This window comes from Vipera berus, assembly GCF_964194415.1.
Source record: "Vipera berus genome assembly, chromosome: 4".
In the NCBI taxonomy this organism is placed as follows: domain Eukaryota; kingdom Metazoa; phylum Chordata; class Lepidosauria; order Squamata; family Viperidae; genus Vipera; species Vipera berus.
In genome coordinates, this window is record NC_138206.1 from 16655638 (window position 1) to 16715663 (window position 60026).

At 39.4% G+C, this 60026-nt stretch overlaps 3 protein-coding genes across 4 annotated transcripts in view; 1 reads left to right on the forward strand and 2 right to left on the reverse strand.

The window, feature by feature from the left end:
* The window catches only part of LOC308667105 (putative inhibitor of apoptosis), a 15122-nt gene extending 11422 nt beyond the window's left edge, over window positions 1–3700 (forward strand). For both annotated transcript variants that reach the window (XM_081326211.1, XM_081326212.1), the window contains 3 exons: window positions 1991–2242; window positions 2506–2547; window positions 3099–3700. In XM_081326211.1, the coding sequence (XP_081182337.1) occupies window positions 1991–2242; window positions 2506–2547; window positions 3099–3292 (488 nt within the window). In that variant the 3' untranslated portion in view covers window positions 3293–3700. The remainder of the gene's footprint in view (window positions 1–1990; window positions 2243–2505; window positions 2548–3098) is intronic.
* A 4584-nt stretch (window positions 3701–8284) lies between these two features.
* Window positions 8285–29421, reverse strand: TMEM123 (transmembrane protein 123). Its single transcript, XM_081326221.1, has 5 exons — window positions 29131–29421; window positions 20223–20288; window positions 13866–14105; window positions 12579–12732; window positions 8285–9678 (listed from the first exon to the last, which is right to left on the reverse strand). The coding sequence occupies exons 1-5, from the start codon at window positions 29189–29191 to the stop codon at window positions 9654–9656; spliced, it is 546 nt and encodes a 181-aa protein (XP_081182347.1). The 5' UTR covers window positions 29192–29421; the 3' UTR covers window positions 8285–9653.
* Window positions 29422–41175: 11754 nt separating this feature from the next.
* LOC308668048 (collagenase 3-like) lies at window positions 41176–49507 on the reverse strand (the record flags this gene model as incomplete). Its single annotated transcript, XM_081327708.1, has 5 exons — window positions 48441–49507; window positions 46587–46810; window positions 46344–46489; window positions 43252–43377; window positions 41176–41399 (listed from the first exon to the last, which is right to left on the reverse strand). The coding sequence occupies exons 1-5, from the start codon at window positions 48552–48554 to the stop codon at window positions 41176–41178; spliced, it is 834 nt and encodes a 277-aa protein (XP_081183834.1). The 5' UTR covers window positions 48555–49507.
* Between the last annotated feature and the right edge of the window lie 10519 nt (window positions 49508–60026).

A 60026-nucleotide genomic window follows, 5' to 3' on the forward strand; every position in this document is an offset into this window, starting at 1 on the left:
GTGCATATAGTCAAGGCTATGGTCTTCCCAGTTGCAATGTATGGCTGTGAAAGTTGGACCATAAGAAAGGCTGAGCGCCAAAGAATTGAAGCCTTTGAACTATGGTGCTGGAGAAGACTGCGAGTCCCTTGGATTGCAAGGCGATCAAACCGGTCAGTCCTAGAGGAGATCAACCCTGACTGCTCTTTAGAAGGCCAGATCCTGAAGTTGAAACTCAAATACTTTGGCCACCTAATGAGAAGGAAGGACTCCCTGGAGAAGAGCCTAATTCTGGGAAAGATTGAGGGCAATAGAAGAAGGGGACGACAGAGAATGAGGTGGCTGGATGGAGTCACTGAAGCAGTAGGCGTGAGCTTAAATGGACTCCAGAAGATGGTAGACGACAGGAAGGCCTGGAGGAACGTTGTCCATGGGGTCGTGATAGGTCGGACACGACTTCGCAACTAACAACAAATAAACCTAAATACAATTTGAGACCAGAACAGATATCTTTCTACTACTTGAGTCAAAAGACCCTCTCTTTCATCTTGGATGGGGCATTTTCAGAGTCTAATGAACTCAGATAACTAGAGAGACCATCTCTATCTTTATCTTATCTTTATTAGACTTATATACCGCCCTTCTCCCGTAGGACTCAGGGCGGTTCACAAGGTTTTTAAAATAACAATACAACAATTACAAAAATTAAGAACAGTTAAAATAATTACATTTAAACCTTGAATAAATATAAAACCCCAATTAAAATCCAATTAAAACCCCAATTAATACTCTCAGTCCAGGCCAGAAAGCTCAAAGAGCCAAGTCTTCAGGTCCCGGCGGAATGAGCGAAGGTCAGGGGCAGTCCTGAGCTCTACGGGCAGCTAGTTCCAAAGGGCAGGCGTGCCCACAGAGAAGGCCCTCCCCCTGGGTGTTATTCATATTAGCCATGAATATTGAAGAGCCAGGGTAGATAGAAAACCCTCAAAATAGATTAAGGCAATTTTCTGGATGAACCTCAATGGAATCAGATCAGATTCCAAGCTTAGCAGTGTGAATGCACACTGGAGCATACATAACAAGTCCTCTTAAGAATTTTGTTTGCATTATTTTCAAAGGGATCCTGTTACTGTATTTACAGACCTGCATGTCATAAATAAGGTAGCTCAAGACTTGTCCAGTTAATCTTAATAGCTGCCTGGACGTGTTTGTTACCATTTTGACTCACGAAACAAACTATCATTTGTGAAACTCTCCCTATATTCTGTCTGTTCTTTCCAAGATGCTAGGGCAGAGGAAAACTAGAGCTTTTAAAGAGATTAGCCTGATTAATATAGATGCTGTCAGTTTTCTAACACATATGCATATAATTAAAACCTCTTGCCAACACAGTTGCTATAGTTTTGTGATGATTGAATACAAGGCAGTTTCTCATATAACAAAGGGCAAAACAACTTCTCAAGCCAACTTAGGATGTTACAAGAATGGCTGTATTATCTACGTGCACTGGAGCCAAAATAGAGTTATTAGCTAATGGGGGAGGGTGGTGAAACTCTGCAGCTGACAAAACCTGCAGTAATTAATTTGTGTAAAAATTGAAAATAATTAGTGCCATCCAGTGTTGGATGTATTTACATAATATATTGATATTATAATATATTGATCACGTCATTCCTACCTGTCAGTTTCATCAGCATACTAAATGCTATGCTATTATGCTAATTTATGTGCCATTGTATGATTCATCTTTTTAAAGTAAATTGGAGTTTGAATTTAAAAATGGTGTTAAAAAATTCCTTTCAACAAAGTGGGTAGATCTGTTGGATTTTGTGACTCTGAAAAACTGTATGTTTGCAATACAGTAATACTGCTTTATATTCACAATACCCCCATTGTGCCCTTCTCCTGGATGAGTTCAGTACCTGGAAAATTTCCATTTTTACTCAACATTTTCTGCTAAAACTGCTAAGAAATAGGTTTGTACCGTGTCATCTTTTCATTTATTATATTTCAGATCTGGCCTTAATCAGAAAGAATCGAATGGCATTGTTTCAGCGCTTGACATGTACGCTCCCTATCCTGGAAAGTTTATTAAGTTCCAAAGTAATAAGTGACCAGGAACACCAAGTTATTAAACAAAAAACCCAGACATCTTTGCAAGCTAGAGAACTGATTGATACCATCTTGGTGAAAGGAAATTCTGCAGCACACATATTCAGAAATTGTTTACAGGAATGTGATCCTGCATTATACAAGGATTTGTTTGGTGAGTTTCTTAGAGAAATGCTTTGAATTGTCCTTTTCTTGAAGAATGGTAACTAGTTTACTGCAATTCACAATTATAATGGATTTATGAGTTTTTATAGCTAAGAAATAGATAATGCAGAGGAAATTCTGTTGATTAGACTTCTCAAAAGCAATTCAATGTTAATGTTAATAATTGTAAAGCACGGGGTTAGAGTTTCTCTGCATTCTGATGAATCTGAGGTAATTTGTTACTTGATCTAACAATGTTTAACTTACTTTCAGTGGAGAAGAATATGACATACATTCCAATGGAAGATGTTTCAGGTAAGCATTTAATTTACTAAATAAACATGAATGGTGTTTGGAATATAAGAACTGCAGTGTTTTTAAGAAAACAGGTTATGGTGAAATAGTTCATAATGGGAGTTGCGAGTGAATGCTTATAAAACTGAGCTGGATTAATATTTTTGAGTCTTTTGAAATCCCGTTCAATAAGATGGATGTACTTGGACAGGAAGATCTTTGGGCCTGAAATAGAATATTCTTCCTTTCTTCAATAGTGTCTCAACATAAGTTGGTGATAAGATCTAATCTGGGTCAGTGACACATTCTGGTGAGAGAGACATTCCCCGAGAACGGGCTCCAGCATAAGTCCGGAAGCTTGGAAAACTAAACCTCGGATCCTGGTGATTGACCCAGATTGGATCCTGCAACATTATCCTGGGACACGTATATTTGCTTTCATTCATAGGTTGATGGATTTAAGAAGAGAGAGGGTTGTGAATGGCGGGGAAGTGAGGAATGCCTTTCTTGTTTATTAAAGCATAGTTCAAAATGTTATTTTTTGTGTAGATAATAAGATTCTTTAATTGCAGGCTTACCTATGGAAGAACAACTGAGACGATTGCAAGAGGAGAGAACATGCAAAGTCTGCATGGACAAGGAAGTGTCCATTGTCTTCATCCCCTGTGGCCATTTGGTTGTTTGCAAGGAATGTGCCCCTTCCCTTAGAAAATGCCCAATATGCAGAGGAACCATCAAGGGTACAGTGCGGACATTTCTTTCATGAAGAAGATAAACCATGCTATTTTTCCCCCAAGGAAACATTTTCATGCTTTCTGAATGACCCTACGAGCTAATTCATAATGACTTGATGCTTCAAGTATCTGCAAAATACAAGCTAAGCTGCAGCTCAATATACTGATGGTCACAAAGTTGATGCTTTTGAGGTCAATTATGTCTCAAGTGATTATACTTGAGAATTTTGATAGGCTGGCCCTTTTATAAAGGACATAATTTCATAGTAGTTTGAAGTGACATAAAGTGAATGGTGATTTATGTATTAATTATGCTACTGTTAGTAAAAGAAACTGTTGATTTATGATTTGAAAAGTCTAGAAAGACTGGTGTAACTTGTTCACTAGTTGAAAATATATTTTATTTACAATAAATAAAACTTTGATGTGGTTGAAACATGCATTCTGGGTCTGTTGTAGCTATATTCATTGTAGAATAATTGAGTAACTACAGAGGTATTATGTGCCATAATTGATAAGCATCTTGAAATAGAATGTTAAATATCTTTGAAATTAAGCAATGTTGCCAGGTATTATGCAGAATTTTTTTTAACTTGATTTGCAAACTTGTATTATGTTCAGTAGATTTCAGGTTGTACTCGACTTATGACCACAATTGAATCCAAAATTTCTGTTGCTAAGTGAGACATTTGTTAAGTGAATTTTGCCCTATTTTATGACCTTTCTAGCCACAGTTTTTAAGTGAACCACTGCAGTTAAGTTAGTAACACAGTTAAGTAAATCTGGCTTCCCTATTGACTCTGCCTGACAAAGGTTGCAAAAGATGATCACAGGACCTCGGGACACTGCGAACCATCATAAGTATGAGTTAGTTGCCAAGTGTCTAAATTTTGATCACATGACCATGGGGATGCTGCAATGGTCATAAGTGCGTAAAATGGTCATAAGTCACTTTTTCCAGTGCCGTTGTAACTTTGAACGGTTACTACATTAACGTTTGGAAGTCGAGGACTATCTCTATAAAATGGGACCATACCTGTATACAACTGTAATCAGCTTATTAGGAAATACTCTTAATAATTGTTCCTGGCCAGTCTTTTTAACTATCTATGCCTGAAGAAGAGTTTGTTCTTTAGAGTAGCCGAATTTCAAGAATTGTTGCCTCCCTACATACCTATTTCTTGGCCCATATATTTAACACTGCAGCCTCAGATATTTAGTTTGGGCAGTTTGTATTATGCCTGTTATTGCATATATTTCCACTTTATTGGCACTATAAAGAATATTGGAATCCTGGTCCTTCATATTAAAAATAATATACTATAGCATAATGTTGCATCTCCATTGCGGTGAACCTACTGTGCATATCCACATGGATGAGGATTTTCTTAAGTGTTTTAAGTAGGAGTCCATTGAAGGTGGACAACCAATAAATTTAAATAAAAATAAATTTATGCCAGTGTTCTGCATGGAATTCCATTCTGAATTCTTTGCACATCCTTATAGCCTAGTGGGCAGGTTATAAACATACTTGTTTATAACCAATTTTCCCGTAATTGAATTACCATGGGATTTTTATTCAGAAAGTCAAAGCTCAGGATGAGCTGAGATTGGTGAAGAAGCCAAGAATGTTCCAAAGGTTTCATATATGCCCTGAATAAAAGAATTGTTAAAAAATCCTCAGTGAATATGCCAAAAATGTAACAGGTACCAAAGTAAAGGGAGAATTTCTCAACTATTTCTTCTGTGTTCTTTGAACAAATAGGTATATTCCACTAGATCACAGGTCTGCAACGCGTGGCTCCGGAGCCGCATGCGGCTCTTTCAGCCGTTTCTTGCGGCTCCCGATCCTCTGCCACCACGTGCAGTCCAAAAAAAAAAAAAGTGGGACTAAAAAAGTTCAACCAATCAATTCAAATATGCAGGGTAGGTGCATATCCCGCCTTGGCTCCACTCTTCAGTCAAACCCTGTTCTGCGCATGCGTGCATGTACGCGCATGTGCACACAATTTTTGAGGCTCCCAGTTTTTCCTTTTCTGAGGGAACTGGTTCCTAGTGGCTCTTTCACTGTTTCAGGTTGCTGACCCCTACACTAGATAGTTATGAACTGGCTAAGAGAACAGGCTTGTATCTCAGCTGAAGAGAAGCAAGGAATATTTGCTGATCCTGAAGTCTCAAGACCCAGATGGTTGCCTTCCAAGGTTAACGGTCCTTGCTGATGATCTAGTTGAACCTATATTCATATTTTTAAAAAATATTGGCAAAAGATTAATGGAGTCACCCTCCCATTGAATCTTCCTGTTAGTAATAAATACAATGAACTGTGATTCCACGTGAATTCTTAAGAGGGAAGATAGGATATAAATCTAACAATCACATTTCAAGGACTTAAAAGGAAAGTTTCACAGATTAATGTATTTGGAACTAGCAGTACGGGTAGTGGCGCACAGTGGAATGTGTGTTGGGGAAAAAAAAGTATATTAGGCTGCAAATCCCCTGCTGGCTGCCATTGTGGTACTTCCTGTTTGACATGGAATCTGTGATTGTGCACTGTAGAGTATTTTCTCTAGACTATCAGACTAGAAAAGCCAATGTTTCAAGAAATTATTAATAATCTTGCTTATGTTTAACCTCCCTTTGAGAAATTCAGTCTTGTGGCCATAACAGAAATGGGTAGAATTCAGAGAAACTCAATTTAGATGAAATATAACTCATGGTGGGCCATGCACTTTGTGCCTGTTCTCTGAATGCCAAAAATTCCATGGGTTCATACATGGCCTTCCAGATGGGGTAAACATACATACATCCCAATAGGTAGCTTACAACTTCCAGGACCAATACAAGATGGGGCAGAATGACGTCATAGTTAGCCCAATGTTTTTTTTTCTGTCTTATAGTTTCAGTTGGACAGGAGACTGGACTTTCTTCTAGCGAAAGCAGTAACTCTTGGTGCAGTATTCAAATAAGACGTGACACAATGCATAGGTTTGATGCATTGCTTATTTTAATTAACTGCCTTTCCCCTCAAAACCCAGAAAATTCTGTCCCTGCATTATAGCTGCAGCCCATATGGATTTAGAACATGCACAGCAGAGAACGTTCTCCTACATCTCAGTATCACTTCTTGCATGACAAATATTCCCAACCTGGAAACAGTTCCCTCATTGTCTTGCACAAGAGCTGTCTGTTCCAGGTTGTTCAGGACAGAAATCTCTCACAAGTTGTAACCCATGGACATACCCACCCCTGAATAAACCATTGGTGTAGCAGATTCATATGAACCCAAGTAAAATACAGGACTTCAAGATGGGGTAAAAATAGGAGTTCATCTCCCAAATTGCCTAAGGAGACTGTATTACAATAGGTTTGTTTGCTTATTATGAAGAGAGGGTGACACAAGCATACTTCTTGTGGTCTTGCTTCTGTTTTTTTTTTAAAGTACAGTAAGTCCTGGACATGACCATTGGCTTAGCACCTGTTTGAAGTTACGATAGCACTGCAAACAGTGACTTATAATCAGTTCTCACACTTACAAACATTGGAAGTGTTCCTCTGGTCAAGTGATTGTTAATTGGGCACTCAGCAGCCAGCATCTATTTATGATAGTTGCCATGTCCCGGGATCACATTATTGCTATTTGTGACCTTCCTGGCTGACCTCTGACAAGTCAAATCAAGGAGGTGCAAGATTTGCTTAATGACCTTAGCAAAAGAAATAACAAAATTGGGCACTGGCATGTGGTGACATATGATTGCATTGCTTAGTAACAAAAGTTCCACTCCTTCTTGTAGTCGTATGTCAAGAACTACCTGCATTTTAAAACTGTATTACAGTATAAGTATAAGTAATACATGATTTGACCTTTCAAGACAATCAGTACCAAACACATAGGTTAAACAGTGCAAGTTGCAAGTTGTTGGAACGCATTTCACAAAAGCTCCATTCTGCTGCATTCTCAGTATATCGTTGAATTCCTAAGGGGGGAACATGCAATTAGTAGTCATCTTACAGCAAGCAAAGCAAGTACCATGGCCATTCATTAATCTGGTATATACACCCACAGACACAGAAAGAGAGGAAAAGGCACATTTATCTCATCAATCTTGTGCAGCTGGGAAATAAGCACCCCAATGCACTTGTAAAATTAAACAGCAGTGAAGGAAAATATACAAAATATACAAAAAGGTTTGTTGCGTGCCTCTCCTATTCAAATCAAGTGTGTTGGGGGCCAGAGAAATCTGATTATTATGGGGCTTTGAGAGGAAGTGTGGAGGAAAACATAATACTAAGAAGAGGTAGAATCAAGACCATAGTCCATCAAGACAGATATTCCCCACCCCAGTGAAAGTTAATTATACAATATAATGCAACACAGTGCTTGAATCTCTGCAAAGATCAAATCAAGAAGATTACGTCTACAGTACTTTTATCACACCCCATTTAAACAACCGTGGTAGAAGCTACCTTAAAACGTGACTGACGGTGAGGCGAGTTATCCTTTTAGTTTCCATTAGTAGCTCTACTACTTTACTTCCATTAGCAACTCTGTAATTAGCAAATATCTACAGTTATTAGTGAAAGATGTAAGGCAAAATATTGTACTGAGGGTCCACAACATTGGAAAGAATTAGGCTCTCCCCCTTTACAGAAATGCCTATTCAAATCTCTTCCATGCAACAACTTTTGATAATAATACTTTCCATTGGCAGCAACAGAGGCCATTTTATTCCTTCTGAAGAAACAATGTCTCATCTCCAAGACAGTTGGAGAGTGGCTTTAACAGTTGTCCTCTGAATGTTGGATTCCTTGAGAGAAGCCCTTGACAGCTTCTTTGAGAATCCAATCAACTAGATGGGGTATCGGACAGAGCACATTTATCCTTTAAGAGCCCCATGCCTAATCAATGTCAAATTTGTTTCATTTCAGAAATACACTCCGGATATTGGACAGCATGGAATAATTAAGTTATCATTGAGGAGTACTAGATCGCGCAATTGTCTTAAGTTATTCAATAACTACTGGTGTAAATGTTCTGGATTTTTATTTCTTACATCAGTTTCTCTGCGAAAGTATAAACACAGGCAATGAATAATTACACAATTATCTCCATTTAATAGATAAGTCACACAGCCTCTTGTCTAAGAGCTAACTCATACGACCTGGTGAATTTTTGACATGGCAACCTCCAACAGAACAGATCTCATTAGATGGAACCCAAATGAATGATTTCAGAATCCCTTCCAATTGGAAGAACATTGGCCTTCCTTTCCAGGAAAAACATATGAAGATGCCAATTTTATATGGATCTTCTTCAAGGCAGTCCTATTCATCTCTCATGTTTTAAATTGCATAAAATACAACGAAAGCCCTCCACCTCAAAAGTTTCAAATTCATCTTTGCACTCTTATCTCTTGTACTTGTTTTTTTGCAACCACAAAGTAAAAAACACCACCACAACGTAAAATAGATCCAACATAGCAAACAGAAGTAGACCTTGACTTACAACCGTAATTGAGCCCAAAATTTCTGTTGCTAAGTGAGACATCTGTTAACTGATTTTTTTTGCCCCATTTTTCAACCTTTTTTGTCACGGTTGTTAAGGGAATCATTGCAGTTGTTAAAATAGTTAAAACAGTTGTTAAGTGAATCTGGCTTCCCCATTGACTTTGCTTGTCAGAAGGTTACAAAAGGTGATCACATAATTTCAGGACATTGCAACCGTCATAAATATGAGTCAGTTGCCAAACGTCTGAATTTTGATCATATATGACCGTTGGGATGCTGCAAGAGTCATAAGTGTGAAAAATGATCTTAAGTCACTATTTTCAGTGCCGTTGTAACTTCGAATGGTTACTGAATGGACTGTTGTAAGTCGAAGGCTATCTGTACAATATTTGAGCTTCCCCAGATTGTTAATGAAACAATATTCCAATGATATTCCATAAATCTTACACAACTGATCGGGAAATACTATTTTTGTGACTTCTTGCTCTTATTTGTCCAGCCATGTCTGATTTGTTTTCCTGAATGAAAAGACTGGAGAGTAAAACAAAAAAGTTCAGGATCCAACACTTGAAACTGTATTCTGTTGTGGACTTGTCATCTCCAATCTTCTGTAGAAAAGAGCTAAGAAGCAACAATGCCTACTTTAATGATTTTCAAAAGAGAGTGATAAAAAGCAGGTGCTAATTTCAATTCCTTGAAATGCTTCATTGAAGATACTCTGAAGTATGCAAAGTCCTTATGGAGTTCTCCAAATTTGCAGATTAATGTATGTTAAAAGAGACATAACAGTCAATCTCAGATCAGATAATATTTTCCCAGAGAGAAAGTGTTCCTAAAAGCAGGAGTAACATGTGTGGATGTTTGTCTTTTGTCCTTTCATCACAGACTTTAAATAATGGCATCATGTTCATCACTAGAGAAAAAAAAGAAAGGGAACTATATTATACACATCAGCGGGAGCCGAAGTCACAGAATTATTAAATGAGATTAACAAATACGCAAAACTTTCTGGACCATCTTTTGTGCTGGGGAAAAAAAACCTTTAGATCTTCACAAATAAGCTGGGTTCTGTTGATCAAGACAGTGTTTTAAGGTTATTGCGATTGTATATAAATTAACAAGAGCACTTCATATGAATCATATAGACAGCATGATACAGTGCCTGGAGAAGAGACTGATCATATCATGTGAACACAGCCACTGTAATTCCTCATAATAAATCTGCTGCTGCTGATTTAAAATAATTTGGTGATCCCCAAAACATATCAACGGGACTGAATATTAAGCACTAGGCTGTGCAAGCAATTTTATTTGACAATGCTTCTTACTAAACTTGAGCACAAACATGAAATGCAATGAGTGATCTTGGTAATGTGAAAGAACACAAATAGTTCTCAGTTTGTAACTGCATTGCTTAACAACTTCACCTTTACTCAAGGCAGTGAATATATCCAACACACCTTCCTCCTCCTATTTTCCCCATAACAACCACCTGTGAGGGTGAGAGACTGACCCAAAATTGTCAGCTGGCTTTCATGGCTAAGACAGGACTTGAACTCACAATCTCCCACTTTCTAGCCTAGGGTCTTAATCACTGGAGCAAATTGATGATGAAAGATGATGAAAAAGTAACTTTGCAAACAGTCCTCACATTTATGAATTTTGCAGTCCTTTAAAACAAAGAAAAGCTGAAGGAAGTTCTTAAGCAGCCATGGTTTCACTTAATGATCGCCTCACTCAACAACCAAGATGCCAGTTCCAATTGTGCTCACTAAATGAGGACTACCTGTAATATATTCTCCCTGTTATGCGTGTACCCTTTGTCTATTCATTCCCATGGAATGCAGTTAAAATATACAAATAGAAGTAGAAATGGGGGACATTTATTCGATGGTTAGAAACAATGAAGGTGGAGAACAGGATATCTGGGCAAGGAACAAGCATCTTGTGATTTATTTACCAATACAGCTTGGTAAAATTCATACTGTAACTGAAAAGAGAACCTCCTGAAGTTAAAAAATAATTGAATTGTAAAGTTGTCCTGCATTTTGGCAGAACATTCCTCCCAGGAATAGAAATCTACAACTACGTCTGATGGTATGTGGTAACGGCTTTGGGAAACAGGAAGAAGAGCCACAGAGTGGACAACCGGTATGTAAAGGTTATCTCAGCCTATAGAAAGGCTGAGCGCCAAAGAACTGAGGCCTTTGAACTATGGTGCTGGAGAAGACTCCTGCGAGTCCCTTGGACTGCAAGGCGATCAAACCGGTCAGTCCTAGAGGAGATCAACCCTGATTGCTTTTTAGAAGGCCAGATCCTGAAGTTGAAACTCAAATACTTTGGCCACCTAATGAGAAGGAAGGACTCACTGGAGAAGAGCCTAATGCTGGGAAAGGTTGAGGGCAAGAGAAGAAGGGGACGACAGAGAATGAGGTGGCTGGATGGAGTCACTGAAGCAGTAGGCGTGAGCCTAAATGGACTCCAGAAGATGGTAGAGGACAGGAAGGCTTGGAGGAATGTTGTCCATGGGGTCATGATGGTTTGGACACAACTTTGCAGCTAACAACAAAAACAGCCTATAGAAGGGATGTCCGTGTGGATGGGAAGCATTTCAGAAGGGAGGATCCTGCCTAGCTTTCTGGAGAGCAAAAGGAAAGGAGGTGAGTTATTCTTGGTCTTGCAAGATTTTGTTAATCTTACAATAAAGCTTTTGGTTGTGCTTCTTGTGTAGACAACCACAACCACAGCCACAAAGCAAAAATAGTGTCCAATTTTACTGGAAGGAAAGAAATTGCTTCCTTTGTTATTCTATGCTTAAAAAATAAACCAACCAAGCTTGGTGAGCAAAATTCTGGAATTGGACAAGGGGAGCAAGGAAGCACAAAATGAGACTTCAGCTTCCTTCAAAGGATGAAGAAATGTTATTCTGCCTTAGGATCAGTTACGTGCTCAAGTATATGGCCCCATACTTTTGTGAACAGCAGCAGGAGGCAAAAGGTAGGGTCCAATCAAAGGCTGAAATAGTTCAAAAGACGGATGTTGCAGACCTCCTGGCCTCTACCCATGCTGAGCCAATGAAAGGAAGTAATCACAGAACAAACAAAAGAACTCTCATTGTTAGGAAAGGTTACAAAGGGTTTAGTACTATTACATTTCCTCCAGTGCAAGTGGGTGCTAGTCTTGCCCATCAGAGGGTTAAAAACATAAAGAGTTAAGAGGAAAGCAACCAGACAAATTACTAACATCCCGTCCTTAAATATTGCTATTTCATTAGGATGATGAGCCCAATCTTAGGGTTCATTGAGTCTTATTATTATTGGAGGGAAAAATCAAGATTCCACACCATTAGCAGCAGGGTGTAATACTGCGCCTGAGTTTACATTCAAATGCTGGAGAAGTATACCTGACAGAGAACGGCAGAATATGCAAAAGAATAATAATAAACTTCTTCTACCAGGTGAGATCACCGATCAATTTAGTTTTAAGATTTGCTTTGGGCTCAGTCTTTGGTATTATTTATCTGCTGACTTTAAGCAATTCAGTCAGTGGGTTTTATGGCTAAATGATGCTGACAGCCTGGGTTTGTGAAGGGCTTCGGCTTCTTCGTCTGATCTACCTTGTTGGGCTAACATGTCCGAAGTTACAGCTTCCATCCTCCTACCATTAGTTTCATTACTGAATTAGAAACATGGGGGTCAACCCTGCCAGCTTTGTATCGTCACATTCTCTGGCGCTCGAGCAGATTACATTCTTCCTCAAACCCTGCCCGGCATTACACTTAGTGAAAGATCAAAAATATTCATTCCAACGTACATGGTTCGATACTGCACACCTCTTTTTGTGTGGTAGATTCTGCATCCAATATAGCCAAAGGCGAGAAGTCCAAGAGTCAACACAATGCCACCGATGAAGCTGCTGGCACTGAAGCCCAATGAGTTGCCTTGAACTGCTGAAACATCTGTAATGGCTTTTTTTAAAAAAAAAAGAAAAAAGAAAAAAATTGTTCATATACTTTTGCTGAAGTATTAATTTTTCGTTTTTTTTCTAAGAGTGTATATTGTACAGCTCTTCCCTGCAAGTTTTTGTTCTTTTAATTCTTATTATGCATTACCATATTTCTTTTTAAGGACATGCAGCTAACGTTGGCTGATCTTGAGAAACTAAGTAGATTGGCTATGGTTAGTTACTTGATCAGGGGTTTACCAGGATACATTCTGTAGAAGAGAGTAGGAAGCTGAAAAAAAAACAACAACAACCAACTTCCTGGAAGAAACCACTGACAAATGCTTCTGAAATGTTATCGAGAAAACTGTATCTATGGAAGAAGCAGATGAACTCAAAAGACTCTTTATCTTACTTATCCTTATCCTTTAACACAGGGCTCTCCAAACTTGGTGACTTGTGGACTTGACTTGAATTCTGGGAGTTGAAGTCCACAAGTCTTATAGTTGCCAAGTTTGGTGTCCCCTGCTTTAACATGCAAATAAAATGAAATTGTTTGGTTGTAGGAACCTGTCTCAAGAGCCTATTCTTTACCACAGCTCAGACCAAGTTGGATTTTTCTTGGCTGACTTTTACAGCAGGAGTGGTCAATTGAGAACCTCTTTTCAATGTCTCCGGAGGACCTTCATACCACCGCTAAAGACTTGAGAGTCATTGTTTCTAATGATTCTGAAATGGGAATAACAACTGTATGAATGTTCTAGAATAGTATAGTTCAGTAAGAACTGGCCACCTACAAACTCGGGAAAACAGAAATGCTTGCTTGGTCTTGCCTATCTTGCTCTTTTGTTCACCCTGTCTTGCACATCACTCAGAAATATTAATGTTAACTTATGTTTTGGAGGATAATTCCTATAATATGTCAATCCCTTTCTTGTAATTGGAGCTGGCTGGCTTTAAATATTTGGAGAAGGATATCACACTACCTCTTAATCTTGTGCTCTCTATTCTACACATGTCCACCTTAAATGTTCCCTCAAAGAAATGCGATCTCTGGGTTTCACTCCATCTACAGACAATTATGATGAACTGAATAATGTGAGTTGCAAATACTATCTAGAATACTATCAACTAGGCAAGTGAAATGTCAGTACATACTTGTCACCAAAGCGGACGATGGCTTTGTTACAGGAACTGTAATGGTCTTGTGTGTCCCAGATTCAGTTGGTGAATGCTTTGTACTGGCAGGTACTATAGGTTTAATTGTTTGAGTGGTTATGGTAGGTTGTGCAGCAGGGGTAGTCTTGCTGGTGATTGTTGTGATCTTAGAAGTCTTGTCAGGATGAGCCGTGGTTTTCACTGATTTTTGGGTGGCATTAGTAACAGTCATGGTCTTTGCTGGTTTAGAAAAACATGTAAGGTTTGTAAATAATGCTTGTGTTACAGGATACATTTATTAATATATCAAAAGGTATAATAACAAAGATACGTGACTCTTATCATTTTTGGAATAGAAACATCACAGGAAGCTGCTAATTGAGCCATTTTGTGGGTGTTCCTAGATTTGGCCAGAAGTAAAAATGTTGGAACAGGGAATGGTATACAGTATTCAGAAGAAGTAATGGATCACCCCTTGAATGGCCAGATTTTTAAAGTCCCAAAGAAATATACAATATTCTCTTCTTAGAATGGCATGTTTTGAACTTCTGTAAATCAGAAAATGAAAGCTAATTTGGTATGTGTCTATGGCGATTCTCAGTCATCCAGGTATGGTTGTTCCAAAGGTGCTTTTCCAGGAGACAGGAAAGTACAGTTGCCTCCTGGAAAAGCACCTTTGGGACTAATTTGGTGTAGTGAGTTGAGACACCAGGCTAGAAACCAGGAGATTTGGAATTCTAGTCCCACCTTGGGCACAAAACCAGGTGGATGACCTTGAGCCAGTCACTTTCTCTCAGCCTAGGAAAGAGGCAATGGCAAACTACTTCTGAAAAACCTTGCCAAGAAAACCACATAGACTTGCCCAGGCAGTCTCTAATTGGACATGTCTGAACAGAAGAGGAAAAAAAACTGTAAAATACAACTTGAATTAAAAAGCAACAGCACTAATAGGGATAAAATAGCTTAAATACACCTTACCTTACACAGCAACAAATTACTTTGCTACCAAGATCAGATGCTACTCATTCCTTGATGTGGCTGGTTTATTCTATACTTGTACTTCCCTAGCAAGCAATAGCCACATTCTTCCTGATACAAATCATCAGGTCAGTTCCTAGCTTACCAATCATGAGAAAATACCCTTTCTTCCACAACTTGTGAAAAGTACATTCCATTCTTTGTTTTCATCTTGGCAAGCCAAGCATGCTGTGGAGATGTGAAATATTTAAGTTCCTTCCTATTCAATTTTTGCTGCAGTTACACTTTCACCATTTTGGGGACTGATAGCATTCATGTGGGTGTGATACACCAAAAACACACTATTCCTGAACCACACATTCTGGAGAACAGAAAATAAATATGACCTACCTCTACAATCGGGTCTTCAAACTTGGCCCTTTTATGACTCGTGGACTTCAACTCCCAGAATTCCTCAGCCAGCATGCCTGGCTGAGGAATTCTGGGAGTTGAAGTCCATGAGTCATAAAAGGGCCAAGTTTGAAGACCCCTGCTCTACATCCTGAATGGAAACCTGTGTTGTGTATTTCACGCCATTTATACACCAATGTATTGATTTATATTTTTTCTATCTATAATGATTTCTATGCTGATTTATTTATTGATTTATATATTGGGAAATTCCTGGAAATTTTAAATCTCCTTAGGCAATAGAGCTAATCCTCGACTTACATCCAGAATTGAGTCCTACATTTTCGTTGGTGAGATAGTTTAATGTGTTTTGCCACATTTTATGGATTTTCCTCCCACCCTTGTTGAGTGAATCTCTGCAGTTGTTAAGAACTTGTGAAGAACTCAAAGAGTTTTCCGGTTTTTAGCTTGATGCTTTTAACCACTACACCAAACTGGCTATCACACCTAGGTTCAAATTCCTATAAAATTACAAAGCTAATTACAAGATGTTGAGCCAGTTGCTTCCACTCAGACTAGAGTGGTACCCACTGAGATCTTGTGAGAATAAAATGTAGTAGGAGGGAATAAACCTTCTTAGACAGGAAAGGCAGCATGTATATGTCACAATTTAAAATAAATAGATCTTATCCCCTAATGAGACAGGCATAGAATAAGCTGTGAGAAATTTGTAACATCTTCTGCAGAAGAGTCTATGAGCCATCCAGAAAACCAGGGAAAAAGAGGAATGCAAATATTTATGTGCAGTCACCAGGACACTGCAGTTCATGTTTGGGTTTATGGAAGAGAAGGGATAAAACCATCTGCATCATTGTGGCTTGCAAATCTAGAGGAGTGTTTTCAAAAGGAAGCAGAATGCTCTCTGTAGAAACTCAACACATTAGAAAAAAATGTCCCAACTTAGGCTCAGCTTTTCATCTCCGCCACGTTTAATTATAATCACAGGGTAGGAGATAAGCAGAGTCTCCAAGAAGGGCAAATCCATCCCTCTTTTAAGTAATGACTTCAGTGTCAAACTTCCCTTACCCAAAGAAATTTAAATTTAAATTATCATTAAATAAAATCTCTTTCCCCCTTCCCCCAAACAATTCAAGAGTAGACACTCTTCAGAATTTGAAAGCATTTTGCATGTACATCTACAGCATGGCTGTCATGGGACAGTTGCCTATACACAAAACAGTCGATACATAACCTGAAATGATAGGAAATAAATGATAAATTTTCTTCATGCAAATAATCTATTCTGAATGTCTTTTCCTAAACACCTTTTATGCACGAAGTATCCAACTACCATTTTCTTTCATGAGTTATATTTTAATTTGAAATTTTAAAAAAACAACAGTGCTGAGGTCAGAATTGTTATTTGAATAAGGGAAAAGAGGGCATCAAAACATATTGGTCAGTTATAGAAATGCTCTGGGGATTTTTGCAGCAGCCTACATAAACGGAAGTTGTGGAGAATGGTTATCTTTAGCACCTTGTAAAGAAATCAGCTGTGGTTTCAAAGTTTAAACTGAAACTTCCTGAAACAAGCCTAACTCGTCTGTTTTTCTTGTCATTTGGAGAGCTATTGTCCCAGATATCATTTAAAGACAATATTAATTATGGGCAAAAGGATCAAGGCATTTGCTTGGTGAATACTTACCTCATGACATGATCCTTTTGTGAAGCATGTATGAAATATAGGAACAGATGCAATAATTGTGTAGATCACTTCTTGAAATGTTGATAAACAAGGCATGCCACCACTTTTTTTTCCTTTTGTAGCATGTGATTTTTAAAAATGAGATAATCATCTTGTTCTTTTTCCTACTGCATTATAGAACTACCTAAATTTAACATTTTCACCACTTTTAATATAAACACAAGGTGCTATTTTTGAGTAGGTGACTGAAATTGATTTGGAGAAGCTTTCACATTTATGTTTCCACTTGTTTTATTGTGAAATTGGAAATTGTCCTCTCCTCTCCCCCCCCCCCCGCACTCCTCCATAACACATAGATTCCATCGTGAAGCATGACAGAAACAGAGATTGAAGGGAAATTCTTAGGCAGGATGGAAACAGAAAGAAAATATTCTGATGGTTAATGACACCCACCACTTAACCAAAAACCAAATAAGCCTAAATATACTTCATGAACTGCAACCAATGCATGTATAGGAAAAGAGGCAGAAATATGTTCTGATTATGTTACTTAGTTAGATAATAAAACCTCTGCAAGAAATAAGCAAGTTCTGAGAGCACCAAGGACCCCAACAGCTCATCAAGTCTTATTTCCCGATTTGCATTCAGCATAAGCTACAAAAGAATCGAGATACCAAACGTTGGTGTATAAGGTCAATCTCTGACAAATGCAATCTCCATTCTTGAATTTTCCTTCAAGTCCATCCTGACTCCTGGTGACTCTATGGACAAGACCATGTGGTTTTCAGTTTGCCATTGGCCCTTTCTAGGACTGTGAGTGTGCCAAAATCACCCAGGTGACTTTCATGCCTAAGGTAAGACTAAAATCATAGTCTCTCTATTCTTAGTCTAGTTCCTTAACTATTAATCCAAACACACATAACATTATTTCGCTCTCATTCTGAATTTGCGTAGGCAAAAGGCAGGAAGCTATAATAAAGTCCTATTTCCTTCATCTTCACTGTGATGTACAAAAAATTGGAATTCAGAGTACAGAACATGTGGACCTCCAGAAATGTCTAAACGTACAATGCTCAGAACCCTCAGAAGCATAGAAATTATGTTCTTCTGTGATTCTCTGTAACATAATTCTTTTCATTCGGTTTGAAGCATCTTCCACTGCTTTACATCCACTAATTTTCTAATAGGGAGATTAATATAAGGCTTTCTTTTCCTGCAGTCATTCTAGTTTCACTTCAATTATTCTTTTTGTTTCATGCTATTTTTTCCAAGATATATTCTTGACACTACCCAATAACTGTGACCAACCTCTCATTACACTTGTACCCTAGTTGTCTCAATCTTCTTCATCATCAGTAATCACATCAGTCATGGTTTTAGACCACGGGTCTTCAAACTTGGTCCTTTTATGACTTGTGGACTTCAAGTCATAAAAGGACCAGGTTTGAAGACCCCTGCTTTAGACTTACACAGTATTTAGTACTTCACCACGCCTGAAGTCAGGATTCAATAAATAGCTTTGCAGATTTTGTTAGTAATAGGCTGGGAGAGAAAAGGGTGGCACAAAGATTGAGAGCCACTTTTCACAAGCCCTCAGAATTCTCAGCAGTATCTATGCCAGAAAGAGAACTGTGGAAGTTCATAATCTAGAACAGCGGTTCTCAATCTTTTCTTCACCGTGGACCTCCTTTAAATACCTTTTGTGGTCATGGACCAGGGCCACGGACCCCAAGACATAACTCAAGATTTCAATTATAGTATTTTTTCAAGGCTTTGCGGATCCTCTGGGATGGCATCATGGCTACTCAGAGGTCCACGGATCCCAGGTTGAGGACCACTGATCTAGAGGCTGGAACCAGCAAAGGAGACACCAATGGGAAGAGGAACAAAGTGAGAGAGCATAAAAGGGGAATTCTGGATGTGGAGAGAGAAAAGGTAGTACAGGTAGCCCTTGACTGATGACCAAAACTGAAGCCCAAATTTATTTGTTAAACCAGACAGTTGTTAAATGAGGTTTGCTCCATTTTACAACTTTTCTTGCAGAATTGTTAAGTGCATCATTGCAGTTGTTAAGTTGGTTGTTAAGTGAATCTGGCTTCTCCATTGACTTTGCTTGTCAGAAGTCCACAAAAGGTGATCGCATGACCCCTGGGACAGTGCGATCGTCATAAATTATGAACCAGTTGCCAAGCATCCGAATTTTGATCAGGTGATCATGCAGACGCTGCAATGGTCGTAAGTGTGAAAAAAGGTCATAAGTCACTTTTTTCACAGCCGTTGTAACTTTGAACGGTCATTAAACGAATGGTTGTAAGTCAAGGACTACCTATATAGGGAAGATGCGTATGCTTGTTATGCTGCCCTTAAGATAGTTTGGGTGCTATCACGGCTTCTATAAATAGTTGTTTGGAGGAATATGCTTGTTATTTGACAGATGAGTCCAATTAGGCCTACAGAAAACAACAACAACACCCTTTTTTTCTCTCAGATGCCGTCATTTTGCTCCAGGAAATAAAGCTAGAAAACCAGAAAGATCAGAAAGTGCCTCTATTAACTCATGGGTTCAAGCTTTTGTCTCTCTCTCTCTCTCTCTGATAGCTTGTAAGCAAACTTCCAGCCAGGCAGATAGCAACAGCAGCCTATATACCTCCACTTCTAGGCCTCACATGCAGATCCTACCAAGTATATAATACTCAAGCATGATTACAGGGTTACTGGTAGCATTAGGACTTAACTTCTTCCCTAAAGCTGTAGCATTACCTAGAACAGTTACTGAACCTCGATGTCTTTAAGATGTGTGGACTTCCAACGCTCAGCTTCCCCCACTAGCTGGGGCAATTCTGAGAGTTGAAGTCTACACATCTTAAAAGTCTCTGAGGTTGAGAAATGCTGTTCTAGAAAGTCATACTCAATTTCCATTACTTTTTTCCCCCAGGAATTATTCTCCATTCTGAAAGAACAGTAATCAGTGACAGACTTCCCTTTTTTAGCTCTTGAAAACCAGTGCAGTGGTTGAGAGGCCCTTTGCTCATACATCCAAGATAAAAGCCATAGACTTTGAATCTCAATCTTTCAATTGAAAAAAAAAAGACAGAGAGAACATAACATTCTGTCACATGACCTGTTCTGAAGAAGAAAAACGAAATCACCCTGAATGGTGGCACTCTTTTCCAGGTGTGATTATTCATAACATATTTGATTTGGGGGAAAAAGTGGGAAAAGAAGAATTTAAATTTGTTTTGAAGAGGGTTTGCAGAACAAAGCAGTGTAAGAAGGAGGTTTACCTGTTGTTGTTGTTGTAGAGTTTAAATGGGCAGCAGATGTATTGGTGACAGTTCCCGCTACGGACCCTGAAATAAAACAGATACATATCAAGTAATTTGTGCAATGTTTCCAGTCTCTTCTTAAATACTTCCAGTGTTGGAGCATTCACAACTTCTGGAGGCAGGTTGTTCCACTGATTAATTGTTTTAACTGTCAGGAAATTTCTCTTTAGTTCTAGGTTGCTTCTCTCCTTGATTAGTTTCCATCGGTTGCTTCTTGTCCTGCCTTCAAGTGCTTTGAAGAATAGTTTGATTCCCTCTTCTTTATGGCAACCCCTGAGATATTGGAACACTGCTATCATGTCACCCCTAGTCCTTCTCCTCGTTAAACTAGACATACCCAAGTCCAGCAACAGTTCTTTATATATTTTAGCCTCCAGTCCCCTAATCATCTTTGTTGCTCTTCTCTGGACTCTTTCTAGAGTCTCAACATCTTTTTTACATTGTGGTGACCAAAACTGGATGCAGTATTCCAAGTGTGGTCTTACCAAGGCATTGTAAAGTGGTATTAACACTTCCCAATATCTTGATTCTATCACTCTGTTAATGCAGCCTAGCACTGTGTTGGTTTTTTTTGGCAGCTGCAGCTCTCTGCTGGCTCATATTTGATTGTCCACTAGGACTCTGAGATCCCTCTTATAGTTACTACTACTGAGCAAGGTATCACTTATATTGTACCTGTTTGTTCACTAAGGTTTCCTATCAGCTCTGATGTTGCTTCTGAATGGCTGATACTGCCTTTGAGGGAGCAGGTCTGTAACTTTCAGGTCTTCTAGGACTCATTAATACCATTAGATGGGCAGGTGAAAACCATAGTCAGGAAGGACTTTGCTGGTGCACTAATGACAGACCTGCCTGAAGCAAGAGGATCTTGCAGAAGTAACTCTCAGCACTACTTGCCTAGACAACTAGAATGTGTTCTGCATGGCCTTTAAAGATCAATACAAGAGAATATTTTTAGCTCAGGGTTGAATTGTGGAGTCCTTGGTGCTCTCTGTGTTTGGTTGCTTTCTTGCAAATGTTTCATTACCGAACTAGGGATAACTTGCAGACATTTCACTATCCAATTAGGAGTACTTGAGAAACTGAGCATCTAGACCAGGCTAAATCCAACACTACTCTGAACACTAAAGAATTCCTGGAAGTGTGGAACTCACACATATCAGCCATCAACAGGCACATAGAGATAAGTGACATTTGCATACCACTCAAAAAACAATTACTAACTAAAATGGAAACAAAAAGACCAAAATATCTGTAATATCTGTTGTAATTAACATCTAGATAAACAGAGATTAACATCAGGATTAATACCAGACCAACAATCAAGCATTAAATAATACCCTAATCAAGGAACTACCAATGCAGACAATCAATCATTAAAGAGCCTAATCAAGGAACTACCAAGAAGAAAACTAGACTCCTACCAACACTGATAGGGCAAGCCACTTGTACATAAACAGAGAGTAAACTTTATTTCCCTCTAGCACTGCTGATGTTATCTATTTGGGTAATGAAATGTCGGCCAGAAAACAACCAAGCTCAGAGAACACCAAGGACTTCATTTTGAGCCTCAACAGGAAACTGAAGTTCATGCAAATTGCAATGGCCCACGTGCTAACTGACATGAAATGCCATCAACATATTTCACCTATGAGGCCCTGTATTGGTTACCAATAGGTTTTAGGGTACAAATTTAAATACTGTTTTTAATCTATAAAATAGATGCCTTCAACTAGAATTGACCCATATGATACAAATGTAATGATAACAATTATTTCTATGGGAAGTCAGCCCACCCCAGAGAAAGAAATATTTTGTGGAAATATTAAAAAGGCAGAATGTATTTCCCAAAGGAATAATGAAGAAAGAAAATCTTAAAAGGCAGAACTACCTTTCTCTCTCCCCCAGCCAGAAACTCAGAGGCCAGGTCTGTAGAAATGCAGATTTGATAACTGCATTGAGAAAGACTCAAGCCTCATTCATGAGCAAACACTACCTACAGAAATCCATTCAAGGCAGGATCTTTCGAAATCCCTTGGAGCAAGATTTGATAGCTAACCAGCAGAATGATAGGATTAGAACAAACAACCTTTCACCACCAAAAATGCAACACATAGCTATATCAGCCACAGCCCAGGGAAGAGGACATGACCTTTAGGACATAGTAGGATTAACCCACCACCATCAGAATACAAAAAGGGCACACTCAGGCTCAGGTTAAAGTTCATCCCACAGGAACAGCTCCAAACACAAAAGCCCAAGAAGGTATAAAAACCCACCACTCCCAGCACCATATGGTGAGCCACTCCAGAAACATGCTGCTGTCACTGAAATCAGAAGTCAGAAATGTTCTTCTGCCATGGCCCCCTGGAAATTAGTCTTGACCTAAACCTGGTGGAGCAATTGGTAACAAAATAGAGTGGGAATAATCTGTTTTTTAAACTAGTTAGATCAGGCATGTCAAACACAAGGCCCGTGGGCCAGATGCGCCCAACGCAGGCTATGCCCACCCCCTCTCCCCACAAGGTAAAAAACATCCTGATACATCACAATACAGCCTGCGACACGATTGGGCTTGACACCCCTGAGTGAGATAATATCATAGTAACATTGTACATTTCATATCCTTGGGTTGAATTTTTATTGATTTTATTATTATATTCACGATGTAATAATATTGCACCTATTGTGAATGTTTTACCATTTAATGCTGCACAGAGAAGTATGACTGCCGTGAAAAAATCTAATAAATACATAAATGTAAGAAGGATGTAAAGAATTCTCTCAAATGAAAAAAAGTGCAGGTTGTCCCCATTGTTCAACTGAGCTACAAATATTCTTTTTATCAACATAGGAACTGGGATGTATTAAGTCTTCTGTAACACTGAATGATGGAATTTGTCTGCTAGAATCTAGTGTCATAACAGTTGGAGCTTGTGGTAGCTTATAAACAATGGTAGAATTCATTTTTCACAACTCCTTTCCATTAAGATTTTTGTAGTCTGTGTCATGTTACTAGGATGGTGATATGATGAACTATTATCTACCTAACTTCCACCACCATCCATCAATTTCTCAGGATTATTCTGAAGTCAGAATTTGCACAACCAAAGAGAGAAAGGGTGGAGGGAGATTTTTTTTGAATGCCATATACATTATCAGAGATGCCTAAAGAAGGGTGGTTAGAAATTAAGTTTAATTTCTATGTAGCCTAAAGCAGTGAGACATTAATAGGCTGCTAATGTTCTGGGATAATGTTTCAGAATTAAGCTAAGATGTATGAGTGTATGAGACAAGATGGAAAAAAACTCCTTAGTTTGTGTAGAATGAGGAATTTGAGAACCCAATTTTTTAAAAAAACCCAACAAACACTGGAAACAATGGATAAAAAGTTATAGAAGAGTGGCCAAATCCAACTTAGCTAATGACAAAGTTTCTGTTGTTACTGCTTACAGATGGTCCTCAACATATGATCGTAATGGAACCTGCCCATTACAGTCGTATGTTGTGACCAATCCAATTTTATGACCTGTTTTGCAGTGATCATTAAATGAACGGTTGTTTAAGCAAACTCATTGTTCACTATAGCGTGGTTTTGCTAAAAACTGAAAGTAACTTGCAGTAAAATGGTTACTAAGCGACTCATCATAAGTTGAGGACTACTTGTACTAGCAAGTTATAAGTTATAAGATCTTGGATAAGGCTGGTGTATTTGTTACTTTAGAATGCAGCCCTTCCTTTTTGTATATTATCCGTTTTATGTTTGTTATATTCTTTAGTTCAGTATTTCTCAACCTTGGCAACTTTAAGGTGTCTGGACTTCAACTCCCAGAATTCCAGTTAGCAGCATGGTATAGGTTGCACAAATCTTCAGCTACAGAAAGCACAGTGGTTCAAATGTTGTGATTAATGTTTATTTCAATGCTAGCAGACAAGCCTCTCGTGTCACACTGAGTCTCTACATTTTTCCCATGGCTGATAAAGCACAGGCTTCTCTCACGCGTGCATATTCTAAAAGCTAAGGCAGAAAGCTTAGACTGTTTTTTAAAATCCTTTCCAACAAAGTCTGCATATCACAAACGAAATTTTAGAAATCTATCAAGAGATTTGTGGTTCAGATAGCAATAGCACTTAGACTTAAATACCACTTCACAGAGTCGGTATATTGCCCTCAAAAATCTGAGTCCTCATTCTACCGACCTTGGAAAGATGGAAGGCTGAGTCAACTTTGAGCCAGTGAGAATCGAACTGCTGAACTGCTGGCAGTCAGCAAAAGTAGCCTGCAGTACTGCATTCTAACCACTGCGCCACCACAGCTCTTAATCAACAATCAACCTGATGAACCTTAATTTACCAGACCAAATACAATCTTGCGTCCCATTTTTAAACCATGATTTCTGCTGCCTTTTGAACTAGAAATTATCCACAGACATTTCTTTCGGGTCTGTGAGGTACATCGGATCAAAAACCCCACTCCACATGAAGATTGTATCTCAGTTAAACTGAAATAGGCTATAGGAACAGAATCTCGAAAGTCTGCTTGTGTTTAAACTTCCTTGTTTCTTATATTCCAATTGAGTCAGGGTGGAGCCAGCTTGATGCCTGATACCATCGCTTTTCTCAGAACTTAAAAAATGCTTCTGCCTTGTTTCTCTAACAGTTTTTGAATATTCCAAGTGGCACTCTTGATGGGTCTCTAGTATTTCTTAGTTCAGATACTATTCAAAATGAGGTCTGCAAATTGTTATGACTTCGGACTATGGTAAATTTTAGCAAGCCCGATTATGCAATTGGAAATAATAATCATGCAGACACATTGCCCAACTGGAAATGGACACATTGCCCAACTGGAAATGGAAGTGAGACAGCAGAAAAGCAATAAAAACACAACTGCTTGATTCTTCTACACAGCAATCCTTCTAATATCTGCCATCAGCTATCAAATTTCAATATTTAAAATGACAGAAGAGAAAAATCTTAATTGCCTGATGTTTCCACCTAGTGTTTGACATGTGATCTTCAGCATGACACTCAAAGAAGAGATGCAGCCCTTGGACCACAAAAGATTGTGTGTTTGCATCCTACAATATTTTCCTAAAGCAGAAGGCAGTCTCGCCTGTTTTGCTGCCAGCTGTGAGATAGTTTCCATTAGTCTTAGCCAACCAGATAGTCTGTATGGAAAAACAACAACACAACATTCATACAGTTTCTGTCAATGGTAGCAATATAATTCAAATATCAAATTGCAAGAATAAGACATAAGCTTCCTTGCCGGATATCAAAAAGAGAGGTTGATGTTTGCCCCTTCTCTTGAAGATATACTGGCTTGATTTCATGTTTATTTTGTGCCATCCTACTCAAGATGCTAGTCCCAATGCATAAGCAACTGTCGTCTTCAAGAACTGTATGTTAAACTAATATACAGTTAAAACCAATGAAACTAATCAAGGAAAGAAACAATTTGGAATTAAGGAGAAACTTCCTAACTTTGAGAACAATTAACCAGTGGAACAGCTTGCCTCCAGAAGTTGCGGGTGCTTCATCATTGGAGGTTTTGAAGAAGAGCCACTTGTATCAAATTGTTTAGGGTCTCCTACTTGAGCAGGGGGTTGGACTAGAAAACCCCCAAGGTCACTTCCAGCTAGGCTGTCTGGGGAATTCTGGGAGTTGAAGTCCAAACATCTTAAAGTTGCTAAGGTTGAGAACACTGCACTAGTGATCAATGTGCATATGATGCATTGTGCAAAACCATCTCCTAAGCCAGCCTGAGCTCAGTAGGACTTACTTCTCAGAAACTATGCATTTTATTGCACTCAAGCCCAACCTTACTTTTTTAAAAATTATATTTTCTTTAATCTTCAAAACGAGAGCCCCCTTGGAAGCAATCTGCATACCTGACTTTCCCCATTGCCTTGCATGTTGTGAATGTTCTTTTTAGTTTATTTATTAAATGTATATGCCACCCACTTCATTGTTGAGCAACTCCAGAAATTTCTTAGAATGACCTGCTTTTTCACTTTTATTATTATTATTAATCCCATTTATATCCCGCCCTTCTCCGAAGACTCAGGGCGGCTTACAGTCTAAAGCACAAATCAATGTGCTTAGCAATAGCCTTCATTCTATGTATATGCCTGCTTATTAGGGCTTTCGGCCCCCCGCAAGCGGCATTATTACTAAGTCAGCTTATTGCCCCCAACAATCTTTGAGTCTTCAGCCAAATACCTTTGATCTGCAGGCCGTTTGTGGTCCTCTAAAGAGTGGGCTGGCACCTGTACACAAGAGCAGTAAAGACCCTAAGCCACTGTCCCATCTCTCTAATTCAGACCTTCCAAATAACATAGATTCCTTCCACACATTTGTGGCAAACCCATCAAGTTAGCCGAGGCTGCTTGCCCAATATTTCTGCCCAACACATAAAACAAGAATTGTGGCTTCCCGCTTGCTCCTCCCAAACTGTCAACCCATCATTACCATCAGCTTGACCAGAGGCCTCCAACCTTGACAACTTTAAGACTTGTGGACTTCAACTCCCAGAATTCTGCAGCGCACGTCTTAAAGTTGCCATGTTTGGGGCCTCTGAGCTTGATAGGCCAGATTCTGATCCTTTGCTGCCCGCTAGGTCTTTCTTTCTTTCTTTCTTTCTTTCTTTCTTTCTTTCTTTCTTTCTTTCTTTCTCTTCCTTCCTTTTTCTTCTTCCTTCCTTTCTTTCTTTTCCTCCTTCCTTCCTTCCTTTCTTTCCTTCCTTCCTTCCCTCAATCCTCTCATCTTTTATTGCCTAATGTCCATTTGGAGAAAATACACTGACAGAGAGAACAGGATATATATGAATATACAGTATTTGTATATATGCAGCACATTTACTTCTTACTGCCACATACAGCTTCCTGCATGTTTGCAGGATATGCTTTCCACAGCTCAAAAAAGGTTTATTCAAATTTGAGCATGGCTGATTGGATTACCAGTCAGGCGTAGATTTATAGCCTTACTTGGGAGAAGCAAGTTGTCTAGCAATGGATGAGGCTCGCTTCTTTGTCTGTGTTTTGACTCAATATGGCAAGTTCTGTTCACGGTTTGTTTTGATTTTAGGAAGATTACCCTCCACCACAGTCAGTGCAATCACAGAAAAGGCAAAACAGAATATTGCAGCGTTCCAACGCCTTTCAAATTATGCTGCAGTAATTACGATACATATAACTTTGTTAACAAATGAACAGTGCAAATACCCTAGCATTGGAAAAATAATAATAAAGAGTACAACGCTGCAGAACTATGAGCATTTACAAGAGACAATGAGAGTTCCAGAACAAAATTAGTTAACTGTACAAAAGACAGCTTCTAGAGAAAACAGAACAGTCTCTTTTGATAAATGGGCTTGAAAGAAAACTTTACAATGTGGTAGGTACATTTTTTTCCTGTTCCAATCAGCCGTAGCTCTCTTCCTCTAGTTCCACCCCCCATTCCCACCTGTCTTTCCAGTTTCCTTCCAAACAAGCCACCAGCATTCCTAGGTCAATGTTCATGTAATCCCTGGATTGCTCCATCAGTTGGCCTTTCCCCCTCCCTCTCCAATATAATTTTTGCAAACTTCAGGACATTTTGAACCAGTGTTTTTCAAATTTGGCTACTTGGAAGATGGGGGAGACTTCAACTGCCAGCAACTTGAGCTGGGGGATTGTGGGAGTTGAAGTCCTCACATCTTCAAGTCGCCAAGTTTGAAAAACACATAACGATCAAGTTGCATTTTGTTTCTCTCCCCTCCACCACCCCCGTGTTATTATTTTAAAATCAGTCAATAAACAGAAAGTTTGGAAAAAAGATGGGTTTAAAGGAGGGATAGACAATCTAATGCAGGGGTGTCAAACTCAATTTCATTGAGGGCCACATCAGCATTGTGGTTGCCCTGGGGGGGGGGAATGGCCAGGGTGGGCACGGCCTACTGGGTGGGCGCAGCTGGAGTGCGTATGGCCTACTGGGTGGGCGTGGCCAGCTCTACATCATTGGCATCAAGGGTGCCTATGGGTGTCTGGGCAGGAGTGGGAGAGATCTGGGGGTCTCTGGCAGAAGGAGGGTCTCTGGGCCAGGGCCAAGGCAGCGGGGACCGTTCCCTCACTGTTTCCAGGATGGCTTTGGGGGCCACATGAAACCACTTCGCGGGCCAGATCTGGCCCCGGGGCCTTGTGTTTGACATGTCTGATCTAATGGGTTCTGCCTTCCCTTAAGAAAAAAAAAGGAACCATCTGTCCATAACCTGCCCTACCTATCCATGGGTCTATAGTATTTATTTTATTTAGACCTCATTTTTAACCAGGAGTTCAAAGCAACATACAGGGGAAGGGGCTCTCTGTTAACCTGACAACGAAACCCTGAGAGAAGGTTGGGATGAGAGCGAGTAGATGGCCTCAAGTCGCCTACTGAGCTTCCACAGTTCACTTCGGATCACCCCAGACCGGATCCAACCCTTTCCACCCAACACACGCGTGCGCCCAGAAGAATTGCTGGCCCCTTTTCCAGCGCAGGCATGTTTGACTCCCGAGTTGAAACTGGGTTTTTGGCACGTCTGCGAAGGAGCGAAGGGACCGCGAGCCACATGGGTCTCCCTTGCTCCAGAAAGAGCAACTCCAAGAATCCTTTGGAATCCGACCATCGGCAACTGGGAGAGTCGCCTCGGATTCCGCCCCCCCTCTGTCTCCCCAAAATCTGGCGGAGTTGGGGGGTGGGGGAAACGATGGGAAGGCGCCGTCCTCGGAGAGCCACGAGTTGGGGAGACGCGGAAGGAGAGGAAGAGAGAAAGTGTTTGTGGAAGGGGGGGGGAAGAACCCCTTATCGCTTCCCGGGGGGGGGTGCATTTCCTGGGATCACCTACCCGAAACGGCAGAAAGGCAGAAAGGGCCAAGGAGCACCAGCAAGGGCAGCAACAGGTTCATGGTGGCCTCGGCGGGAAAGTTCCTCCCAACAGCTGGAATCCGGAGCCTCGATCACCCCCCACCCCAGCTGTGAGCGCCAAGCAAAGATTACTACCCAGTTTACTCCTCCGCGCGCCACTTCCCCTTCGGAAGGCTCAAGAAGGCGCGGCTGCTCCGGTTAGGAGCCCGGGGCGAGCTTCCCACGTGACGCAGGCAAAGGAGGCGGGACGGCAGGTCCCCATTTGGGCAAGGGGTCCCGGACAATCGCCCTCGGCTCTGTGGGTTAGAAGCCCCTGGATGGGCTGGCGGGGTTTGCTTTGCACCCTTCGTAGGGGAGACTTTCCCCCCCTTTCCCCCCCTACAGCCCTGGTTATCTTGGCAGCCTAAAGTGGGCGCGCCAGTGGTGCCCAAATCCAGGAGCGATTCCCGAAAGTCAAGGCACGCCTCCACGTGCAAGCAGCCCGCTTCCCCCGCCACCCTGGATCCTGCCTGGCGGGGTTATGGCGGCTCCCTGGGAAGTTTGAACTTGTCCAAAACAAGTCCCAAATTCCCTTTCGTTTCTGCGTGCGTTGTGGGACGAGAACGTCAGAAAACAGAAATAAGAAGAGCCGGTAGGGGCCTGGCAGATCTTCTCGTCCAACCCCCCCCCCCGCTCGAGCATTTTAGACAAATTGATTCAAATCCAGGAGGATCCCATTTTAAGTCTCTAGCGGAGATTCTTCTCTTCGCTGCTTTCCCTTTTTTTAAAAAAAAATCACTTTTTTTAAACCCTACACGCTCCAAGCGATTGAACAGAGTGGCCCATGTCTAGTGACTTATGCGTGGAGGAACGTTGTCCATGGGGTCACGATGGGTCGGACACGACTTCGCAAGTAACTAACAACATGCCACAAAGAAGAGGGAGTCACGCTATTCTCCAAAGCACCTGAAGGCAGGACAAGAAGCAACGGATGGAAACTAGTCAAGGAGAGAAGTAACCTAGAACTAAGGAGAAACTTCCTGACAGTTAAAACAATTAACCAGTGGAACAACCTGCCTCCAGAAGTTGTGAATGCTCCAACACTGGAAGTTTTTAAAAAGAGACTGGACAGCCATTTGTCTGAAATGATATAGGGCTTCCTGCCTGAGCAGGGGGTTGGACTAGATGACCTCCAAGGTCCCTAACAACAACTTCTTCTTCTTCTTCTTCTTCTTCTTCTTCTTCTTCTTCTTCTTCTTCTTCTTCTTCTTCTTCTTCTTCTTCTTCTTCTTCTTCTTCTTCTTCTTCTTCTTCTTCTTCTTCTTCTTCTTCTTCTTCTTCTTCTTCTTCTTCTTCTTCTTCTTCTTCTTCTTCTTCTTCTTCTTCTTCTTCTTCTTCTTCTTCCTTTGTTCCTGTGACACGCGGAATCTCAAATTAACCCCCCTGGGTTGGATTCCTGTCACAGTTAGGTAAGGGTTAAGCAATGGGGTCTGCTAAACTATGAGTTGTGACTGCTGCACCTCAGCTAGTATAGTGAAGGGAAAAAAACTACCCCAGACTCTGGACAATGGAGACCAACACAATCTGCTTGAGCAAAGTTTATTGAGTTGTGCAGCTATGTACAGGTAGTCCTCAACTTACAACAGTTCATTTAATGACAGTTTGAAGTTACAATGTCACTGGAAAAAAGTGACCTATGACCATTTTTCACCTTTTGCAACCACTGCATGCATCAAAATTCAAACGCTTGGCAACTGACTCATATTTATGACTGCTGCAGTGTCCCAGGTTGCCTTGGGATCCCCTTTTGCGTACTTCTGGCAAGCAAAGTCAATGGGGAAGCCAGCTTCATGTAACGTAACTTCAGTGATTCACTTAACAACTCTGGCAAGAAAGGTTGTAAAATGGGGCAAAACTCACTGAGCTGTTTCACTTGACAACAAAAAGGCAGAATGACTCCTTAGTGGCAGCCCATCCAAAGCCATGACCAAAACAACCCAGTATTTTTAGCTTTTGATTTGTGGGCTCAGGAAGCCTTGAGCACCAATGGAGCCTGCAAGGGATAAAGTTCTTCAGAACATAAACCCTGAGTTTGCAGTTTCAATCTCTTAGTAAGCTATTTGTGTGTCATATGGTTGAAGAGCGAGTATGGTTTAGTGCAGGGGTCTTCAAATTTGGCCTTTTATGACTTGTGGACTTCAACTCCCAGAATTCCTCAGCCAGCGTGCCTGGCTGAGGAATTCTGGGAGTCGAAGCCCTCAAATCATAAAAGGGCCAAGTTTGAAGACCCCTGGTTTAAGGCACCAGGCTAGAACCTGGGAGACTCAATCCTGCTTTAGGGATGAAGCCCGCTGGGTAACCTTGAGCCAGACATTTTCTCTCAGCTCTAGAAAGGAGACAATGGCAAAACCATTTCTGAAATCTTGCCAAAGAACCTTGCAGAGACTTGCCCAAGAAGTTATTAGGAGTTAATACTGATCCCAAGGCACACCCTGCCCCTGAAAAGGCACTGATACATCTCTGCAGCCATTTACTAGGCCAAACTTTTTTATTAATAAAATTATTAATTATTTTCTCCTTCAATAGCCATCAATGAAAAATTATGGGATGGGCGGTCAGCAAATCTAGGTCCTCTTGATTGCCTAATCCTGCACTAAGTTGAACTATGTGGTTTGTGTCTCATGATCACAAAGTCCCAGAGGACTGGCCCCTTGTTCTCTTGGTAGAAAAAACAGGGAAATGCCATTTCCTTCTGTGAGTGAGATGTGCTGGGCCAGCAAATTAATGCAGATTGTTATTTTCCTATGCGGGGTGGCTGTAGAATAAATTTACAAAGGAGTGTAGAGTTTGATGCAAGAAAAATACTGGGGGAGGGGAAGTGAAGACTGATACAATTTGTGGACTAGAGCAGTTTCAGGAAAATATATGAATATTTCAGGAAAATATTTCCTGATTTTTTTCAGATCTTGCTGATCTCCTTTTTATAATAGCAATGAGCTTTTCTCATCTACTGCAATGTTTTAAAATCCAGTCTCTTGTATGCAGAGCAGAATGTAGAAGAAGCCAGGAAAACATTTAATTTATTAGGTTTATATCCTGCCTTTTCTCCAAAGGTTCTTGATCTGCATTTTGACAGATGAAATCTCTTCTGGCTAAATTTGGATTAAGGAAGGATCAGTCTGATTTTCTTCATGTAGATCAAGACCAATATTTACAATCTGAGACTTTTTGGAAGCTCTTGACTAGATACTAAGCAGGGTTTTAGGTGGCAGAGGTGAGCAAGTGATATCTTATTTATGATGACATCATCACAAAAATGAAACAAATTTTGCAAAGCCATTTGCACTATTTATGTGATGATGTCATGACACATTTGACAATACTGTGGCTTGTAACATGCCCGATACCAGGTTTATCTTTTGAAAAAGAAAAAGCAAAAGAAATATTCCAGTTCCTCAATGGCAGATTGTTTAGATCTCTAGAATGGTTAGAAGTGCTGAACTTTGATACTGTGAGACCATTTTAAAAATAAATATGGATGCCAGGAACAAGTATTGGCACAGTATAGAATTAAAATAATGTAATAATTGTATTAAGAAACCTGTTAAAAAGATTGATAATATAACAATGCTGCAAGCTCATTGCTGCTCACTAGGTTTCTGTCAGGGCCAAATAACCAGCATTCACAGATCAAAACATCAAAGAATTTATTAGTGCTACCTATACACAAGATGTAGGGACGCGGTGGCTAAGTGGGTTAGGATGCTGAGCTTGTTGATCAGAAGGTTGGCAGTTTGGCGGGTCGAATACCGAGTGCCACGTAACAGTGAGCGCCTGTTACTTGTCCCAGCTTCTGCCAACCTAGCAGTTTGAAAGCACGTAAAATGCAAGTAGAAAAATAGGGACCACTATGGTGGGAAGGTAACAGCGTTCCGTGCGCCTTTGGCGTCTAGTCATGACCACATGACCACGGAGACGTCCTCGGACAAGCGCTGGCTCTTCGGCTTTGAAACGGAGATGAGCACTGGCCCCTAGTTGGAAACGACTAGCACGCATGTGCAGGGGAACCTTTACCTTTACCTATACACAAGAATCAGGTCAAATAACAGTCAAAGCTAAATTGGCATTACATAAGGGTCAAAGGAATTCATAGAGGACTGGATTTAAGTCTCTTGTGGGAATGCAACGACTACAAACAGATGATACATTTAACCCCACTTTCCAGCTCAGCCTGCTCATCTCCTACAGTGCCTCTACATCAGGGGTGTCAAAATGCCGGCCCGTGGGCTGGATGCGTCATGTGGAAGCTGAGCCCACCCCAGCTCCGGCAAGAGGAAAAAAGTCACGATACGTCATAACATGTCACGTGATGCAGTGAATTTGATACCCCTGCTCTAAATGATCTATTCTAGGGTAGTGTTTTTCAACCTTAGTAACTTTAAGATGTATGGACTTCCAAGTCCCTGAATTCCCCATTCAGCAAAGTTAAGAAACATAGGACCAGGATCAGACTTAGTGTAAGGCTCGTATTCTAGAACATGGGATGTTTTTCCTAACAAATCATGCATTGTAAAAATTGTGCTTTTTTCGTATTCCTTGTATGCTAAAAAAGAAAGGATGGGCCTTTTTTTTGGTATAACTTTGTTGGTTAACACTACTTCTTAAATTTGGAGGGGAAGAGTATTTACGTATGTACTTAGTTTCATATTTACACTCCACGCCAGACAATTTTAGAAAAATGTAACTATACTGGGTTCAACTAATGGGATTAAGCAGCTCAATTTTGCAACTTTGCAAACTGTATAGATTTGTCTTAAAAACACATGCAATAAAAAAAATCATTAAAGTCTGGGTTGATGAAAATGTCATCTCCGCTGCCATCTAGTGCTGTAGTTTTTCATTATTTTTCTTCAGATGATTCCACCATGAAATATTCCTTCCCCTTCTTCCATTCAATGAAATACCTAGACAATTTTGGCTTACAAAATAATTATCAAGTCTTTTCTAAACAAGGACTTTTTTTAATCATTTGCTGTGTGCTTCTCTTATATGAGAGAACACGCTTTGCTAGCCCAAATTATTCAGATTTCTGTTGCAGAATTGCAGCGATGAGCAATTTTGATGAGTTCCATCCTTCTGAGAGGCAATAAAATCCATTTAGAAAGGTCTGGTTTCTTATTAACTAAGCAAGCACAATTTGTGTTTTTGCTATTGATATCACCAGAAAAAAGGATCATCAAGTTTTCTGTAATCTATTGGGCCTGTTTACTTGAACTGTTTTCACGTGTCTTTGAATGCGGCTTGAGATTGCTTAATCAGGGAGTCTGTGTAACGGTTGCTGGCTTTCCAGACATGCATTCTCCAGGATGATCATTGGTTGGCTCTAGGGCGGCAATAGGGTCTTTTAAACCTATTGGCTGCTGCCTAGTGGCCAGCAGTATAAGTAGCTGCATAGAAGCCTTGGTTACTAGTTCAGTTCCTGTTATTCAGTAAAGCATGTTCCTGCCTGAACTCTCTCGCCTCATCTCCTGCTTGCAAAGAACCCAGTACACAACATTTTCCATTTTGTGATATTTGCTCCTCTCTTTTTTTTCCTTCCCTCTCTCTGCCATGCCACCACAACACTTCCTGATAATTCCAACAAATTGACTGACACCTCAGTGGTTAAGATCCTGTTCTCGTCAACCAGAAGATTGGTGGTTCAAGATACAAGTACCATGCAATGGGATGAGCTCCCATTACTTGCCCCACTCCTACCAATCTAGCAGTTGGAAAGCATGCAAATGCCAGTAGATAAATAGAAACCACTTTGGTGAGAAGGTAATAGGTGTGCCCTGGCATTTGGTCATGCTGGCCACATGACCATGGAAGTGTCTTCAGACAAGCTGGCTTCCTTGGCTAGAAAACAGAGCTGAGCGCTGCCCCGTAAGAGCTGGACACAACTGGACAGCTTTACTTTTATGATACCCCGAAGAATAAACAAATCACATGGGATGGATTTCCATCATACTCTAAGGCAGGGGTCTCCAACCTTGGCAACTTGAAGACTTGTGGACTTCAAGTCCCAGAATTCCTCAGCCGGCTGAGGAATTCTGGGACTTGAAGTACACAAGTCTTAAAGTTGCCAAGGTTGGAGACCCCTGCTCTAAGGAGTCTAAGCTAAAATGTACAGTTCTCAACTTACAACCCCAATTGGAACTAGAATTTTGGTCACTAATGATGCAGTCGTTATAAGTGAGTCATCACATGACTGGACCAATTTTATAACCATTCTTATTGCAGTCGCTAAATGAGTTGTGTGATCATTAAGTGTGGACAAATATAGTTTCCCCAAATGGTGAGCATTGCCTTAGGAAGTTGTTATTAGAAAAAGTTTGGGAATTAAAAGTCTAGAAGGTATTGAGAGTAAGACTGGAGGATCCAGGTTCATCCTCAAGCATGGAAATGTACATAAAGAACTGTCTCACCCTGATTGTATCTCTTGTCCTGTTATATCTGTCAGGAGATGCATGCTCTGAGTCCCATCAATCAAAAAGTGTCATCTGGCTGAACCCAGGAAGAGACCTTTTTTTGTCATGCTATCTACTCTATGAAACGTAAGTTTCCTGGAGATCAGATTTTCTCTGAACCTTCCATAAGGCCTTGAAGATCTGGGTTGTTGGGGGCCTTTAAGATGTGGGAGAGCCTATTATATGGTTATATTATTTAATGTGTGTTGTTTCCCCCCCCCAAGTTGCCATATATTGTTATTTATACTTTTGTTATTTTGCTTTTATTATGTTTTTAAGTATTCTTAGCCACCCCAAAGTCATGTAATTTAAGAAGGTTGTACGTTCAACAAACAAACTCAGAGCTGATACAATGAGAGCTTATGCACTGGAGACAAATTTCTTGTGTGTCCAATTACACTTGGCCAATAAAGAATTCTATTCTGTTCTGTTCTATTCTCTCATTGGATGGTATTGTGTTGTTCACTCACAGCACAACCTATTTTATAGGACTGTTTTTGTATGAATCAAAAGGCAAAACATCTGGAGAAAAGGATGGATGGAATTGGTTGTAATGAATACATTATATTAGTACTGGTGTGCAGGTATGTTTTCTAAAATTCACTGACTACAAAAGTAAATATTAAAAGTTCTTTTAAGATAATTTAAGATAATTGATTTGGATTGTGGAACATAATAAATGCAAATATCTAAATAAATTCTGTAGGATGAGGGTGAGTAATCTTCAGCTTCAAAACTATACATGGCTCCAAAATTTCTTTTTTTACTTACTGATGCCTCCTCTGAACAGCTGAAAACTCAGAATCTCTGCTTATCTATTTTTGAACCGCTTTGTCCACTAGATGGCAGGAAGAGATTTGAGAAGGATTTTCTAGGGCTCCTGGGAATACTTAAAAAAAAACAACCCACCTGTTTCCATGAGATTATGGGTTTGTCTTTAATTTTAGATTTAATAAGAAGATACTTAAAAATGTAAGTGTATATTGCATAAATCGAGGGCAACTTTGCCCCATGAAAAGAATTGAGAATTCTATCAGCTGGATCTAGGAATTAGTGAAGTTATTGGAATCTCCTATTTATTTATTTATTTATTTATTTATTTATTTATTTATTTATTTATTTATTTATTTATTTATTTATTTATTTATTTATTTATAGAAAAAGAAGAAGGTAGAGTAGTGTTTCAGAGTTAATCTCCAAAATGTGCTTCAAAACATGAGCATAGCACCTTAAAATCTCTGCAGATTTTTCTGGGTTGCATGGCAAACATGAAGGGTAATTCTAGGAGAAGATATAGCTATTTTAATGTTGTGTTAGAAGGAAAATTAGATCTGTTCTAAACCAGATTTAAAGGAAACACAGGACAAGCAGAGGAGAAAGTTATTTCTAAAGGCACAGTGCAAACCAAGTACAAGACCAGCTGCTTGGAGATAGTCAGATGTGAATTTCCAGGAGCATTTTCTTTTATAGACAAAGTCCCTCTCTTGTTCCTTAAAAACGTAAAAACCAAACTTGCCCACTTGGAATTCTTGAACAATGCAATTAGCTGGCTGGACAAAAGGGGGCGCTCTGAGGTCAGACTCTGCTGGGCTTGTGTTTTTTTGCATTTTGAATCAAGGTGATGGCCTTGCAAACAAATAACCTTTTGTTTATGAAATGGGAAAATCTCAGAGGGAAGTCTCTGATGTTCCAAAGAGTTTTTCTTTATTTGAGCAGAATAATTTTGCTAATTTCAGCCTTGGTTTTAAATCTGTTTAAGTGTAATTTCTATTTTTTTTTGCTCCAAATTTGGCTGCAAGTTTGGATGAGAAAGAGCAGACTGAACAGATGAAGACTGGATGGTGGAGAGGTGAGACTGGATTTCCTTCTTACAGTTGCAAAATGTTGCAATATTTCTGGAGTTAGAATCTGAAATGCTGCACTTCAAAAGGGGTCAAAAAGGAAAGAAATGAAAAGGAAAAAAATATCAGGGACGGGGGTCTAAAATCTAATGATAAAAAAAGAACAATAAGAACAAAGCCAAAAAAGATACATTCCATTTTAGTCCTTTTCCAATGCTACCAATTTATGTTAAAATTGTCAAAGTTGGGTTCAATAATTAACTTGCTTGGACCAGCTGCCTGCAATTAGTGCAGGTTCGCATCCCACCAGGCTCAAGGTTGACTCAGCCTTCCATCCTTCCGAGGTAGGTAAAATGAGGACCCAGATTGTTGGGGGCAATTAAGCTGACTTTGTAATAATGCCGCTTGGGGGGTGTATGAAAGCCCTAATAAGCAGGCATATACATAGAATGAAGGCTACTGCTAAGCTTGTAAGCCGCCCTGAGTCTTTGGAGAAGGGCGGGATATAAATGGAATAAAAATAAAAATAAATAAAATAAATATTTGATGTTTTCTCATCAGAGGCTTAATACTAATTAGGCAGGTGGGAAGGGGTTTCTTCTGCATAATGCATTCCTTCCAGATTGTGGAATTCAACACTTTGGAGGCTCTTTTGACTTTAGAAGAGCATCCAAGAGACTACTTTTTATCAGCCGTTTGAAAAACAAGGGCTTTGTTTATGTTTTGATTTACTTTCTCTCTTTCTGTCTCTCTTTCTGTCTCCCCCTCCCTCCCTCCCTCCCTCCCACATTTTGGACAGAGAAGACTGCTGGTTTGAAAGAGGGGTCAAAGAGGTCATCTATGTCAAAATTGAGCAGCCCAATATCATTTATCTTCAGTCCACAACACAGTCATTTCAGCAGTTCCAAGAAGGCTCCACACCCATTTGCACTACTCAGGTGACCCTGGAGACACAGATAAGCCTCCAGGTGGCCTCAACAACCCTCTAAAAGAATGCAAATGACCAGCTGTCTGCAAGGAGTATAAATCTTTCCATTCCCCCCCCCCCACCATCCAGTCAGAGCTGAAGCAGCTCCTTGGACAAGAATTAAAATGTCTTCAAAGAGAAAAAAGAAAGTTTAGTTGCCTCATGAAAAAGCACTTTTGGAACAGGAGACTGTGAATTTTAGTCCCACCTAAGGCGTGAAAGCTGGCTGGTGACTTTGGACCAGTCACTCACTCTCAGCTCAACGCACCTCACAAGGTTGTTGCTGTGGGGAAAATAGGAGGAGAAAGCATTGTGTGTATTCACTGCCTTGAGTTATTTATTAAAGTAATAAAGCTGGAAAATAAGTAAGCAACCAAATGTCCTTGTGTCTCAATTAATTTTTATTAAGGCCACAGACTAGCATTACATGTCTTTGACATGTGTTGTCAAGATATCCACTGTTCACAGCATGCAAAGGTCCAGCAAAAGAGGTTCAGAATTGAATTTTATAGAGGCTCAGAAATGGAATAAGAATTGATTTCAATTTGTTAAAGTTGGAGAAAGAAAATCTGCCCCCAATCCTGCCTTGGCAAAAAAAGTTTACTGTTTCCACTGTTCCTTCTATGCATTCTTTTGTTGTTGTTACTATTGTTCTTTCAATTTAATATTTACTTATTAAAGTCTATGTTCATTATAGATATCAGGATATAAAACAATAAAAGTACACAAACTGAATAATCATCTCATCATCTGGAAACAGGGAAATTGGCAATCCTTTTGTAAACAAAAGTATTCCAGCAAGTCCCCAAAATAATTGCAAAGTTGGCACTTCTTTTATTCCTGTCAATCTAATACTAATCCTTTTCAATTCCTGGTGCTAAATGTTAGAAGAAATAAAGAGAGAAAAATTTACTAAGGGCATTGCTATTAAAGCCTGGTGACAGGTTGTCTCTCCATCACCTTTCTATGGCAAACTTAAAATAAAATAAAATAAATCTAAGGCCAGATCAGGTTTTTGACACCCAGATCAGGTGTAAACTGCAGCCATAGGCTTACAGTATATATATAGGCCTATTCCCAAGGTTTAGGAATGACAAAAAACTGAAAATATTTAATTTAATTCACAGAACACTGGTACTTAAATACTATAACTCAGAGGGAACTTTCTCTTGCTTTGCAATCCTTCTGAATGTATTTATTTGTTTAAAAGTGTATGCTTTTTAAACCCACATGGAAACACGATTAGAATAATTCATTCAGTATTATTATAGTTCATAATATTATTCACAATTCTTGCTTCAAAATTTCACAAATCCTTGTGAGTTTGTATAGGTAAAATTATGGAATTACAGAGTTGGAAGTATCCTCAAGGTCATCCAGTTCAGTGCAGGATCAGTAGAGAATCTCAGGCAGATAGAGATTGTTGTTGTTGTTCAATCTCAGATCTTCAGTGAAGGATAACTAAGTGGGTTTTAATGCAAAATACAGCTGTTCTATTTTTTCCTTCCTGGATGAATGAAATAGGAACAAAAAGGAAGTAAGAACACACTCAAATGGATTACCTCAGAAATGGAACTTAACGGGGAATGAAGGTGTTACAGAAATTGGCTTCCCCCAACACAAGAACACTCTGAATAAATCCTACATAGACTGATGTTGCCCCAGTCATGTCACTCTTTTGCAGAAAGCTATCCAAGCTTTAGCTATATGACTGTGGGCAAGGATCAGAATCCTATAGCAGCCATGGCACAATTTTCTACACATTTTTTTCCCTACAAGGAGAGCTTCACTTTCATAGTCAAGCAGGTATAGGAGCAGCTCCAAGTATTTTCCTCTGAAATATACAATTGAATCATTGCTGGTTTTGAAAAAAGTAGGTGTGTGAACAGGCTATGCTGCTAAACCAGTTGTCTATTTTTCTTGGCTGGTTGTTCAGTCAGACCCTTGTCAAACTTTTTCAAATTAGGGTTTTATTGAAAAAAAATATATGTTTTTCCTTATTTGTATTTCATCCCTTCTCCTTCTATCATTGATAAAATCTCAGTTTAACAGGCTGCCTAGCAGGGGGGAGAACTTGTTACAATAGACATTATATTTTTTTTAAAAGTAGACTATATCTCCATTTAACATATTCTTGCCTATTAAATAATAATTAGAATTGGAAGGCTCATCTAGTTCATTTATTTGTAATATGCAGGCAAATCAATTAAACCATCTATAAGAGATAGCTAACCAGGCCTCTCTTAAAAAACTCTAGCAATGGAGAACCTATTTAGATATAAATCACACCTAGTGGACTATATAGTTTTAAAATGAAATAAAATCCAAAGCCACTGACCATGCTTTAGATCAATTTTCACATCTGGCCAATATCTTTTCAGGAAATCCAGAGTTCAGTCTGGTATTTCCAGGTACAATGATATTTCAATTGTATCAGGGTGGTTGATACTATTCTAGCACCACTAAATTATCCAATTTAGTACTATGATGGTTAAAATGATAATTCCTAATGATTTTCTTCCTGTCAAACAACATTTTCCATAAATTTTCCTGACATGATTAATTGCTGAATCGATGGAAATATCTCTAAAGAAAGATCTAAATCTAACCGTTATTCTGATTCTGAAATATACTACTGGTTTTGTAGATTGTGGATAAAAACCATTTCTGATTTTCAATTTTGTGGGGTTTTTTTGCCAGACACTGAATTTTTAAGCAGAAGAGTCACATTAGCTGTGTACCTCTGTAGCATATTTCAAAGTGGGGAAAATATTTTTCTCAGTAAAGTTACCATATAAACTCTGAATTCCTTGCCGATCATCATCTGAAAGACGAAAGGTGTTTGGATTCACATAGGAGTAGGTAGGGTACATCAGGGCTCCACGGACATTAGTGTGAGCTAATCCCAGGGAATGCCCAAATTCATGGGCAGCAACAAGGAAGAGATTTATTTCTAAAACACAGAAAATAAGTAGGTGAATTATAAGTATTAGTCATTCAGATATATGCATATACAGTCATATTCTGTATGTCAAGAAAGCTGCATGAAGTAGCAAAAGTTTTAAGGAATATGGAAGAATATTTTTTATTTTTTTATTTTAATTCCATTTATATCCCGCCCTTCTCTGAAGACTCAGGGCGGCTTACAAGCTTAGCAGTACCCTTCATTCTATGTATATGCCTGCTTATTAGGGCTTTCACACACACCCCCAAGCGGCATTATTACAAAGTCAGCTTATTGCCCCCAACAATCTGGGTCCTCATTTTACCTACCTCAGAAGGATGGAAGGCTGAGTCAACCTTGAGCCTGGTGGGATGCGAACCTGCACTAATTGCAGGCAGCTGGTGTTACTTAAGGAGGCATTAGCCCACTGCTCCACCAAGGCTCAGATAATACAGGTAATCATTGACTTATGTCAGTTTAATGATTTAACAGCTAACTAGCTTATGTACTGTAAGATGTAATGATGGGAATGACTCAGCAGGGTTTGTGTTTTTTTAAGAGCCAGCAGGGTCTGTGTCTCTTTAAGAGCCTCTGTATAAAAGGGAAGGCTTCGCTGATGTGTTCTCTCTTTTCGGCTTCCTGCTGTAACTCTGGTTTGTTGGATCCTGCTGTATTAGCATGTGATGTTATAGATAATGTAAGATAAACCACCATTTACTATAGACCACTGTTTACAGTGTTTACTCCTGGGTTATCCTGTGCAATAAGACTGTGCACGCTCTGACAACTTACAACCACAACTGAGCCAAAAATTGCTAAGGGAGACATTTGTTAATAAATTTTGTCCCATTTTATGACTTTTCTTGCCACGGTTCTTAAGTAAACCATTGCAGTTGTTAAGTTAGTAATGTGGTTGTTAAATAAATCTGGTTTCCCCATTGCAAAAGGGGGTCACATGACCCTGGGACACTGCAACTGTTACAAATATGAACCAGTTGCCAAGTGTCTGAATTTTGATCATGTGAGCATGGGGATGCTACAATGGTTGTAAGTGTGAAAATCGGTCATAGGTCACTTTTTTAGTGCCATTGTAAGTTATAAAATTACCTGTAAATAAAAGTACATTTATGGTCATAGCCAAATGTCCATGTAGTACATATACAACAAAATGTATTAAAATTATAAAGCTAGTGGCCTTCCATTGTGAAAATGATCAATCACATTCCATTTAAACCTTGAGTTTCCTTACATGAAGAGAATAGATTTTATCTTTTTAAGCAACGGGTTGCTTTAACATTTGACATCACTGAACCCCATGAATTGATCATTTATAAAAACAATACAATACAGGCTGTCATTGTTGAATGACCACTCCTTCGGTGACCATTTGAAGTTATGGTGCTGAATGCAGGAGTCATACAGTGCTTCCTCCGAATTGCAGTCATTGTAGTATCCTTACAGTTGCAATTTAGGCACTTGGCAACTGGCTTGCAATTAGAACATTGCCGCATCTTGCAGATACCTAAGTACCACTTGTGATCCTCACTACTGGCTTTTGACAAGCAAAGACAATGGGGAAGCCAGCAGGAATTTATAAATGGTGATCACATGACTGCAAGATGCTGCAGTGTTATAACAGAACTCTGCAGGACTTGCTTAATGACAGCAACTTGTAAATTGGCCTGCTAACAACCATGTCACGTAGCAAAAGAGTTTTCAGTTCCAATTAAGTGAAGACTACTGTAATTTGGGATATATTATTTTTTTTTATTCCCGTGCAACACTTGATGTGGCCAGTGAAAGTGAGGCAGGTATATAGATGATATAGCAGAAATCTGGTGCACATATTTTTATAGCAAACCTTTGTTAGTTTCTGACCAGATCTCATCCTCATCAAAGTGAGCATCACCACCTAGGCCTCTTGCAGGAGCAAAAGCATGTGCCAGCACTCCACCTCTTCCATCAAAAGGAATTCTGTCACCATGCTCTAAACAGAAAAGAATAAAGTGGCAATCATTCACTGAAATTAATTGCTGTCATCAGCAGTACCAAGGATTCATATATTTTTTTAAAAAGAAAGCTGTGCAAATTTCCAGTGAGAAATGTTTGTTAACTCTCCTTCACTATTACCTTTGCTTTTGTTCTTTACTTTTTTTAAAAAAATTCGTTATTAATTAAAAAGCAATTAGATATATATATAACTTTCCCCCTGGAACTGAGATGCTATTGCCAGAAAGACAAAAACAAAGAAATCAGAGAATGGTCGTTCCCACCTTCTTTTAACTCTGACCCAAAAAATTCGCCATTGGCCTAAAATAGGGGTGTCCAACCTTGGCAACCTTAAGACTTGTGGACATCAACACACAGAATTCCCCAGACAGAAGATTGGATATCCCTAGTCTAAAATAATGACATCTGAAGGAATGTGGTCATCAGAAAAAAAAGGTTGCTTGCCCTAATCAAGAAGAGCTGCTGGAACAACTGCAAGATCTATCACTTGGGGCTGTTTCATGGGATGTTTTATCAGGCTGAGAGGTCACCAGTCTTTCTGGCATGGATCCACCTATCAAGGCTGATTAATGGGCCCTCCTGCAGCATGAGAATGCTAAAAGGCTGCTTCTTTGCCTGGAAACTTTGCCTGGAGAACTAAGAATTCTCTTATCTAAGTGCTGGGTTTTTATCTGGTTTTAAAACTTCTGTTAGGTATCAAAGAATGTGCCAGTTGAAGCATTCCCCCCCCCAAAATTATCTATACAAATTTTTATGGAAACCTAGGAAATACACAGCTTGATTCACTTTACACACATACCACGAAGAGTAGCCACAATTACATTTTTCTGGCTATTGATCTGAAATTTGCTCACTTCCTAATGCAGCTTGTCCTCATATGTAATATGCAGCTTTAAAGTTTAATAGTAACGTAAGCATGAACATACATATGTTGTTCATAGCATGTTTTAGGTGTGTGTCATGTATGTGTTTCACTTTGAGGGCAACTAAATTTCATTTCTGATGTGTGCCCATAGTAAAAAAAAATCACAATAAAGATTATCTTATCTATATATGCTTAAGTTCATTAAGTCTTTTCATAAAATAGATGAGGCTGAAAATCAACCTTGTATAATTCACAATCCATACCTTTGCATTTGCCTAAGGTCAACATACAACACTCACAAAACACAAACCATGAATTTTAATTTCCATAATGAAGGTGTGTGTGTGTTTTTTTTTAAAAAATGCAAGTCCACTTATTGAGCAAGTAGCCTAGATACTTCTAAATAATTCTCATGAGTACACCATTTACATACAAACATTTCTATCTGTATGGCTCAGGTGATTTAAGGATTGCAGTTTTAACCAGCATCTGCTTCTAAATATGCTTCCACTTTTCCCTCACCCATATCTACTTTATACTTATTCCATCATCTTGTCTTGACCAATAATGGAACTAACCCATTAAAAATAAAATAAAATAAAATCAAGCCAAGTGCATCTTATAAAAGGCACTAGCCGATCTTTGGACTTTCAGTAAGACTCTTGAAATGTTCAAAGCAATGCTACTCATAATGGTCCCATTTTATCTTGCATTTGGAGCAAAACATAAGAATTTTGAAATATTTAGAAATCTTTGGCTTTCCAACTTTTATACATGCTTAATTGGTGTATGCAGGACCCAGTTTTAATTAAATAAAACAATGGACTACACTTTGAGGTTATTTGAACAGTTAGGCTTAACCAAAGTCAATTATTTTTATTTATTTTATATATCATATTTAGAAATTGCCCATCTCATAGAGCGACTCTGGGCGGTATACAATTTAATCCCTTTTATAAGAGAAAGATTTTTTCCCCTACTTTTATTTATTTATTTTAAAACATGTATTGCTCTTCAAAATACAATTTGTTCATGAGAAGCTGAAGAAATGAATTAAACTTCTCAGGAAATGTGTGGTTACAAAGATCTGATTAATAAATCAGTGCATAAATAAATAGTGGTTACAATCTAGTTCAATTCATTCTACCTTCCCTAAGTAATTATCTTCGGCTTTAAAACTATTTCCAGTTTTTAAAATGTCTGTTCTAATGATTTCACCCCTTTCATGGATAAACCAACCCAATGGATCTGATTGTGTAGAAGTTGTCGACAAGTTTCATCACTGGTTGTGCTGGTAACAACTAAGTCATGTCAGATAGCCCTTATATCAGCATGATAGATATCTCTTGTTCCAATGATCTAGTTATGGAGAAAAAGCAGAATCAAAGAGCTGGCAGCTTTCCACAGGAATAATAAGGGAAAGTTTGGGAATATGTTTCATAGCAAGTGGAATAACAACCAGATGATATTTTTTTGTCCCAAAGATGCTTTTTCATGTGGCAACTGGGCTTTCTTGTTTTTCTTTGAAGACATTTCGCTTCTCAGCCAAGAAGTTTCTTTAGCTCTCTTCTTTAGAAGCTGAAGAAGGTTCTTGGAGGAGAAGCAAAACATCTTCAAAGAAAAACAAGAAAGTCCAGTTGCTGCGTGAAAAAGCATCTTTGCGACAACTATAACCTGGATGACTGAGAATCTCCATAGACAGATGATATTTTCTATATGGTAGTGGTAAAAATGGAATTTAGAGCTGACCTTGGGAATAGGAAAGGAATGAGCAAACTGTGAAAGAGAAGGAAAATGTCACGGTCCAGAGACAGACGTAATGGTGAGAAAGAAACTCTAAAAAAACCCTTTTGATGTTCTTTAGTATAAGATAGGACAGAGAGAAACTTCGACAGCATTCAAGATTCTACTATTCTACCTTCCTATAATAAATAACATTCAACAACAACAAACGTGGGATCTGTTTCTTGAACTACCCTACTGCAAAGGGGTGTCAACACCCATGCATTGGCAGATGTGAGATATAAACTATAAATAAAAATTAATATATAAAAATAAACAAGCTTAGCTAAGCTTACCTTTATATCCAAAAAGAATTTCAATATCAGCAGGTCCATTGGTTTTTCTAAACTGCAGGGGAGTCACATCACTCCACACTTTCAGAGCATTTTCTATGGCTCTCTCCACCTTGTATTTTGGCATATCAGGGGTGTAGTTGTTAATCCTTTGAGCAATGGAGGAAAACACAGTACATATAATTAGGAAGCAGACTATTCCTTTTTCCTTCTATCTCTTAGAAATCAAATAGAAATATAACTTACCTGTATGTCAATATATTTTTATTCCATTTTGGTGTTCCTGGAAATGTCTGATATTCCAAGACATCTGGAACTCCACACCTGGGCTGTTCCATTACTTTAACGGTTTCAGTATCTATCTTCCCAGTTATAGTTAAATGGAAGAACTTTTGCATTATTTTGATCCGTTCTTCTAAGGTTTGTTTTATTGCTTTATTAATTGGTGGGAAAAAATGATCAAGGTAAGCCTGCATAACCAAGGAGGGGAGGAATTAGAACATTTATTGTATTACTAAACATCTCAAATAATTATATAAATACATTTGTGTATTGGTGACTATACTCTTTGTATAAGATAATCTTTATTGTCATTTTTTACTGTGGGCACAATGGCACACACGAAAAATGAAATTTAGTTGCCTGCTCACAAAGTGAAATACATACATGACACACACCTAAACATACTATACCCAAGCACTACGAGTTCATTGGCAATATCCATTTTGTTGAACGAGTTCATGGTGACCTAACCCTAACCCTAAGTGGAATTTTCCTTCAATGGGATTTTCTCATGTATTTCACCAGGAAACATAGATAGGGTAGGCTACAAAGTGCCTTCCTAACCATACCCAAACACTCCAAATTTGTTCACAATGTCCATTTTTTCTCTACGGGTTCATGGTGACCGAGCCCTAAACCTAAGTAGAATTTTTGGCAATGTCCATTTTGCTCTATGAAAGTGATGGTGGATCTTTTAGAGACCGATTGCCCAAAAACTGGTCCTGCCCCTCTCCGCCTCACGTCTCGCCCCTCACCCAGCTCAGAGGGCCACCCACCAATTTCACGGCCAGCCACAGATCACACAGGTGGCCTAGCAGCGCCATGGCATACACGCCTTTTGGCCGCGCCCCGCAGCATCAACTGTATGTGATAGGGCACGAGGGTGGAGTCTTGTCCCCACTTCCAGCTACCATGTCCTTGGCTGCACTGCTCCACATGGGCGATGCTCGTAGGCAATTCTCCTGTGGGGTGCTGCTGGTGAGGAAGCAGCTGTGGGGAGAGGCGGGGCTGTTGCGACGGTGCACATGCCCACAGAGAGGACTTTGTGTGGCCCCTCTGATATGTGTGCAATAGGCTCGCCACCACTCTCCTATAGTATTTTACAAACCAGCTCCAGAAACAGAGGACTACGAGTGCTGGGGGGAAGAGAAAAGCCCATCCACAAGTTTATAAAGAAGGGAAAAGGGTTGTCACATGCAAATCGACTGAGTCTGGCTACAATCTCAAGGAAAGTTTTAAAGAAAAAAAAAGCTGAGAAAAGATAGTCCTAACGTTGGAACAGGAACATAGAAAGTCAATATCAAAACAGAAATGTATGGATTAAAAAATAGAAATAGAATAGCTGTAGACTTAGAGTATTAGGAAGAAGCTTCTTGGATGAGAAGCGAAATGTCTTGAAAGAAAAACAAGGAAGTCCAGTTGCCTCTTGAATTCTATCTTTGGGATAGAATAAGATAGTTTAATTTTACACAATAAAACAGTTTAGTGTGGGAAAAACAAATAGTCTTTGTATCTGTATCGTTATCAAGAAAATAACTAACTAACCCTAACAGTAGGCAAGATGTGAAAGAAGAGTTTTTTAACTCATTGCACAGCCTGCTCATGCCTGCGTACAGATACAGTTTAGGATAGAATTTACTGCTTTCTTTTTCTTGCGTAAGTTCTTGCATATATTGACTGCACCTGTAAAAGGAATCGTGCATCATTGCACTCTTAATAAACTTCATTTATCCCATGATATATTCTCAAACTAGAACCCTTTCTCAGTGGCAGAGCAATTCTATGGCACCAGAGATCGCGACCTGCATGGTTACATACCTTTATGAATTTCAGGTCCTTGGTGTTGGATAGTGAAGATTGGGGATTGAGTAGTGGAAAGGCAATGCTGCATGGCCACAGCATCAAAGCACTCAAGAGCATCAAGTGGTTCATGCTAGAGCTTCCAAGCTAGCTTTAAAGAAGCAAGTCTTTAGCCCTCAATGTCTTGTAGCCCAAGAACACCAGCTTTTATAAGTCTGAGTGAACAAATGACATGTTGCAAGATTCCAGGTGACTCATTTTAAGGCATTTGTCTGCTTTTTTCTGCTTGTTTCTGAAATATTTTTGTTCAAGTGTCAGAATTTCAAAATATTATCAGGAAGCACAGCTTGATAACTTTCTTCTTCTTCCTTGTTGACCTTTCCACTGATGTATATGTGCAGGAGGTACTTTATTTCTCTCCCTCTTTTCATTTTTTTTCTTTAATCCCCTAAACCACAGGCTAAAGGGAAGTTGACTTTTCAAAATTCAGTCCAACGTAATTGGGAATGACCTAATATTGTTTGACTTGTCCAATCTTTTTTTTTTTTGCTTGCCACCAAGACTCAGCATTTTGATATGTTTATTTTATATATTTTTGGAATTATTCTCTTTTTCCACTTTTTTGGTTTTGTGGGTGTTATCTTATTTTAGGATGGGATTGTTAGCTGCCCAGAGCTTTTGGGATTAAACAGCATGCCAATGAAGTGAATAATCAAACCAAGTATTATTTTCTATGAAGACTTGCAGAGAGCTTGTATGCAGAGGAATGAAAAGTGGAAGAGCCCTTCACAGGTTATGCTTCTGATTTAAGGGTGTGAAGAGTTATAGTTTGTAAAAGTAGCCATGGTGGATGACCTACAACACTGTTGAAAATTGTCAGAATTTTCTGAGTTTTCTGTCAAACAGAATTGACTGTTGAAAAGTGTCAGAAGTCTCTGTCCTTAGCTGTATTTACATTTCCACTTTTAAAAACTATATGACTTCAGTTGCTGTCTCTGGTAGCATATGAAACTTTATGTACCTGGAGGATCTTTAGCCATTCCATCATTTGTATGAATACTGCAAGACCTCAACTGAAGAAAGAATGGGACCAAGCCAACGGTCCTGCAGCTTCCTGTGCCATACTGCACAAACATTCAGCTGTTCTCTCATCTACCGGTTGTGGGACTTTGCAAAACAGGCTCCCAGGTTACACAGAGAGATGTGTAGCCATTTCTGGAATGTTACCCTATTATGCATTCTTTTTAGACCTCCCAGAATGAACAATCTTCAGACCTCAAACTACCAAAATTTTATCCCATTCACAACTCACTCGCATCCAGTTATAGATTCATATAATTCATTGGAGATGCTAACTTCCCACCTTCTTTTTCTTCTGTCTTATCATTTTGAAAAAAAGAGTGGCACCCTTTCCCCGTTACAGGCAGTCCTCAACTTATGACCACAATTGAGCCCAAAATTTCTGTTGCTAATGATATGGTTGTTAAGTGAGTTTTGCCTCATTTTACAACCTTTCTTGCCACAGTTGTTAAGAGAGCCACTACACTTGTTAAGTTAGTAACACAGTTGTTAAATGAATCTGGCTTCCCCATTGACTTTGCTTGTCAGAAGGTTGCAAAAGGTGATCACACGACCCTCGGACACTGCGACTGTTATAAGTATAAACCAGTTGCCAAGTGTCCAAATTTTGATCACATACCATGGTGATGCTGCAAAGGTCATAAGTATGAAAAATGTTCGTAAGTCACTTTTTTCAGTGCCGTTGTAACTTTGAATGGTCACTAAATGAACAGTTGCAAATTGAGGACTACATTTTGTGATCTAGTGATTTATATTGTAATCTAGTGAAAGAACAACTAACCAGTGGAACAGCTTGCCTTCAGAGGTTGTGGGTGCTTCATCACTGGAGGTGTTTAAGAAGAGACTGGACAGCCATTTGTCTGGAATGGTAGGATCTCCTGCTTGGGCAGGGGGTTGGACTAGATGACCTCCAAGGTCCCTTCCAGCTCTATTCTGATTGATTGATTATATAGTAAATACATATAATGCCTTCAAATGATAGCCTGATTCCACAACCTGCTAACGAGAGCTGAATCCGCCCCATGTGCTGAATCATAAATGATTCTGTCATGTTTCAGTCTAGTCTAGTATGTTGTGCAAAACCAGTCAATGAGACAAAAAGGAGAAACAAATAAGATAACAGTAAGATAAAAAGGAGAAAACCCTCTCATTATTTAATTCTTTTTAACTCTTTTTTAACTTTTGTATTTACATTTTGATATACATTTTGATTTGCCCTGAGTCAATAAAGACTCCCTGAGTCTTTCGGGAGAAGGGCGGTATAAAAATTTAATAAATAAATAAATAAATAAATAAATAAATAAATATTATGATAACTTTTAGATTATTTTGGCTGAGATAAAGAAGCTAAAGTTAGATGTGAATCAAGACAGGGCTTTGTTCAGTCACTTTCAGACCCGCCCGTGTTTCAGAAGAAGCTCATGATTGCGATAAAGTCAAAGAGTGACTCTGTCTTTGGTGCAGAAACGGTCTTGTGAGAACCAGACTATTTTACCTACTCACCACCTCATAGAATGTGTGCAAGAACCTGGAAAATCCCTTTGTTTATGAGGAAGTTTTGGTGGACAAAGTTACTTGAAAATGATTAACGAATTGCTATTCAGCAACACCTGTTTTTGAAAGGAAAATATTAATCATTAAAGTTGAAAATATTAATGATTGCAGAGGGTCACTGGCATATCATTTAAAGTCTTAAAGAGGGTGCTGGATTTAGGCAGAATGAAATTTGGTGCAGATCTTTCAGGTGGACAAAAAAGAAAAGAAAAAAGAAGCCTCATGTTGATGTTCAGACTTTCCCAATTCAGTGGTCCCTGGATATGTTGCCTGATGGATTTGAAGAGGGCCAATTAGCTGAGCCTTAAATTAGTCAAAGTCTGGATCTAACAACTGGATGTCTTAATATAGCCATATTACTGAATTAAGCTGTTTTCTGAACTCATAAAAAATACAAGTAGTCCTCAAATTACAACAGTTTGTTTAGGGACTGTTCAAAGCTGCAACGGTACTGGAAAAAATGACTTATGACTATTTTTCACACTTATGACTGTTGTGGCACTCCCATGGTCATGTGATCAAAATTCAGATGCCTGATAACTGTTTCATATTTATGTCCTGGGGACACGTGATCATCTTTTGCGGCCTTCTGATAAGCAAAGTCAATGGGGAAGCCAGATTCACTTAACAACCGTGTTACTAACTTAACAACTGCAACGATTCACTTAACAACTGGGGCAAGAAAAATTGTAAAATGGGGCAAAACTCACCTAACAAATGTCTCATTTAGCAACAAAAATTTTGGGCTCAGTTGTGGCTGTAAGTTGAGGAATACCTGCATTGAACCCTAAATAAATCAGAGGGGATTCACACCAGTTAAACACGCAACCCAAACCACCTAAGTGTAAAATTTATTTATACTGCGTTGTGCATGTTGTAATGGTAGGTCAGAAAGACCTTGAGAAATGTGGGAAAGAGATACTGCCTAGGACAGGGATAGGCAACCTTGGCTCTTTTATGACTCGTGGACTTCAACTCCCAGAATTCCTGAGCCAGGCTTCAGGAGGCAAGTTGTTCCACTGATTAAATATTCTAACTGACAGAAAATTTCTCCTTAGTTCTAGGTTGCTTCTTTCCTTGATTAGTTACCATCCTGCCTTCAGGTGCTTTAGAGAATAGCTCGACTCCCTCTTCTTTGTGGCAGCCCCTGAGATATTGGAACACGGCTATCATGTCACCCCTCGCCCTTCTCTTCATTAAACTACACATACCCAATTCCAGCAACTGTTCCTTATATGTTTTAGCCTTCATTCCTCTATCACCAGTCCTTCATCACCATTATTATTATTATTATTATTATTATTATTATTATTATTATTATTATTATTATTATTATTATTATTATTATTATTATTATTATTATCATCATTATTATTATTATTATTTATCACAGAGTCATTTTTGTTCATCTACTGAGTCCTTCCCAAAGACCTGGGATAGGCCGATGTTGTTCTTTGATGGTGTTAAAGGTATTATTGCAGGAGGTAAGTTGTTCTGAATAAAGCTGCCTTCTGCAATTGACTGATGATGATTTTGTCATTTTGTCATTCTTCGGACTACTGCCGCATCCACTATCCAGACTTTTTTTTGTCATTCTTATTAGCCATTGTTAAGTCTGGGGTATTATGTGACAAGTGCTTGTCTCTAAACTCTGAAGCCTCAGAGCAATTTAGCTTCTTCTTTTTCTATGGCTTTTTCCAGTGCTTTTGTTGTAAAAGAAAAAGGTGCCGGAACTCACACACGTCATACAACCTGCCTTGCCTACCCTACAAGGTTCCATCCAAAAAAGGTGCCGGAACTCCGTTCTGAGCGTTCTATGACAAAAAAGCCCTGGCTTTTTCTATTTGATGATACCACCAGTTCTTGCTTGCAGGTATATGGTCTTTCTTGTGGATCTTCTAATCCACCATTGTCACTACTTTGTCATGCCATTGTTTGTGCTATCTTCTTGCAGCAACTAACCAGGTGATCCATTGTTTCTTCCACTTCTTTGCTGAGGTAGCATTTGCTGTCTGTTACTGTCTTCTCAATTCTGACTTTGTATACATTTGTTCTTAAGGCTTGGTCTTGTGCAGCCAGAATTAGTCCCTCTGTCTCTTTCTTCAGTATTCCTACTCTTAACCATTGCCAGGTCTTGTTATTGTCTGCTTGGCTTCCTTTTTTTAAAAAAATGTACTGGCCACATAATGCTTTGCCTTGCCATGTCTCCTTTCTATTCTTCATTTGGTCTTGTATGCAAGTTTTGCCCTCCCCCTCTCTCTCCCCATTCATCCATCCATCCCTCCATCCAGCCCAATGTGTTGAGAACTATTTAATATGAGATCCACAAACAAGTAGGATAAGGAAACAGATTGTTAGTGGGTTCTTTTTCCTTTTTGTTTTGGGTACGGAAAGATAAAAATGTATCCTGGGCAACAGGGAGAAAGCAGAACTATTTAAGTCGTCTTTTTTCCATCTGTCTTTACACAAAGGGAAAAAACAGACCAACCTATCAAAAATAGTGCCATAAAAAACAGAATAGAAACACAAGTTAAGATAGGCAAGAAAATGGTAAGTGAGCACCTGTCCAGCCTAGATGAGTTCAAATCACCAGGACCAGATGGATTACACCCCAAGGTTCTCAAGGAACTGGCAGATGTGATCTCAGAACCACTGAACTATATTTTTCAAAGATCCTGGAGCACTGGGGAACTACCAGAGGACTGGTAAAATGCTGATGTAGTTCCCATCTTCAAAAAAGGGAAAAAATGGATCCAGGAAATTACAGGCCTATCAGCCTGATCTCAATACCTGGGAAGATTCTGGAAAAGACAATCAAACAATGAATCAGTGAGCACCTAGAGGCAAACAAAGTCATTACTAAAAGCCAACATGGGTTTGTCAAAAACAGATCATGCGGGACAAATCTTATTGCATTCTTTGACCAAGTGACAAAATTAGTGGATCAGAGGAATGCTGTGGATATAATTTACTTAGACTTCAGTAAGGCATTTGATAAAGTAGATCACAAACTACTACTTGATAAGATAGAAAAATGTGGGTTAGACAGCATCACCACCAGATGGATTTGTAGCTGGCTGACTGACCCTACTCAGCATGTGGTCCTCAATGGAACCACATCTACATGGAGGGAAGTGTGTAGTGGGGTGCCCCAGGGTTCTGTTCTGGGCCCAGTGCTCTTCAACATCTTCATCAACGATTTGGACAAGGGGATAGATGGGAAACTCATCAAATTTGCAGATGACACCAAGCTGGCAGGAAAAGCCAATACTCCACAAGACAGGCTTAAGATACAGGAGGATCTGGACAGACTTGAACATTGGGCGCTATCTAACAAAGTGAAATTCAATGGTGAAAAAAGTAAGGTTCTACATTTAGGCAAGAAAAACCAAATGTACAGGTATAGTATAGGTGGTAACTTCCTCAATAGTAGTAACTGTGAGAGGGATCTCGGAGTCCTAGTGGACAATCACTTCAATATGAGCCAGCGGTGTGCTGCAGCTGCCAAAAAAGCCAACATAGTGCTAGGCTGCATTAACAGAGGGATAGAATCAAGACCAAGTGAAGTACTAATACCACTTTACAATGCTTTGGTAAGGCCACACCTGGAATACTGCATCCAGTTTTGGTCACCACGATGTAAAAAAGATGTTGAGACTCTGGAAAGAGTACAGAGAAGAGCAACAAAGATGATTAGAGGTCTGGAGGCTAAAACATATAAGGAACAGCTGCTGGAATTGGGTATGTCTAGTTTAATGAAGAGAAGGGCTAGGGTGACATGGTAGCATTGTTCCAATATCTCAGGGACTGTCACAAAGAAGAGGGAGTCAGGCTATTTTCCAAAGCACCCGAAGGCAGGACAAGAAGCAATGGATGAAAACTAATCAAGGAGAGAAGCAACCTAGAACTAAGGAGAAACTTTCTGACAGTTAGAACAATTAACCAGTGGAACAACCTGCCTCCAGAAGTTGTGAATGCTCCAACAGTGGAAGTTTTTAAGAAGAGACTGGACAGCTATTTGTCTGAAATGATATAGGGTTTCCTGTCTGAGCAGGGGGTTGGACTAGATGACCTCCAAGGTCCCTTCCAACTTTACTGTTATGGTTATTATGAACTTTAGGACAGCCTTGTCAAATGGGCATCTTTCAAATATGTTTGAAGTTTACAGTAAATGCCAGAATAATGCTGATTATTTTTAGGCTAATAAAGATGCTTTAGGATTAGAATGTTTATCATGTGCCAAAGATAAACTTTGAGCAAATCAAAGTTATAACACATGTGAATTTAGAGAACAACACTTTTAGCAAACAAGACCTCTGTCATTTAGGATGAAGCTAGATAGCTGGAAGCAAACATGGATTATTTGGGAACTTGGATTATTATTATTTATGTGATAATAAATGATAATCTTTCTTAGCCTAAAAGAGGGATGAGAGGGTTTTATTCCTGCACCACTTGCTAAAAGATAAATATGCTTTTTCTCTACTTGAAATGTGTCAGGGATGCCTCGAGGACATGCAATTTCAGAAAAACAACAATAGCAAAGAAAAGTTTTAAAATCTCCTACTTCCGTGAAAGCTATACCCTTTGGCCATTTTCTCATGGAAGTGTGATGGCCAGCTGTATTATTATGCAGTTCTCTTAATTGGACAATCATGGATGGTATGTAGGAGACATTCCAAGAGATTCTGTTGTCATTTTCTTTTACTTCAGGGAAGATGTATAAATTCCACCAAAATCTGACCCATGTGAACCTGTTTCCCTCAGATGAGTAGAGAGCATGATTCAGTTTAACTGCCTGCTGCATTCAGGTTATTTTGACATTCTCCTTAGTCAGCAAAATGGCTTCCATTAATCTTGCAGCTTGAAGAAAATAAATTAACATTCTTCTACCTTGTATATATTTTGTAGCCACTAATGAAGATTTCGAAATGCATGCAAAACAATCATTCTGATAACTACAGTTTATTCATTGAAATGGATGCAATGTTGCAGACAGCCAAGAGGCAATAAGTTATGACTTTGGTGAACTGAAACTGTTTGTGTACTGTTGTCTATTACTAGGTTAGCTTTCACCAGAATCAATTTGGGATCATTTATTTTCTAAAATCCTTGGAATGGCCATTTTCATGAGTAGCATTCAGCCTCCCTCCCTCTTTCCTCTTCTCTTATGTTCCCCTCCAGAACAATTTCATTTGTGTTAAAGCGGCAGTGACAAATCTGCTAGCTACAGGAGCAGCTGACATTTCTTTAAGGACATAGAACATGGTGAGTTGTCAAAGAGTGCTGGACAATCCATATTCCTAGACTTGTGTTTCTCCCTCAAGTGCAGGGTTTCTCAGCCTCATCAACTCTAAGATGTGTGAACTTGAGCTTCTAGAATTCCCCAACCAGCTTTTTTAAGTTGCCGAGATTGAAAAATTTATATCTGCTCCAAATTGGATTTAAAACAACACAGAATAATGGCTTGAAGCAGAAGAGAAGTTTATTTCCGAAGACACAGCGTAAGCAAGGTAGAAGATCAACTGTTTGGAGGTGACCATATGTCAATTTCTCAGAGTAGTTACTTTTATAGAAAAGCCCTTCTGTTTTTCCTCAAAAGCATAAGAACAGAACACGCCTCAGAAACAAATAACCCTTTGTTTATGAAAGGGGGGAATGCTCAGCTAGATAGGGGAAATCTGATTTTCTAAGGCAGGGGTAGGCAACCTCGGCTCTTTTATGACTCATGGACTTCAACTCCCAGAATTCCTGAGTCAGGAATTCTGGGAGTTGAAGTCCATGAGTCATAAAAGAGCCGAGGTTGCCTACCCCTGTTCTAAGGAGACTTTATTTGACTAGCTGGGTGCCTGTGCTGTCTTGGTCATTTCAGCTTTGGTGTTGAATCTGTTTAAGTGTAATTTCTGATCTTTTGCCTTGAAATTGGCTGGAATTGGATGAGGAGGAATGGGAGAAGATTGAACAGCAGAAGTTTAAATGGGATAATAATAAAAAAAAGAAGTTTAAATGGTGAGAGTTGGATTTCCTTCCTACAGTTGCAAAATGTTGCAGACAGATGTACTGAGTTCATGTTGTGGTAAATCCCTGTTTCTGGAGATAGATCCTGAAGTGCTGCATTTTGAAAGGAATCAAAAACGAAAGAAATCAAAGGGGCAAAAAATAATCAGGGAAGGGGAAAAAAATCTAATAATAAAAAAATACAGTAATAACAGAGGCAAAATAAAAACTTTCAGTTTTAGTCCTTTTCCAGCACTATCAATTCATGTAACAGTTGCCAAAGTTTAGGTTCAATAATTAACCTGCTTTGATATTTGACATTTTCTAATTGGAGGCTTATTAATACAGTAATTAGGTTTCTTTATGTTTTAATTCACTTTTTCTTATTCCTGGATTCCCCTCCCTCCCTCCATAGTGACCAATTTCTGGATAGCTGCAGTGACAACTCGGAAAGAGATGATGCAAATATGACTATTGTTCTACTGATGTGTAGGTTTTTGTAAATTTGCTGATAATTTGTATAAATAAACATTCTTCTACTTTATATATATATATATTACTCTGTCCCCTTCATGGATTACTGCCTTGTCGTGGCGAAGGGGCTTGCGTAATTCAATGAAGCTATGAGCTATGCCGTGCAGGGCCACCCAAGACGGAAAGGTCATAGCAGAGAGTTCTGACAAAACGTGATCCACTGGAGAAGGAAATGGCAACCCACTCCAGTATCTTTGCCATGAAAACCCTATGGACAGTACCAAAAGGCAAAACGATATGACGCTGGAAGATGAGCCCCTCAGGTCGGAAGGCGTCCAATATGCTACTGGGGAAGAGCAGAGGGCTAGTACTAGTAGCGCCAGAAAGAATGAAGCGACTGGGCCAAAGCCGAAAGGACGCTCAGCTGTGGATGTGTCTGGTGGTGAAAGGAAAGTCCGATGCTGTAAAGATTTTTTCTCCATAGGAACCTGGAATGTAAGATCCATGAATCAAGGAAAGCTGGACGTGGTCAAACAAGAGATGACAAGACTGAACATCGACATCTTAGGTATCAGCGAACTAAAATGGACAGGAATGGGTGAATTTAATTCAGATGACCATCAGGTATACTACTGCGGGCAAGAATCCCTCAGAAGAAATGGAGTAGCCTTCATAGTCAATAAAAGAGTAGGAAAAGCAATACTGGGATACAATCCTCAAAATGACAGAATGATCTCAGTTCGAATCCAAGGCAAACCATTCAATATCACAGTAGTCCAAGTCTATGCCCCAACCACCAGTGCTGAAGAGGATGAAATTGACCAGTTCTATGAAGCCCTACAGCACCTTATAGAACTAACACCAAAAAATGATGTCCTTATCATCATGGGGGATTGGAATGCTAAAGTAGGAAGCCAAAAGATAACCGGAATAACAGGCAAGTTTGGCCTTGGAGTACAAAATGAAGCAGGGCACAGGCTGATAGAATTTTGTCAAGAGAATACGATGGTCATAGCAAACACTCTTTTCCAACAACCCAAGAGACGGCTCTACACATGGACATCACCAGACGGTCAACACAGAAATCAGATTGACTATATGCTCTGCAGCCAAAGATGGAGAAGCTCTATACAGTCAGTAAAAACAAGACCAGGAGCTGACTGTGGCTCAGATCATGAGCTTCTCCTTGCAAAGTTTAAGCTTAAACTGAAGAAAGTAGGGAAAAGCACTAGGCCACTCAGGTATGAATTAAATCATATCCCTGTTGAATATACAGTAGAGGTGACAAATAGATTTGAGGAATTAGATCTGATAGACAGAGTGCCTGAAGAACTATGGACAGAGGTTCGCGACATTGTACAACAGGTAGCAACCAAAACCATCCCAAAGAAAAAGAAATGCAAGAAAGCAAAATGGCTGTCTGAGGAAGCTTTGCAAATAGCTGAGGAAAGGAGGGAAGCAAAAGGCAAGGGAGAAAAACATAGATATGCCCAATTGAATGCAGAATTCCAGAGAATAGCTAGAAGAGATAAGAATGCCTTCTTAAATGAACAGTGCAAAGAAATAGAAGAAAACAATAGAATAGGGAGGACCAGAGATCTTTTCAAGAAAATTGGAGAGATGAAGGGAACGTTTAATGCAAAAATGGGCATGATAAAGGACCAAAATGGCAGGGACCTAACAGAGGCAGAAGAGATTAAGAAGAGGTGGCAAAATTACACAGAAGAACTATACAAGAATGAGCTTAATGTCCCAGATAATCACAATGAGTTGGTCACTGACCTCGAGCCAGACATCCTAGAATGTGAAGTGAAGTGGGCCTTAGAAAAGCTGAGCAACAACAAAGCTAGTGGAGGTGACAGTATTCCAGCTGAGCTATTCAAAATCTTAAAAGACAGTGCAGTAAAAGTGCTACACTCAATTTGCCAGCAAATTTGGAAAACTCAACAGTGGCCACAGGATTGGAAAAGATCAGTTTACATTCCAATTCCAAAGAAAGGCAGTGCCAAAGAATGTTCAAACTATCGCACCATTGCACTCATTTCTCATGCTAGTAAAGTCATGCTTAAAATCCTACAAGCTAGACTTCAGCAGTATGTGGATCGAGAACTACCAGAAGTACAGGCAGGATTTCGAAGAGGCAGAGGAACTAGAGATCAAATTGCCAACATACGCTGGATCATGGAGAAAGCTAGGGAGTTCCAGAAAAACATCTACTTCTGCTTCATTGACTATGCTAAAGCCTTTGATTGTGTGGATCATAACAAACTGTGGCAAGTTCTTAAAGAGATGGGAGTACCAGACCATCTTATTTGTCTCTTGAGAAACCTATATGCGGGTCAAGAAGCAACAGTGAGAACTGGACACGGAACCACTGATTGGTTCAAAATTGGGAAAGGAGTCCGGCAAGGCTGTATACTGTCACCCTGCCTATTTAACTTATATGCAGAGCACATCATGAGAAAGGCAGGGCTAGATGAATCAAAAGTTGGAATTAAG

What these genes read in the sequence shown, in the direction of transcription:
- TMEM123 (XM_081326221.1), bottom strand. Translation starts at nt 29,191, where the DNA reads ATGAACCTGTTGCTGCCCTTGCTGGTGCTCCTTGGCCCTTTCTGCCTT. An exon ending in CTGCCTTTCTGCCGTTTCGG is followed by an intron (nt 20,289 to 29,130) that starts GTAGGTGATCCC and finishes GTTTTATTTCAG; the next exon opens with GGTCCGTAGCGGGAACTGTC. An exon ending in GGTGTGCAGTATCGAACCAT is followed by an intron (nt 9,679 to 12,578) that starts GTACGTTGGAAT and finishes TTTTTTCTCTAG; the next exon opens with TGATGAACATGATGCCATTA.